Source organism: Adiantum capillus-veneris, chromosome 15 (genome assembly GCF_014529385.1).
Source record: "Adiantum capillus-veneris isolate H3 chromosome 15, ASM1452938v2, whole genome shotgun sequence".
In the NCBI taxonomy this organism is placed as follows: Eukaryota; Viridiplantae; Streptophyta; class Polypodiopsida; order Polypodiales; family Pteridaceae; genus Adiantum; species Adiantum capillus-veneris.
Window position 1 is genome coordinate 59,298,442 of NC_140945.1, and position 72,089 is coordinate 59,370,530.

A 72,089-nucleotide genomic window follows, 5' to 3' on the forward strand; every position below is an offset into this window, starting at 1 on the left:
AATTATCTGAGATTCTTCTAGTTAACCAATAATAAATAGCTCAAAGCATTTTGAATTAATTTGATTATTTTCCCCTTTAATTTTCTCTAAAAACCAGTGTAATTCTACTTAATTAATTAGGAAAATTACTCTGAAAATTATAGGATAATTTTCCTAGCTTAATGACTGTCTAATGCAGCTCTAATAATTACCTCAACTTAATCTAAGCTTAATTAATATATTTCCCATTATTTCATGGTTAATTTGTCTAATTTCAGTCCTAATATGATAGGATAATTAATTAGCTTAACATTACCAAGCTTAATTACAACAATTAGCAGAGAATAATTAATTCAGAGAGGGTTTATGAGTATACATAGGCCTAATCTTTGATTTATTAACAAAATAGATTAATCTAATCTTGCTAATTAAGAAGGATTAGGCTAATTATCGTTTAGGTTAATTGACTAGAGATTAATCTCTAGTGATTTCTGCGTAGCGTTCTCTCTAGATGAGAGAGAGAGTGTCAAGGCTCCAAGTCTGTCCAATTTGTGAAGCAAGGGGTCCTATTTATAGTTTTCTGGCACTCACAAGCTCTCACAGGCTGTAAAAGGCAGTTGCTTGCAGTTCAAGCAATCCTCAACAAGTCAAAAAATGTCCCCTACTGCTAAATGAGTCCCTGGAAGGTCAGTGATGACCCTCCCATTACCTGCCAGCTTTTAAAATGTCAATTCTACTATATTTTGACCTTTTTTTGCTGAATTGGTAAAATCTCTTGTAAATATCTAGGAGGCCTTTAATAAAGTCTATGCTTAAATTATTACTGCAACCCTTTAAATTTTCTTAATAGTTTAATTTACATTGAATCTTCCAGAAGGACTAGCGGGGTCAGTTTTTGTCTGAATTTAAATCTGAAAATTTCTAGCTTGGGGTTTGCTGTGCTTAAGATTCCAAAAATACCAATATTTGCCACGGTCGGGCAATTCTACATTGCTTTTTCAATAATTATATCAGTTTGATTAAGCTTTATACAATCTTTAAGGTTTCAGAAACTGGAAACCTTACAATCATCCCAACTTAAGAATTTGAGATGCCCTCATCTCAATCGAAATTGGAAAATCTTTGAGAAGAGAAATTCATCATCCTCTGTCATAAAATCTAATATCTAACCAACCCAAATGATTTTCTCATATTAAATTGATCACTTAATGTGGGAGAATAAACGGGAACAAGTGTTAAGATATAGATATGTGCTTATAGATCTATCTCAACACGGGGCCAATGGTAAAGGGGCCCAAAAGGGAGATGGTCTATCAAAGAGCAAGGCTAACCAATGGAGCATAAGACCTTAGGGTTAGCTTCATTGAAGACCTCCAACAAATGTGTGTAAAAGTCCTTTGACCTTAGGTAAGCTAGGGCTGAGCTTGAGGTAGGAACCCGGCCCAAGCTCGAGGTGCTTGTCCTGCTTGAGGTGTTTGTCATGCTTGAGGTGCTTGATTAAGATTCTTGAGGTGCTTGATTGGCTCCATGCTTGAGGTGCTTGACTTGCTACATGATTAAGGTACTTGAGGTGCCTTGAGAAGCTTGCCTGAGATGCTTGTGGGAACACCCCCTAGTTCAAGTGCTTTGTCATGCTTGGTGAGTAAGGTGCTTGATCACCTAAAGTCAAAAGCATTCCTACAAGAGGGGGGGCGAGCCCTTTTCCTAGGGGCTAGAGAGAGAACACCCACTCACACACACAAGGGAAGCCCCAACTTGAAGAGGTAGCAAGGACACATGTCAGGCCCCTACCCATGTTACCTTCATGTGTTGCTTGAAGCCTATTGGCTAAGCTTCAAAGTGGTCCAATGATAAATTACATGAATTATCTAATTGTTTTAGCATTTATCTAGCCCTCTCTCTCAAAAAGGAAAGGGGGACACTTGTCTCAAGGCTACCCCTACTGCTTGTAATGCCTCCTGCTCATGATTGGCTAGGCCTGGGAGGGTCCAATGAGCTTCAAGCATGAGCTACAAGGGGGGGTCGACCCAAGCTAGCTAGGGGCTTGCTTGAGGGGTATACTCACCCACACACACTCACAATCACTCTCATTGTGTGCTATGCAAAGTGCAAGAGCTCCCTCTCCAAGCAAGTAGAGGTTGAGAGCCTACACCAACACTCTTGGCTATGGAGTGCAAATTCAACCAAGAGCCATGCTTCAATGCTTGAGCTTGTCATCTCCTTCTTCTTCATTACTATGCTATTATGTATGCTAGCAACAAGAGTATGATAAGTGAGGAACTAGTTCTTTCTCCTATGAAATGTTTCTTCTTCCTCTTCCCTACCCTCATTCCCTGCTAGCTCTCTCCACCTTCGAAGGTGTTTGAGGTCTTGGGACTGAGGCTTGGGACAATTAAAGATTTCTTCAAGTTCATCTTATGCTATGATTGTGATGCATGAAGCTTTCCATCTTCATTGCATCACCTAGGTCACAAGGAACACAAAGAATGTATTGTAACAAGTCTCTCTTAATGGGAGAAATCATAATACAAATGCCTATTGGAGGGGGGACCGGCTCCACATAAATCCGGTCCTCAACTGTTGTCATGTTCTCTAAATTCTCTCTCTTGCAAAAGTATTGTTCATGCCAAGTTAACTAATTGCTATGATTATGTTGCTATCTTCAATTATGTCTACCCGTTATGCTCACAAAGTTATTTCTCGAAAGTATTCTCATTAATTTCCGCTATTGTCAAGTTGAATAGGCTAATTCCATTACATTGGTATCAGAGCATTTGGTTTCTCTTTTCTTGCTTAAGAAGAGAGGTCCTTAAGTAGCCTATAAATGGTTGATGTTGTTAATTATAATAGGGTAAGTGGAACTGGGATCTAATATCGGTTTTGTTAAGCCCACTATGTGGGGGATGGTGCACACCTTGGGAGCTTTGGACTTAATAATGGAGTCTTTTTAGACTTGCCTACGGATTTACCATTATTGAGCCATAAGAAGTCCGAAAGGAGCTAGCCCTTGGCAACTCTGCTATGTTAGACCTACTCCTCTACTCTCTATAATTAACCACTTTGAGCCGTGGGTGTAGATACTTAAGAGCCAATTTTCAAAGGCTAAGAGGAGTGGCAACTAAGGTTTTGAATTGCTAAAGCATACACTAAGTACATACATAAATTTTTGTTAACATGGCTGACAATAATCAAGAGAGTAGAATGAACATTGATAGCTTTGATTTTGCACATGAAGGTGCTAATGATGATGCTCCCATGTTTGTGAATTATCTTGTGACTAGGTTGCAACAAGCTATGGGCAACCCTACCTTGCAAGCCGAAGTTACTCAACAACTTCGTGCCTATGGAATTTCCCTTCCTCTCCAAGAGGAGAGAGAGCTTAGGAGGCCTCTTGAAGAGACTCCCAAAAGAAGACTCTCTCCCATTCGAGAGGAGGAATCCAAAGAGAAAGAAAGCAATGAAAGTCTAAGTTCTTCTGAAGATGTGGCTCCACGAAGAAGGCGGTCTAGACGATCGCCTACTCCTCCCAAGAGGAAAAGAACAACCCATAGTCCTTCTCCTCATCACTCTGAAAGTCAAGAGAGGAAACAAAGGAAGAAAAGGGCTAGGAAGAGGTCACCCTCTTCTCCTTCTTCTTTACCTTCCTCCTCTTCTGATGAAAGTTATGGCTATTCTCCTAGAGAATACAAGAGGGGAGGACATCGCAAATCATTTCCTGCATGGCGAAGGTCACAAAAGCTAAAGAAGTTCAAGGAGGGAGGAAAGAGTATCTCTTTTCTCACCTATGATGGCACCTTTGGTGCTACCGACAAAGTCTTGGCCTTCATCCAGCAATTTGATGCGGCCTTTGGGGACGAGGGCTTCACAGAGTCCTCCAAGCTACGTCATGTAGCTATGCACTTCCAAAAATCAGCTCGTCAATGGTGGGCTAGCCTTCGTGGCAATGGAGAAGCCCCAAAGACATGGAAAACTCTACGAGTTTCCATCATGAAGCAATTTCTGCCAAGCGATACTAAAGATAAAGTTCTTACCGAATGGCGCGGCTTGAAGCTTCTCTCTCATGAGTCTATCAACAAGTATGTAGAAAAGTTTTGGGATTTACATCTCAAAGCTACTGTCTTTCAAAAGATAGACTTTGCCGAGCAAAGACAACAATTTTGTGCGGGATTACCTGAAGAGATGGCCGAATACATCAACTCTCAACGGCCCGGTACTATTACCGAAGTAATCCACCACACCATGGTTGCTTCACGCATCAATTTCCATCAAGGGGCTAGACGTAATGTCAAGACCATGGAAAACAAGGATAAAAATGATGCAAAGGGGAAATCCAATGCTCAAAATAACTCCCAAGGCACTTCCAACAACAACAACAACAACAACAATCGGTCCAAGGAGAAGGGAGTTTACAAAGGTAAAAACAAACTCTCTCCTGAAGAGCTTGAAGCTTTTCGCAAGGACCATAAGTGTTTCAAGTGTGGAGAGCAAGGACATGGCTATCGTTCCTGCCCCAAGAAGAATACTCGCAATGAGACTCCTAGAGCTTCCACCATCGAAGCTCCAAAAGAGGATGCTCATTGCAAAGGATCATCACTCTCCTATGCTTGGGGAAAGGTAAGAGAGCATGATGCCTTCATCTTGTTTGACCATGGCTCTACTCTTAACTTCATATCAATAGAGTTGGCCACCAAGTTGGGCATTCAAGCTTTTGAGATGGGAGATATAGTAGTCGCGGATGCAGCTTTCAAGGGACAACAAGCCTCCGTTACTCCCTTGATTGGGAAGTTGAGGCTTCATGTCCAAAGCTATGTCGACAAAGAAGACTTCTTCATCTCTCCTCTCCAACATCAGGATGTTATCCTAGGGGCACCATGGTTTGATCGCATGGCTGCCCACATGAAGTTCCCTGAAAGGAGAATTTACTTCACTTACAGGGGAAAGAACATGTATATAGATGCTAGTGAGCGTGGTCGCACTATTCCACTTGTAAATCCTCTTTCTTTTGATAAGTCAATGAAGAGCTCAGTTTCTGCGTACATGATTTTTGTCAAAGAGTCTCCAAAAGATACTAATGTTTCATCAAATGTAAATGATAGGAATCAAGAAGAGTTAGACTTGTCTAATTTTCTAAAAGGATTCCAAGATGTGTTCATCGATGATATCCCTATGGACTTACCTCCAAAACGAGGTGATGATGACCATCGTATTGAGCTCCTTCCTGGAAGCTCACCACCTAACAAGCCTCCTTATCGAGTCTCACAAGCTCAACAAGAGGAGATCATGAGGCAAGTACAAGAGCTGGTAGACAAAGGGATGGTGAGGCCTAGTTCCTCTCCCTTTTGTTCTCCAGTCCTTTTAGTGCAAAAGAAAGATGGTACATACCATATGTGTGTGGACTATCGAGCACTAAACCATATCACTATCAAAAACAGATTTCCCGTACCTCGGGTAGAAGATCTGTTTGATAAGCTACAAGGCTCTACCTACTTCAGTAGGATTGACCTTAAGAGTGGCTATCATCAAATAAGGATAGTGGATGAAGATATCTTAAAGACCGCGTTTTGCACAATGTTTGGTCTTTATGAATATCTAGTCATGCCTTTTGGCTTGACTAATGCACCAGCTACGTTCAATCGTTTGATGGAGAAAATTTTTAGACCATATCGAAAATTCACTGGAGTGTTCTTTGATGATATCATCATTTACTCCAAGTCTTTGGAGGAACATAAGCAGCATCTCCAAGTGATTTTTCAAGAATCGAGGGAGAACAAGCTTTATCTCAACCAAAAGAAAAGCTAATTCTTCCTTCAAGAGATTCAATATTTAGGTCATATTATCTCTAAAGATGGTATCCAAATGGATCCATCAAAGTTAGAGGTAATAAAAGCATGGCCTAACCCAAAAAATCTACATGAGCTAAGAATATTTATTGGTATGTGTGCATACTATAGACGCTTCATAGCAAAATTCTCTCAAGTAGCAGGACCACTACACGACTTAACTAAGAAGAACGTTAAGTTTGTATGGACTGCTAAGGAGTAAAATGCTTTTGAAAAACTCAAAGAGAAGCTTACTTCCCAACCAGTCCTCGTGCTTCCAGATCTCTCAAAGCCATTTGAGGTCCAATGTGATGCTTGTGGTGATTGCCTTGGAGCGGTTTTGCTTCAAGAAGGGCATGCCATAGCATATGAGAGCCGAAGGCTCAATGGTGATGAACGAGTCTTGGGCATTTATGAGAAAGAGCTTTTAGCTGTTCTACATGCCCTAGACACATGGAAGCACTACCTATTGGGGACTCCATTTATCCTACGAACCGACCACCAAAATCTCAAGTATTTCATGACGCAAACCAAGCTTTCTGACAAACAAATGAGGTGGGCAAATTTTCTTTCGCAATTTAATTTACATATTGCTCACATAGCTGGTAAGCACAATCAAGTTGCCGATGCACTTTCACGACGACCAAAAGTTAATGCGGTGTCTATAGCTACTCACAATGATCTATCCTCTATGATAGATGAGTATGCTACTGACCCTGACTTTAGAGACATAATGTCAGCCCTTGCTTTGGGGAAGAAAGAGGAACCATTCACCTTGCAGGATGGTTATCTTCTCCATGGCAATAGGCTATGTGTTACTCATTCCCTTCGTGAGAAGGTTATGTATGAATCCCATGCTCCTCCATATGCAGGGCATAGAGGTATTCAACCTACTCTCCGAGGAGTAGAGACGTATTTCTATTGGCCTACCATGAAAGTGGACATACAAGAGTATGTTTCAAAATGTGTCGTATGCCAAAAGACCAAGTATGATAGAGGGAAGCAACCTGGATTACTCCAGCCATTGCCTATTCCAAATTCACCATGGGAGAGTATATCCATGGATTTCATCTTTGGATTGCCCAAGTCTATCCATGGGAATACAGGAATATGGACAATAGTCGACAGGTTTAGCAAGCAAGCACATTTCATTCCTGTCAAAAAGACTATTAAGGCACACCAAATGGAAACTCTCTTCATATCTCAGATTTTCAAGCACCATGGATTACCCACATCCATCGTGTCAGATAGAGATCCTAGAATGACCAGTAATTTCTGGAAAGGTCTCTTTGAAAATCTAGGAACAAGATTGAATTTCTCTTCGGCCTATCACCCACAAACGGATGGCCAAAGTGAGATAGCCAATCTTACGATACTCGATCTACTCAAAACTTATGTTACCAAAGTAGATCAATGCTCACAATGGGAAAAGTATTTACCGCTAGTAGAGTATGCCTACAATAATACTGTATATACTTCTACGGGGAAAGCACCTTTCAAGATCATAGAGGGAAGACCTAAAAGTCCCTTGCTACTGAAAGTACATGGGAAGATCTTCGCCGCCGATGAGTATAGCCGTGACCTACAAGAATCTTTTCAAAAGATTAGGGAGGCTATAGCCATCTCTCAACAAAGGCAAAAAGCTGCTGCTGATAAGCACAGAAGAGCCTTAATGTTCAAAGAAAATGATTGGGTCTTACTCAAGTTTCCTAAGGCTCGATTAAGGCAAACGACGGGCAAAAATCCTACGGGACATCAAAAGTATTATGCTAAACTAGCAAAAAGATACTATGGTCCTTTCCAAATCTTAAAGCCTATCAATGAGACGGCTTATCAACTCAAGTTGCCCAACCATTGGCTTATACACAATGCCTTTCATGTAAGCTTACTTAAGCCCTACAAAGGAGAGCCACCAATTGAACCAATTATTGAAGACCCTCCCGAAGTCGAAGACCAAGAAGAGGTGTTACAACCCGAAGCTGTCCTTCGGCATGAAGACAAGGTACTACGACATGGTAAGATAATCCGACAGTATCTTATTAAGTTCAAAAATTATCCTTTTGAAGATGCTAAATGGATGCAAGGAGTACAACTTAAGGATAGTATGAACCTTGTCAACGCTTACAATGCTACATTAGAGTAAGCAAATGTACAAATTTCTTTTAAATGACTCATGTTTTTGTCTTATATGACTAGTCCTCTTTTTAATTGTGCACAAATTTAACTAGTATGCATGCTTAGAATCATGTTTGTGATGACGACGTCTCTCAAACACCAAGTAGAATTTGTCACTCTACTTTGGGAGAATGAAATGGACTAAAAAGCAGACATGCTTGCGACAGATATGTCTCCCAAGCACCAAATGGATTAGTCATCCATCTTGGAAAGATGTCGTAGGGTAAAAAGGGATCCTTTACCTGCTAAGTACGATTGACTAATGACTAAGACTTTATCTCTTCTACCTCATAGTCGAGGACGACTGTGATTTCAAGAGAGAGGTAATGTAATAAAATCTAATATCTAACCAACCCAAATGATTTTCTCATATTAAATTGATCACTTAATGTGGGAGAATAAACGGGAACAAGTGTTAAGATATAGATATGTGCTTATAGATCTATCTCAACACGGGGCCAATGGTAAAGGGGCCCAAAAGGGAGATGGTCTATCAAAGAGCAAGGCTAACCAATGGAGCATAAGACCTTAGGGTTAGCTTCATTGAAGACCTCCAACAAATGTGTGTAAAAGTCCTTTGACCTTAGGTAAGCTAGGGCTGAGCTTGAGGTAGGAACCCGGCCCAAGCTCGAGGTGCTTGTCCTGCTTGAGGTGTTTGTCATGCTTGAGGTGCTTGATTAAGATTCTTGAGGTGCTTGATTGGCTCCATGCTTGAGGTGCTTGACTTGCTACATGATTAAGGTACTTGAGGTGCCTTGAGAAGCTTGCCTGAGATGCTTGTGGGAACACCCCCTAGTTCAAGTGCTTTGTCATGCTTGGTGAGTAAGGTGCTTGATCACCTAAAGTCAAAAGCATTCCTACAAGAGGGGGGGCGAGCCCTTTTCCTAGGGGCTAGAGAGAGAACACCCACTCACACACACAAGGGAAGCCCCAACTTGAAGAGGTAGCAAGGACACATGTCAGGCCCCTACCCATGTTACCTTCATGTGTTGCTTGAAGCCTATTGGCTAAGCTTCAAAGTGGTCCAATGATAAATTACATGAATTATCTAATTGTTTTAGCATTTATCTAGCCCTCTCTCTCAAAAAGGAAAGGGGGACACTTGTCTCAAGGCTACCCCTACTGCTTGTAATGCCTCCTGCTCATGATTGGCTAGGCCTGGGAGGGTCCAATGAGCTTCAAGCATGAGCTACAAGGGGGGGTCGACCCAAGCTAGCTAGGGGCTTGCTTGAGGGGTATACTCACCCACACACACTCACAATCACTCTCATTGTGTGCTATGCAAAGTGCAAGAGCTCCCTCTCCAAGCAAGTAGAGGTTGAGAGCCTACACCAACACTCTTGGCTATGGAGTGCAAATTCAACCAAGAGCCATGCTTCAATGCTTGAGCTTGTCATCTCCTTCTTCTTCATTACTATGCTATTATGTATGCTAGCAACAAGAGTATGATAAGTGAGGAACTAGTTCTTTCTCCTATGAAATGTTTCTTCTTCCTCTTCCCTACCCTCATTCCCTGCTAGCTCTCTCCACCTTCGAAGGTGTTTGAGGTCTTGGGACTGAGGCTTGGGACAATTAAAGCTTTCTTCAAGTTCATGTTATGCTATGATTGTGATGCAGGAAGCTTTCCATCTTCATTGCATCACCTAGGTCACAAGGAACACAAAGAATGTATTGTAACAAGTCTCTCTTAATGGGAGAAATCATAATACAAATGCCTATTGGAGGGGGGACCGGCTCCACATAAATCCGGTCCTCAACTGTTGTCATGTTCTCTAAATTCTCTCTCTTGCAAAAGTATTGTTCATGCCAAGTTAACTAATTGCTATGATTATGTTGCTATCTTCAATTATGTCTACCCGTTATGCTCACAAAGTTATTTCTTGAAAGTATTCTCATTAATTTCCGCTATTGTCAAGTTGAATAGGCTAATTCCATTACAGTATCCTTGGTTGAAAGTTCCCCTCGCTCTTCCCGTAAAGTTATTAACTCCATTATAGTTCCTTATGGAGTTGGTTCCTTTGGCTGCAAGAGGCTTAGCCCTGAGAAGGGCATCCTGTATTGATGTAGGCCTCATGGCTTCGAGACGTGTACTCAGGGGTTTGTTGAGGCCTTGACAGAAACGGGTAATTTGTTGCTCCATGGTCATTTGGGGAGCATAGCGTCGTAAAGACACGAACTTGGTGTAGTACTCGTCTAATAAAAGTCCTAGTTGGCGTAGACTAAAGAACTCGTTCATTTTGATAGCCTGATGTGCAGGAGGGAGATAACGTTCTTTGATTGCTTGCTTCATTTTCTCCCAAGATGGACTACTCATGGGATTATCTCTGCACTGTTGCTTCCACCAAAGTTTGACATCTCTGCTGAGACGGAACATACCCAACATTGTTTGGTTTTCTAGAGCAGTTCCTGCAGCTTTGAAATAGTCATCCATAGCATCTAACCACGCTTCGGCATCTCGCTCTAAATTGGGTCCCTCTCCCTTGAAAGTAGGGAGTTGAACTTGCTTTAGTAGTAATTTTTTCTCTTGACTAACAGTGTAAAGGCTATTTATGCGAGTATTTCCCTGAAATTGAATTAGTGGAATTTAGTACCAGATGAAATCTCTCTTACTTATGATTTTAACTTATCTCATACTCAAACTTTTGCACACAGGATGAAGACAATTACCAAACTAATAAACAAAACTGCTTATAGCATACCCATGAGAACCATAGTATGTACAAGAGTTAATACAATCCATGAAGGTCCTACTATGTACAAGGGTGACGGTAAACCTATACTAGAATCTTGTGGACTTTGGGTGGATCAGATATAGGATCAAAATATACAACATCTTTTGGTCCATTAAAACTAGGGCCTACACCTATGGGCCTAATTATACCTAGGTAGATTACTTTAGACACCTGATCAAACACCCACTGATTTTGCGATACTTGGACATCATCTATTACAAGGGTTTCTTCTGAATTCTCCGTCCCAACGAAAAAGTATACTTCAATCACTTGAGGATCTTCGGCCCATTTGAGTTTATTCATATTTAGTTCTAAACCTTCTAATTCTCCCGCATCAATGAAGAAAATTCCCCCAGATCCTGACCACTTGATTCTCCAAGTGGAAGGAGAAAATCTATTATCCAGCCATTTCATCACGCTTTTTCTCATTGAATAGTCTCGGGATAGGCAAGCCCTCATAAACCTAATATTGAAATCCAGGAATTTGAAGTAGGCCCGATGGAAATTTTCCTGCAAGGATAGGGATAATTCTCTCTCTTCCTTCCACTCCCTCTTTTCAATTAAATACGTTTTTAGTTGAATTAGTCAAAAATCGCTTATTTCAACTTAACGCCTTAAACTTTTCCATAGGTCCAAGACTTTAATTAACACACGCTTTAATACCACTTGTAAGGTCCCCAACCTTCCAATACCAAGATTGGGATGGGATCCTTGACAGGTCTCTAGGTCTGATAAAAATCGGAGTCTCTAAACAAGAAAAATCCTAGGAATAGACCTTTACCATTGACAATGGCTTGGGTCTATATCCTTAGAAGAAGACCTAGTCCTGTCTCGCACAGCGGAAATGGGACAACTATTAAAAGTCCAAAAAACTATTTCGGCCCTATAACTGCCACAATTGGGCAAAGGTATCCTCAACCAACGCTTTTTTCCCTCTAACAGATGTGAGGTCACAGCCGCTGGTAGACTCCTCTTCCAAGTGAAGAAGTTTTCTAAATACTTTAGTGCGCAGGGATGGATAGTTACCTGACTAATCAGGTCCACCCATCCATGATTGACAAACTTAGTCAATCCCCACTTGCCACCTCGCACTTACACAAGATTCATTTATCTTATTATCACATTGTTTTAACATTTAAAATAGTGGTTTCTTTTAATGTTCCATCACAGTAATTCCTTGAAGACAACATTGAAAGCATTCTTTTAGAAAACAGACATCTTTAAACTTAAGACAGGGTACTGTCAATCAAAACATTGTCCATATTAACCATGACCAATACTCCTCTTGTCTCAAGACCCCCTAAGGGTGAAAAACGGCACCCATTCCTTATTCAAATCCGGAGTGGATAAACCCCCACCCAAGGTTCCGGGTGCCCATACACCAAACCAGTTGCCCATACAACCGGGCGGCTCCCCTAGGATAAAAAACGGTATCCTAACTTATGTAGAAACATCAAGACATGACACGGAGTAGAAACTCAACGTTTATGGGGGTAACCGACTTATCCGTAGCTAGAAAGCCAATCATTATCATCAATTTATACTAAGGAGTCGGAGGTGTCTTGAGACAATATTTTTTAAGGATGATCAATCATATCTTTCCTTATTCAACCAGTTTAACCCAAACAATTCTTTCCTACATTATAAACAAATGCACGTTGGAAGTTACCTTCCGTTTTCAGCCAGTTATCCTTCCTAACCTTACGTATGCAATGCTAACTTAAAAATGAAGTTGAAAAGATTTTAAATGAAAAAAATAGAAATCCACCTGGGACTGGTCGTCCATGTGCTATGGGGCGGGAGCCCGTAGACTTTCCTCCATTGGCTTATGGCTAGGCCCAGCCTCATGATCATTAGTGGCCTTGTTTATTTTGTTGCTCACATCCTTTTCCTTGGTAAGAGGATTGCCCTTGGTTCTCTTTGGAGCCATGTCGGTCGCCTTATAAAAAAACTTAATCCATTACAAATTTAATTGAATAATCTCTTTTTTCTTTTTTTACCCAAAAATAAGGATTTTTGGAGTAAGTAGGTATCTTTTAATAGTCAATTTGATGAGATATTCCTCTTGTAACTTATTTATGCGATAAGTAATTTCCCATAATTACCATTTAATTTGGGAAGCCCTTTAACTAGGTTTATCCTTAGTTTATATTCCATTTTAGCTTTAGTAAATTATAAATTTCTATTGGTTAATGGATTCCTCACCCCAAATTGTAATTGAATATGTTCTATCTTTAGGAATTTTCATAAATTTGATTTATAATCTTTCTCTCCTATACTTATGGTCTAATTTAGGTAAAATTTTACTGATAGTAATTTATTATACCATCCATTTATGCTGAGGTAACTTTTCCACCCTTCAATAGTGATTTTAGACCTCAGGTATTTATTTGGTAATTAGATAAATTCGTTTACTAATTTTCCTGGTCTATTTTATACGCAAAATCGGTTACTTTTATTGAAGATAAATACCTAAACTATTTATCTGAGGTTGGGGTATTTATCATGGATTTCCCAAGTGTGTTGTACCTTTGATATTTATATCAAAGGATTTTGGATTAATTTACTATATTCCCCCTTTTATTTTCTCCTAAAAATAATGTAATTTTACTGGGATAACTAGGTAAACTAATTATCTGAGCTTCACATAATTATCACGGGTTCCCTAAGGTTTAATTAACTTTTGATAAATAACTGGAGTCATTTTAAATCTATTGCTAATTTTGCCTATTTAATTTTTTCTAAAAACAGAGTATTTCTGCTAAAGTAATTAGATAAATTAATTATCTGAGCTTCACATAATTATCACTATTTTACTAGCATATAATTTACCTCTGATAAATGTTAGGATTTGGATCGTGCTAGCTATGGTGGATGAAAGAGAAACATGGTGCAAGTGTGTGAGTGTGTGTAAGCAAGGTTATCACTCAAGTGAATTAGGTTCCAAGATAGGATTAGCTTGGACTCATAAACACAATCTTGAGTATTGACTTAGTTTAGCACAAACTCACCATAGACAAGCATGTAGTGCAAAATGAGTTGTTGTTTATTGATTCAAGAAATGAGCTTTAAGTAGCTCTACAGCCTTGCTCCACAATATGTGGGATAAATACACTCTCCTCTCCTTGACTCACACCTTAGGACAAAGCTCACACTTTACAATCCTCCCCTTGAGGTTTGGACTAAGACAAGATACTGAAGATGCATGATCCACACACGATGGTGATATCCACACAAGAAAGTAAAGTCCACAAAGGATGGTGATATCCACACAGGATGGTAAAATCAACACAAGAAAGATCTACAAAGGATGGTGATGTCCACACAGGATGATAAGTTGGTATCCACACAGGAAAAAGTCCTCCCCTACAAGTAGAGAGTGTGCATCTTCAAAATGGGTCTTCCCAAACTCTACCTTCGTCTTCGTCCTTTTTGTCTTCTACTATGTGAGCTGATCCTCTGTCAGGTCTCTTGCCTTCGTTGCTTTTGCTGTTGCTTTCAATTGCTTCATGGTCTGACTTCGTATCCTCCCCTCGAACGAGTACTTCTGTCCCCCTTTTTGTGGTACAATCAGGCTTTATTCCATGCGTCATAATGACATGCAACAATATGCTAAAATATCCTATGAAAAGGTTTATGCAAAAATTAATGCTCTCTTCCATCTTGGTCATACTCCGAGAGCCCAAGCATGCGGAATTTCTCATACAATTTGTCACAAAGTCTTCACACATAGAGAGATTTTAGCAATTTGGAGACTCTCCAATGCCAATGTCTATCCCATTACAAAAGCACACGATGTCATCCATGTAGACAAATATAATTACATACATTGCAAGAATTTTGTTGTGCTTGGCTGCAAGATTCCAATTTTAATGTCTTCTTAAAATGTGAAGTACCTCTTCACTCGAGGTGAAGTCACCCGTCACAGCCTTGAGTTCTTCTTTGATGATTGGAATCTACCTTCGAAGTTGGATTTGGATGCCTTTGGAGCTCCCTTTTAAAAGCTTTGTATGCTCGAAGAAACCGCCTTTGAATTCCGGTGTAGAAGGTTTGCAAAGCTTTGCTGCAGCTTTTGTGTACTTGCCTTGGAGCTCTTGAGTCAGCTCGGGAAGGGGGGAGTTGGGCCTCTTGGAGTGCTTGGCAGTAGGCTGTGGGAAATGGGGCTTAAAAAGCCCTAGGAGTTTTGCTTGAGGCAGCAGGTTCGTGGGATTGCCCCCTTGAGGGAATGTGGAAGTTGATTGGAGTTCTTGAGACTTGTTGAGGCAGCGCGGGAGTGGTTGCTTGGTGAACTCTTGAGGCCGTGGGAATGGTTGCTTTTGTGGGGCACCAATTAATTCGAGGCTTGGGAGACCTGGCCACACAGTGGGAACAATGCCTTGTAACAAGCTGGGGGCTTTGAGCCTCTGGGAATTGCTACTCCGTGGGAGCAGGGGCTTAAAAGGCCTGGAAAATTTACTTGCCTTGGAGCTTTGAGGCCGGGAGCAGCGCGGGAAGCCGGGCTAGTGCCAATGGGCAAGGCAGGCACGTCGGCAGGCTAGGCACCTATCGGGCAGGCGCGGGCAGGTGGGCAGGAGATCGGGCAGGCAGGGGCACCAGGGCAGCCAGTTCGGGCAGGCGCCTTTTGGGCAGGCGCGTAAGCCAGCGCGTCAAGCATGGGACTCCCCCCCCAGCGGACCCGTAGCCTTCACAAAAAATTGATTTGAATGCCGTTTTCGGGTCCACCCGTCTTGCCCAACTTGGGTATGCCAATTTGAACCCCAGACCCCACAAGCCAAGAATGACCTACCTAATTTGAGCTAGCCAACAAGCCTATGTGCTTGCTTGTGGAAAATTTCCAAAAAAAGAAAGTGTTAAGCTCAAGTCGGCAGGCCCTTTCCCACACAAACTCTCTCTCTCTCACACACACACACCTAATAATAGGCAATATTGAAGATAGCTTTAATGGAGTTCTCGGGCTCGATTTGCAGAGCTTGAAGGTTCTATGGAAATCTCGAAGTGAGCACTTTGAAATGAGCTCAATGTTGTTAGGTGATTGCAAAAGTGGAGAAATTAATTGAAGGTGCAAATGATGCAAAAATTGACGCAAAAAAGGCAATCTAAAATGAAATTCAAATGATGCTAATCCTCTCCCTAATCAAGTCTACCTAGCCATGGAGGGTAGTGTCTCTTGGGTGTGCCAAGGACATGCCCACACATAGCTAGATTAGTGCTTAATTAGTGAGATATGCAATTTAACTATGAAACTGTTAATGGGCGGTGACAACAATTATGAAATGCTAATTGATCTAATGGAGATGCTAATGATTAACACACACTAATGCATAATGACAATTCTAGCTAGCACACCATGGCTCTGATACCAAATGTTAGGATTTGGATCGTGCTAGCTATGGTGGATGAAAGAGAAACATGGTGCAAGTGTGTGAGTGTGTGTAAGCAAGGTTATCACTCAAGTGAATTAGGTTCCAAGATAGGATTAGCTTGGACTCATAAACACAATCTTGAGTATTGACTTAGCTTAGCACAAGCTCACCATAGACAAGCATGTAGTGCAAAATGAGTTGTTGTTTATTGATTCAAGAAATGAGCTTTAAGTAGCTCTACAGCCTTGCTCCACAGTATGTGGGATAAATCCACTCTCCTCTCCTTGACTCACACCTTAGGACAAAGCTCACACTTTACAATAAATAAATCAATTCAATTTGAATCCATTTGCTAATTTTCCCTATTTAATTTGTCCTAAAAACATAGTATTTTTGCTAAAGGAATTAGGTAATTTAATTATCTGAGATTCTCCTAGTTATCACGGGTTTCCTAACATGTAATATACCTCTGATAAATAACTCAATTCAATTTGAATCCATTTGCTAATTTCCCCTATTTAATTTATCTTGAAAGTAGAGTATTTTTGCTATAATAATTAGATAAATTAATTATCTGAGATTTTTCTAATTATTATGGGTTTCCTAACATGTAATTAATCTCTGATAAATAACTCAATTCATTTTGAATCCATTTGAAAATTTCCCCTATTTAATTTGTCCTAAAAATAGAGTATTTTTTCTAAAGTAATTAGATAAATTAATTATCTAAGCTTGAACTAATTATCACAAGTTTCCTAACATGTAATTAACCTTTGGTAAATAACTGAATTTAATTTGAATCTATTTGCTAATTTTCCCTATTTAATTTGTCCTAAAAACAGAGTATTTTTGCTAAAGTAATTAGATAAATTAATTATCTGAGTTTCTCCTAATTATCACGGGTTACCTAACAGCTAATTAACCATTTATAAATAACTCAAAGCATTTGAAATCAATTTACTAATTTCCTCTATTTAATTTATCTTAAAAATAGAGTATTTTTGCTAAAATAATTAGGTAAATTAATTATCTGAGCTTTTACTAATTATCACAGGTTTCCTAACACATAATTAACCACTGATAAATAACTCAAAGCATTTGAAATCAATTTATTAATTTCCCTTATTTAATTTGTCTTAAAAATAGAGTATTTTTGCTAACGTAATTAGGTAAATTAATTATCTGAGATTCTCCTAATTATCATACATTTCCTAACACATAATTAGACACTGATAAATAACTCAAAGCATTTGAAATCAATTTACTAATTTTCTCTATTTAATTTGTCTTAAAAACATAGTATTTTTGCTAAAGTAATTAGGTAAATTAATTATCTGAGCTTCTTCTTATTATCACGGGTTACCTAACATATAATTAACCACTAATAAATAGCTCAAAGCATTTTGAATTAATTTGATTATTTTCCCCTTTAAATTTCTCTTAAAAACAGTGTAATTCTGCCTAATTAATTATAAAAATTACTCCAAAAAATATAGGATAATGTTCCTAGCTTAATGGCTGTATTATGCAGCTTTGAACCTCAACTTAATCTAAGCTTAATTAATATATTTTTCATTAATTCATGGTTAATTTGACTAATTTCAACCCTAATATGATAAGATAATTAATTAGCTTAACATTACGAAGCTTAATTACAACAATCAATAGAGAATAATTAATTAAGAGAGGGTTTATGAGTATACATAGGTCTAATCTTTCATTTCTTAACAAAATAGATTAATCTAACCTTGCTAATTAAGAAGGATTAGGCTAATTACAGTTTAGGTTAATCGAATAGAGCTTAATCTCTAGTGATTTCTACGTAGCGTTCTCTCTAGTTGAGAGAGAGAGTGTCAAGGCTCCGAGTCTGTCCAATTTGTGAAGCAAGGGGTCCTATTTATAGTTTTCTGGCACTCACAAGCTCTCACAGGTTGTAAAAGGCAGTTGCTTGCAGTTCAAGCAGTCCCCAGCAAGTCAAAAAACACCCCCTGCTGCTATATGAGTCCCTGGCAGGTCAGTGATGACCTTCCCATTACCTGCCAGCTTTGAAAATGTCAATTCTACTATATTTTGACCTATTTTTTCTTAATTGGTAAAATATCTTGTAAATATCTGGGAGGCCTTTAATAAAGTCTATGCTTAAATGATTATTGCAACCCTTCAAATTTTCTTAATAATTTAATTTACCTTGAATCTTTCGGAAGGACTAGTGGGGTCAGTTTTTGTTCGAATTTAAATCTGAAAATTTCTAGCCTGGGGTTTGCTGTGCTTAAGATTCCAAAAATACCAATATTAGCCATGGTCGGGCAATTCTACATTGCTTTTTCAATAATTATATCAATTTGATTAAGCTTTATACAATCTTTAAGGTTTCAGAAACTGGAAACCTTACAAAGTCGAAGGCTCGACCCTGTTGAGCAAGCTCTAGGCATATATGAAAAAGAACTCCTCGTAGTTCTGCATGCCTTAGACTCATGGAAGCACTATTTACTGGGGAGTCCTTTCATCATGTGGACGGATCACCAAATCCTTAAGTACTTCATCGAGTTCATGATGCACACCAAGCTCTCTGACAAACAAATGAGGTGGGAAAATTTTCTTTCGCAATTTCATTTTCATATTGCTCATATTAATGGCAAGCATAATCAAGTAGCCGATGCACTCTCTAGAGGACCGAGAGTGAATGTGGTTTCCATAGCAACTCACAATGATCTATCTTCTATCCTAGATAAGTACGCTATTGATCCCGATTTTAGAGATGTGATTTTAGAGGAACCATTTACTTTACAACATGGTTATCTTCTCTATGGCAATAGACTATGTGTTACTAACTAACGACGTGAGAAAGTAATGTATGAATCTCGTGCTCCTCCTTATGCGGGGCATAGAGGGATTCAGTCTACCCTAAAATGGATTGAAACATATTTCTATTATCCTACCATGAAAGCAAACATACAAGAGTATGTTTTCTTTCTAAATGTGTGGTATGCCAAAAGAAAAAGTTTGATAGAGGGAAGCAACTTGGATTGCTTCAACCTTTGCCAATCCCTAATTCACCATGGGAGAGCATATCCATGGATTTTATCTTTGGATTGCCTAAGTCTATCCATGGGAATACGGGAATATGGATGATAGTAAACAGGTTCAACAAACAAGCTCATTTAATACCTATCAAAAAGACTATCAAAGCCCATCAAATGGCAACCCTCTTCACTTCACAAATCTTCAAGTACCATGGCTTGCCAATGTCCATAGTGTCAAATAGAGATCCTAGAATGACCATTAATTTATGGAACGGTCCCTTTGAGAATTTAGGGACAAGGCTAAACTTCTCTTCAACCTATCACCCGCAAACGGATGGCCAATGTGAAATAGCTAACCTAAAAATTCTTGATCTACTAAAAGCCTACGTAATGGAAGTAGATCAAAGGTCCCAATGGGAGAAGTACTTACCCTTAGTGGAGTATGCCTACAATAACACTGTACGTACTTCCATGGGAAAAGCACCTTTCGAGGTAATTGAGGGAGATCAAAAAGTCCCCTGCTACTTAAGGTACATGGCAAGATCTTCGCTCTGCAGATGAGTATAGCCGAGACCTACAAGAATCTTTCCAAAAGATTAAGGATGCCAACTCTATCACACAACAAAGGCAAAAGGCTGCTACTTAAAGAAGAGCCGAAGCCTTTAAAGAAAATGATTGGGTCTTACTTACATTTCCCAGGGCTTGATTAAGGCACACGACAGAAAAGAATCCTACGGGACACCAAAAGTACTATGCTAAGTTAGCAAAAAGGTAATATGGTCCCTTCCAAATTCTTAGACCAATTAATGAGATGGCCTATCAACTCAAGTTGCCCAGTCATTGCCTCATACACAATGCTTTTCGTGCAAGCCTACTAAATTCTTACAAAGGAGAGTCACCTCAAGAACCAAGTATTGTGACGACCCACCAGAGATCGAGAACCAAGAAGAGGTGCTGCAGCCCGAGTCCATTCTTCGACATGAAGACAAGGTATTAAGAGGCGGTAAGACTATCCGACGGTATCTTATTCAGTTTAAGAATTATCCTTTTGAAGATGCCAGATAGATGCAAGGCATACAATTAAAGGATAACCTAAACCTTGTCAATGCTTACAATGCTTCCCTAGAGTAAGAAAATGTAGAAATGTTTGAAATGAACAAAGTTTTTGTCTTATAAGACTCTCTTTTTCTTTATTGTGCACAAATGTTAAGTAGTATGCATGCTTAGAATCAAGTTTGTGAAGACGACTCTTTCCAACCACCAAGTAGATCTTGTCACTCTACTATGGAAGATTAATAGGACTAATGTGCAGACATGCTTGCGGCAGCTTAGGCTTCTGGAACGATGTCGTAGGGTAAGATAGGGATCCTCTACCTGATAGAAAAAGGACTAATGAATAGGCTTTATATTCTCTACCCCATAGTCAAGGAAGACTATGGTTTCAAGAGAAGGTAATGTCATAATAACTAATATCTAATTCTCCTAATTGATTTTCTCATGTTAAACTGATCATTTAATATGGGGAAGTGCCAAGGGAGAAAAAGCTAGAATATTGGTTAAGTTGGCAGTCCGGCCACAATAGGGATCCAAAGCAGGGAAAATAGGGATCCAAAAGGGGCGCCATCTGCAAAAGAGTAATGTGCAACAATGGACTTCAAAGACCCTAAGGTTCAGCCCATTAAGACTTCCAAAATGCTAAGGTTCCAAAATTCAAAGGTTATGTCCAATGGTCCAACCCTAGGGAAAATTGGATGGTTTAGTAATGACCAAAAAGTCTTTCATGACTCCTAAAGAGGAGGGGGCAAGCCCTAAAGGTAGGGGAAGAGAGAGAAGCTTGTGAGAGAACACAAACACACACACACACACACACACACACACACACACACACACACACACACACACACACACACACACACACACACACACACACACACACACACACACACACACACACACACACACAAAGGCTTCCCTTTACTCAAAGGGCATAATGGACACATGTCAGCTCCCTAGGCCAATTTCCCACATGGTGCTCAAATCCTATTGGATGTCCATAGAGGTGGACCAATGAGAATTCGGGTAGAGTAAATTTGTTTAATTCATTTAAAAACACTTGATAAAATAACCAATAAGAATTAAGCTCTCTAGAAGACTATTGGACAGTCTCCCAAGGGGTCCAATGAGCATTCAGCAGCCCAATGGCTTGCCTGCTTCCTATTGGCCAAAAGACAAAGGGGTCCAATGAGAGTTTAGTTGCAATATTTAACTACCTAAAATTCTCACAAAAGGGGAAAGGGGGACACATGTCACAAGGCTATCACTTATGCTTCTCAATTATGATTGGCTAAGCTTTGTAGGATCCAATGAGGTGCCAGCAAGAGTATTTTGCAAGAGGGGTGGACCAAGAGAGAGAGAGGGGACTGATTTTTGCAAGGCATTATCACACACACACTCACACAATCTCATGTGTGTAGCAAGAAGACTCTCTCTCTCCTTCTCAAGCTTTAATAGAAAGCTCATCATCTACTCCAAGCTTGTGAGAAGGGAGGCCTACACCATCAACTCTTGGCTTTGTGATGAAAATACAACCAAGAGCCAAGCTTCAATGCATGCTCATCTCCTCTACCATTCTAATTACTAAGCTATGCTAAGCTGTTATGAGTGATTATGTGAGGAGACATACTTCTTTCTCGTAAGACTACTCCTTCTTCCTCTCAATTTACTCACGTACCCCGCTAGCTCTCACCATCTTCGAAGGTGTGTTAGGTCTTGGGTCTGAGACCACGAGGGAATTGATGTTGTGTTTTATAAGTGTTTGCTTAGTGCTTGAAGCTTCCATCTTCATTGCACTAGCTAGTTATTGAAGGAACACAAAGAATTGTATTGTAAAATGTCTCCCTTGATGGGGGAAACCAATAATACAAAGCCTTTTGGAGGGGGGACCGGCTCCATGTAAATCCGGTCCTCAATTGTTGTCAATAGCTTAATGTCTCTCTCTTTTGAAGTATTGTTTATGCCTATCTAACTAGGTGTTATGCTTTTGTTTGTTCTCTCCATCCAAGCACGCTTGCTATGCTTTAGGAATCTGTTCTAATGGAATGCTCACTATGCTTATGTTATTTTCCACTACACACAAGTTACTAGGCCATTATATGTTACAAACGTTGTTTGGTAGTTGACAAAGAGGTTGGCGGATGGTCGAAGTGTTTGCTGACCGAGTTTGAAGCTGACAAAGATGGGGGATCCAAGTTTTGGCCCCATATCTACGGGTGTTGAAGACCCTCAATTTTGAAAGTGGTTCCAAGTGATGGTTACTCCGGAGAAAGCAGGTGCAAAGTTAAAGGAGGTACGCCAGGATGTAAGCAAAGATTTTTCTAATTTTTTTCGGCAGTTTGAAGCCTGTTGGAGGTAGGTGGAGATTTCTATTGGGATTAAAGGAAATTAGTATTTGAAGTTGTCAAAGCTGTTACAGTGCTTACATCTAAGAATCAGAGACAATGTCAAGTACGGTGCGAATACATATGAAGACGTGGTCTATCTGGCCAAGATGAAGAGTAGAAAGGTGAAGCAAAAGCTGGAGTTGGGCGTGTTGAGGGCTATAATTTATGTACCTATTTGCAATGGTAGCGGAGTTTTCTTGGGTCCAACCAAAGGTGGTGCTAGTTGTTCAAAGTGCAAAGCCTATTGAGGTAAGGCCTATGGTTGGTTATGCTCCTTGGAGTTTTCTAGTTTATGATGTGCCTGTATCAATGGTGGACGAGCTTGTCAATGAGGACAAGATCGTTGTCAAAGTGAATCAGTGTGCAAAAGTGGTAGCAAATGTTGATGTTAGAGCAAATTGAAGAGGTTAATGTTGGGATTCAAGCCAACTGGCCGGACTTCCCACTTACTACTAACGCATCTACTAACTTAACCATTATACACTTATTCTTTAATACAACAGAATAAGGAGCTGCAACACGATAAGGTTTCTGTGTGCTCCACCCAAAGCAGGTCTCTCTCTCTCTCTCTCTCTCTCTCTCTTTCTCTCTCTCTCTTCTCTCACACTTGCACTCGCACACGCTTCCTGCAGCACCTTCAACTAGTATCAAAGTAGGGTTTGTGCTTGCCATTTTTGTGTCCGCACACACACACACACTTTCAAAAGTGCAAACAGGTTTCTGATTTTGGCATCAACAAATTTAGCGTTCCGAGAGCATTTTCGTCAGGTACTATGCAGTTTACCTTCGTCTTGGGATACGTTGTATACTACAATTAGCAACTTAGCATCTGATACCAGTCTAGTGTACAATGACGTGCTTGGGAGTCTGTTTACTGAGGAGATTTGCAAGAAATCTCTCAAAGCCAAGAAGGATGGTGATGAGTATGTTGCTAGTGATAGATAGAGGGATCGCACTCAAATTCGTGTTAAAAGCAAGGAACGTGGGGCCTCACGTAGTAAGTCTCGGGGTTCTATGCGTAATGTCAAGTGCTATCACTGCCATAAAAAGGGCATGTGAAGAAGGATTGAGGAAATGGTAGCAAAGCAAGAAGGGTAAACAATCTAGTGACACTTCTAAGTCTGATGATTCAAACAAGGGAAAAACAAAGTTAGAGGAGATCAATGTGCTAGAGTCTTCATATGCTCCTATTGTAGAGACTCTTCCAGTGGTTGTTATTCCACTTACCTCTGACGTATTGGTCTTGACAACAAATCTACCTGTCCAGTCTCTTGTTATAGAAGATGCGCAATATGCACATAATTGGATAGTAAATTCTCGTGCGAGTTTCCATGTGACACCACATAGAGAGTGGTTCTCTACTTATTCTCACTCTTGTGGCAAAGTGAGACTTGGTGATGATTATGAACTAGACATTGAGGGTGTTCGAAATTTCAAATTGCATCTAAGGAAAGGCACGCACTTTACTTTATGTAATGTCAGACATGTGCCCAAGTTGACAAAAAGCTTGATTTCTGGTGGTCAGCTTGATGATTTGGGCTAGAATACTGTTGGGGTATAAAGCCCAATGTGGTCGCCCAGGTAAGTGGGCGGGCCGCCAGGTATGTACACATATTCTTTTGTAAAAACCTAATAAGAACTCACTATGCTCTACACATTCCAGTAGAGCGAGTTCACCATATCGTCGTGCTCTTCTTCTCGCACTCTCTCTCGCGTCGCACTTCCGCTCGTACTCCTTCAACTGGTATCAGAGCTCAGATCGAGGCTCGGGGCAGCACTGCAAGAGGCTAGAGTCACCAACTCAGATTGGAGAGAAATTTGACAGGTGAAGACACGGCCCCAAATCTCGTGGGAAAGCTCGAAGGGATTGGTGTTGTCAGAATTTCATTCTGAGGTCATCTCGGCCACCGTTCGGCTTCGACAAAGGTCTGCGCAGGCCATTTTCGACTACGTGGTCTCGACGGGTGCAGATCCGACTCTGCAAATTTGGGGTTTTCGGCCTACGACTGCAGGTGCTGAGGATATCGACACTACCAAAGTGTTGATTTGTGGCTGTCTACACATCGAAGGACGGCTCATAATTCTTGGAGGCGTGTCACTTACGACACGGGCGCATCTACACACAGACTGTAGGCGACATCCACTAGTTCATCAGGTAGCTTGTGTTTGCTGCTTGATATTCCAGATTTCATCCTGACATTGCAGGTACTTCCACATGGGATGTATTGTCAGAGATGATGTATGTCTGTTGAGGGTTTGCTGGCTGTGAGTCACGCAGCAAACAACCGCCGCAGCGGTTACAGCATACAGTGGGAAATTTGTGGATGTATGACTTTGTGGGAAGTCTATGTACTGTCAGATTTATTGTAGCCTTTGTTGAGGGTCGAGTGAGGTTTTATTGAGCTAGGGGATTCTCGAATGTTGAGATCCTTTCGGTGATACAGGTCTTGGAGCGATCCCTCGAGCACCCTTAGATAGGCAGCTAGGATGTATTGACTGTGAGTTAGACAGTTGGGATTGCATCTTTGCTTTACTGCCGTTGAGGCATTGTCGTAGTCTATGCTTATAGGACAATGACATGACAGTGAGAGACAGTACAGGTGCAGGACAGGTTTACCCGCAGCTTACAGTGTCAGAGAGACAGTGTTTTTTGAGCTGTTTTTTGGTCTATTTTTTGAGTACAACAATTGTTTTACAAAGGAGACTCTGCCAAAATTTTTTGCAGAATCTGAAGCTTTCTTGGTTCATTTGACAGGTTGATATTGGTTCAGAGGTCAGTTTACAGGGGAAACTCTACCGAATTTTTCCCAGGAAAGTAAACCATTGTGAAGCGTAGCTATGGCTGGATCACAGGACACTGCTCTTTACAATATCAAGAAGTTGGATGGAACCAATTTCCCATTGCGGAAGAAGCATATTTGGCACGTGTTGGTACAAAAGAAGCAGATAAAACCTATAAAGCTCAAGGGGATAAAACCAGAAGATATGGACGAAGATGAATGGAGCGAAATGGATGAATTGGCACTTTCTACCATTATGCTGACTTTGGCAGAAATCGTTTACTTCAATGTAGCAGACGAGATGTCGGCTTATCAAGCATGGTTAAAGCTGAGTGATCTTTATGAGAAGCAGAGTGCAGCTTCACAGGTATACTGGCTTAAGAAGCTTGTTGACTTGAAGATGAAAGAAGGGACACCTTTGTCCAATCATCTGAATGAATTCAACACCATCTACAGTCAGTTGTCAGCTCAAGGTGTCAAGTTTGATGAACTTGTTAGAGCTATGTTCCTGTTGATCACATTGCCGGAAAGTTGGGACACTTTTCGCACAGCTTTGAGTAATTCTACACCTCCAGATGGTTTGAACATAACAGGTGTAGAAGGAAGTTTTCTTACTGAAGAAACCAATAGAAAGACAATGGACAAAGGCAAACGAACAGCCTTAGTTGTCAGGGGAAGGACCAAAGAAAAGTACAAAGGTGGAAAGAGGAATCAGTCTCGTAGCAAGCACTACAAGAGGTTGTGTGCTCTTGTGACGCTGTTAGCGATGGAAATACACTAGGTTTTTATAACCCCCGGCGTCGCTAAAACCGTCGCTAATAGCGTCGCTACGAGAGCGTCGCTATATAGAGACGCTCATAGCAACGATTATAGCGACGTTTACACAGAAGTCTATAGCGACGCTCATAGCAACGCTACAGAGCCATAAATAGCGACGGTTATAGCGACGCCCGAGAGATTTTTTTTTTGGTGACAGGGCATTGAATGCCCTGCCACCCATCAACCATATTGTACTTGATTCACTTTTTTTAAAAAGTGCAAGAGTAGATAATACACCCAAAATAGTCACCCACAAGACGCATTGTTTGCAAAATTGACAAGCGTAAAATTGACAATTGTACACATCATAGGCAAAATGAATTGATTGGCAAATGTAATAATGACAATTGTACAACATCATAGGCATAAAGAATTGATTGGCAAAATGAACTGCGGTGACAAATGTAATAATATACATGGTTCAAAAAGATGTATAAAATTCGTCTCATGATACATAAGCTATGAGAAACCCTAAACTAATGCTATCTAGCTACGGCTAAACTGACGTCGTCTAGTCAGACGTCTCATCGCGTCCAAGCGGCGTATCTGTCGGATTCTGCAAAAAAAGACAATAAGACATCTTTCAGTAAGTATAAACATATAACGACATTTATAAAACAATACAAAAAATAGAAAAGAGTAAACCCTAATACTAACCATGCCGCCGCGAGAACTGAGAATGTCCATCAGGGCGTTTAAGCCCTTCCTGCCTGCGTACTCGCGCTCGTACGGTGTGGGATCACGTCCTGTCATCGACCACTATCAAAACATACAAAGATTTCATTATGTTAGAATTAAAAAACTCATAAACCCTAAACTATCGAACATAAAGAGCAATGCGAAAACACTTAAAAAATCGGCCTCAAATGATGCCCATCCACCGCTCCCCAAGTGGTGCGAGCTCCCTGCCTCTACTCGCGCTCTGGATGCATCCTTTTGTTGCTTCCACTTGTCGGGATTCTCGCGCGCTGCTTTCTTCGCATTCTTCCAATCTTCTTTGGCCAGCCAATCTGGCCTGTTCCACCCATACTTGATTGCTTTTTGCACTTCGGAACGCTTGTGTTTGCAGTATTCGCGCATTCGAATCTTCATCAGGTCTTCATTGAAGCGCTGATCCCGTGTTGGAACGGGAAACTCATCATGAAGTATGCTGATGACTCTGTCTTTTAAATCACTTGGTACTTCACTCCATTTGTTTAGTATGTAGTGTCTAAACAGCTGAGAGCAAAGACCACGCATGCGCGAGATCACCTTCTTGCCCTCATCATCCATGATGATGCCGCCGCTGAAGTCGACGGAGTAAGGCAAGCTCTTTGGCCGGTGACGCGTGAACCTGGGTGTCCCGGCAGGGGTCTCTAGCGGCGTGTCGATGGGGGTACGGATGTCAGGTGTCTCCACCGGCGTCTGGGCCCCGAAGCGAGGAGTGTCGAGTGGGGTGGCTCCTAGCGGAGTAGGTAGAGGTGTGTAGCTGCTAGGAACAGTCAGCCGCGCAAAACCTGGCGTAGATGGCGATGCTGTGGCTGGTGTGGGGGCAGGCAAAGAAGGGGAGGTTAAAGAGCCTTGTCGAACACGAGGCAGTGTGGAGGCATCGGTGGCGGAATCCCCACAACAACCGCCCCAGCCACCACTAGAGCGCCGGTGTCTAGACGAGTGTGATGATCCTCTCGTCGACACCGAAGCTTCGGAGCACACCGAATGCTCCGAAAGAGAGGGAGATGCGGATGGAGTAGGAACGCGCGATGATGCGCCAGAGCGATGACGCTCCACGTACCACTGTCTCTGATGCGGTGACAAAGAAGAAAGAAACTCCTCATCATCCATACCTGCATTAAACACACGAATATTTAAACTTAATATTGAATGAATAGAGTAGACAATGACGCAAAGACCATTAAATACAATGACGTAATGACGCAATGAATTGAGTGATAGAAGAGGCAAGTCGAAAACTCAGAATTTTCAATCAAAAGATGTGAGCGTGAGTAGAAAAGAGCGTTATACACCATGGAAGGTACTTAGAGAGCCAGAGCTTTTACAACACGGAGCAAAATTGTTCAAATACAATATTTGTGGCTTTAAGAGATCTCTCTCTCATCCTCGCATAACTCAGCATAACTTCCTATATCTATATAGAGCTCTCCGTTTAAACACATATCCTCTGTTTCATTTTGTAGCTCCTCTGCATGCACCCCATATAGAGTAGTAGCATCTTGATGCTCGTCTGGCACCACCGCAGCGGCTTCTGATTGAGCATCTTCTCTGATCTCCTCCATTGATGCCGTTGTGATTGGCACATTGTAGCCTTCATACGTCCTTGCACTACGAGGGACTACCTCTATGATGTACCACCAGTTTGATGTAGACTTTGTAGGATGAAATATTACCTGCCAGAGCCACATAACTTACATGAGAGCTTTCAAGCACATAACTTGTAAAAGGGGGATGTTAACTATTTACATACTTACTTGTTCACAATGCTCGGATAGTACGAAAGTCTCTTAGGTCAGTCCATTTCTTAGTATAATCCACCTCAAGAAAACCAGACTCTCCTCTACGCACAGTAGCGTTGTGACCCTCCATGATTATCTTGAACCATTGCACGTCGAACAAGTCGACAAAAAATCCTCTGTAATCGATCCTCAAAATCTCTTGTAGCGTGCCGAAGTAAGTGAGTTCCGCCACCACAGGATCTGCATCAGAGGAACGTCGTCGACTAGACTGTTCAAATTTGCCATGATTTCACAATCTTGAGTAAAACGCTTTTTGTCGATCCGTTCCACCCTAAAATGTCGACCTTTACACCATGCTGCTGTGAATGACTTATACTACAACGAACAAAGATTATGAGTGGCCATTCAAACGTTTAGAAATAAAGTCACTAGCTAGTCGTACATTGCAAACTTACCTTGGTCGCGCAACCCCGAGAGTACTCCCACTCTTCCTCAGTCACTTCGTCACCGCATTGTTGTGCGCTTTTCAATTGGTTGTGCAACCATCTTAAGCTCATGAATGTTGGTAGGCTCTCCAGACCCGTCGTATAGTGCATCGGCGGTCGTCTTCCCCGTCTCCACTCGATTCGTGCCCTTTGTCGCTCTTGCTTTGCATCCTCATATTGTGAAATCGACTTTTGCATCACTGGATTGTGAAGCATGCAAAATCGGTTGATTTTAGCCTCTAGATCTTCCGTCATCTTCTTCTCAACACCGAGATTGCACATGACAATCCTAGATATGCGCTCATCATCTATGGTTCGCCATAGCGTGTCCCGGGCTTTATCAAATCCGTCTAGCCACTCTCCAATGTACACTAGGGACTTTGATACCAACCAACCTTCTGCCATGCTACCCTAACACGTGCCTTTTGACGCACATATCCCTTAAGCGTTTTCATGAAACGTTCTAAGAAGAACATCCATCTGGAATGAACTGTGCCAGCTATTTCCACCTCATCAACTATGTGAAAAAGAAGATGCACCTGAATGGTTAGCATGGTAGTAGGAAAATGTTTCTCAAACATGCACACAAGCTCTGCAGCATTTAGTTTGGCGAATGGTATGGAGACTACATTGATCTCCTTTTGTGAGATCCATTGCACCAGCTTTGCAAGTTTGTAGATTGTGTTACGGATGTCGAGAGACAAACATCCCTCAATGGCAACCGGTAAAATAAACTGTAAAGTATGTGCAGCAATGATATTAAAGTCCACATTTTATGCAATGATATTAAAGTACACTATGAACGTACCTGACACATTTTATGCCAATCGTGTGACTTCAAACCGGTAAGCTTTCCTTCTTTAGTAAAACACGTTCGGAGCGAGTGCATTACGCCAGTGGGGGTCCGCAAAGATAGAATGGTCTCTTTTACTTTGCGTTCTTGGGCTCCTGTGAAAATCCATGGTGCTTTAGGGAGTTTTATCGATCCATCAGACGCTGTTTGCGGCCAATATTGCTCCATACGATCCACATTTCTAAGGTCAACTCTGGCTCCCAAAGTATCTTTCTTGCCGGTTAGATGGTCCCATAGTAGATTACCCACATTCTTGAATATGTGCATTGGATCGAGCAAGTGATTGATCATGAGTCGGGGCCAGTATGGTAACTCGTACCATAGAGATAGTCTCTTCATCCCTGGAGGCCATCCGTCATCGCACATCTCCTTCTGCTCTAACCATGCTTGTGCAGACATCCTTGGTGGCTCTCTTCCCAAAAATCCATCGCGTAACACATGATTCTCTGGAAGATACGCTTGATGACCTTCGTAGATTTGCTTCTTCAGTGAGGGCGCCCTACGTGCATTCAGTCTAGGTCCACATGTGACACATGCTCTGTATCCGCTTGTTTGAAGCCCTGCATGTATACACATGATAATAGATCAACTATGGCAAAAAACAAGATTTACAGTGTCTGAGTGAGGAGTGTCAATAGATCACCTGAGCATTCTGTTAGCCCGGGATAGTCATGCATGGTCCACATTAGAATTCCTCTGATCAAAGCATTCCGTCGTCCTGTGTGTCGGCTCATATCCACCACCTCTATGCCAATCCACAATTGTTGTAGCTCTTCCAATAGTGGACGAAGATACACATCCATATTCTCCACTTTATATCGCCCTGGCACAATCAAGCTAAGCCATAAGTGCCCCTTCTTCGTAGTCAACCACGGGGGAATGTTGTAGTTGACGATGACAATGGGCCATACACTGTAAGATGTTGATCTTTGACCAAATGGATTTACGCCATCCATAGCCAGGCCTAAGCACTAATTTCGAGCTTCCCTGACAAAATCCGACCATGTTCCATCTATATGTTTCCAGGCTGCGCAATCTGCAGGAATTCGTAGCACACCATCCGAAGATTTATTCTCCTCATTCCATGATGCTAGGGCGGCCATGGACTTACATTCGAAGAAATGCTTGATGCGAGGAAGCAGAGGAAAATGTCGCAAAACCTTTTGTGGAATTTTTGTCCCGTGGAGATCTACTCAATATCTTTCGGAATCACATTTCAGACACTTCTCCATGTCTATGTATTCCCCTTTGAAAAGAATGCAGTCATTAGGACAAGCATGGATAGAATTGTAATCCATCCCCAAGTTTCGCAAAATATTTCTTGCTTCATCTCGAGAATCTGGCATCACATTGTCAGCTGGTAGTATGTGCTCTTTAAGCAATCTACACAACATAAAAATACGATACAGTCGTGTAAAAATCTATCAGATCATTATACATTTAGAGTTTTATTAAAGTAAACTAATTGTAATAGATCACTTGAAAAGCGCTGTGACGCTAGTGTCACTCCATCCAAACTTTGCCTGCATGTTGAGAAGAACCAGGAGTGCTTTCAATCTAGACATACGTGCTCCATTATACAATGGCGTATCGGCTTCACTTTTCATATCAGCATAGATAAGCCTTTCTGAATCCATGATCGTCTCGATCATTTCATCAATCTCGGGCTCAAACATTGCCTCGTTGGGAATGTGCTCTACATGATCATCCCCCGAGCTGTCAGAGGCTACATCTTGTGGCCTCACATATGCTGCTTGACCAAAGCGCCTGCGAACACGTCTATTGGGTTGCAAGATTTCTGCTTGCTGGCCAGCGTCAGAGTCCGACGAGTTATAATTGGCAACAACTCGATCTATAATAGATGGATCAAACTCGCCAAATTCGCGAACGTGCTGCAAAGAAACACGTCTTGTCCGTCGCACAGCATGCTTACAAGGACATAAGACCCTCGTTGAGAGATAGGTGTTTCGGTTGGACGGTCCCACATCCTCGTCACTACTCATAATGAGGATAAAAATCTTATAACCTGGACAAAAAATTTAATATTCTATTGGCATTCTTTGTCTTATCTCTCTCTCTCTCTCTGTCTCTCTCTCTCTCTCTCTCTCTACCTCACATTCTCTAGTCATGTCCAATCCCCGCACACCTCGGTCTAGAGGTGCACGGAGATCAGAACCACAGGGTTATAATCTCGTCTTTATTGGTCAATACCTATATTTGTGGGTACAAGAAATCTACAGACCCACGTCTACATGATACTGCATGTAGTGGAAAAAACCCCTTTGCCTCTTCTCTAGCTGTAGCACTTCACAGCATCTTAACATCTTTTCACAGTAGATCTTTTCACTGTTCGTCTAACTCTAAACCCTAAACCGTAAGTAATTCTTGCGTGGACTCGATCTAACGTAAATAAGCGTAAATCTAAATAAACGTTAATCTAACTAAAAATAAACCTAAATCTAATTTAACGTAAGTCTACATCTAACCTAATCTTTAACGTCTTTTGGGATAGTTTCCTACGACGTTAAAACTCTCTTCTTCTTGTGTGTGTGTGTGTGTGTGTGTGGGTAAACCTAAATAAACCTAAGTCTAATATAATATAACATAAATCTAAATCTAACGTAAATTATGTTATATTAAAAACAAAGAACTAAACTAACAGGGATTATAAGAACCTTAAAACTGATTTAACACATAATTTTTCACATAACTCGGCAAGAGTTGGCATTCTCATCACTAAAGATGTGAGAGTTAACTTCCGGCGGTGACGCTGCCTCATCTCCATCCATATCTGACGACAGCAATTGGCCCTTTGGACCGTTCTTGCTCTTGTTACTAACTTTGAAGTTGCTGTTGAATGACTAGAGGTTGTCTAGATGGTCATTGTCGGGGATGTAGTGACTCTTGCCGCCCAGAAGATCCACCTTCTTCCCTATCTTCTAAAGACATTTCACCAGTACTTTTGGATCGACGGAGCCCACCATGAGTGAAGGCAGCAATACCCTATATTCCATTGAGGGCTTTCTTCACCCGCTTCATGCAGGCATCGCAGTCTATGGAGACCTAAATCTAATCTAATATAACGTAAATCTAAATCTAGCGTAAATAAACGTAAATCTAACTAAAAATAAACTTAAATCTAATCTAATTTAACTTAAATAAATCTAAATCTAATTTAACGTAAGTCTATTTAAGTCTAAATCTAATTTAACTTAAATAAATCTAAATCTAATTTAACTTATAACTCTCTTCTTCTTGTGTGTGCGCGCGTGTGTGGATGTGTGTGCCAATAAAAAGAGATAAATGGTATAACCTTTTTATCACCCATGCCAAGTATGATAGATTGGTTATGCCATTTCCCTCTTGAATAATAGGTCTTGAGTTCAACTCCTCGTCGGCTAGATCTTTAGGTCTTTTAATTTTAATTAGTTTCCTATGACGTTAAATTAGTTTCTCTCTCTTTCTCTCTCAATGTGTGTGCGTTTTTTTGTTTATGCATGTTTTCTCTCTCTTTTCCTCTCTCAATGTGTGCGTTTTTTGTTTATGCATGCTCTCTCTCTCTCTCTTTTCCTCTCTCAATGTGTGTGTGCATTCTTTGTTTATGTATGTGTGTGTGCGTTTTTGTTTATGTTTGTACTCTTTCTCTCTCTCTCTCTCTCTCTCTCTCTCTCTCTCTCTCTCTCTCTCAAAAACACTATGTGTGTGTGTGTGTGTGAGAGAGAGAGAGAGAGAGAGAGAGGGAGAGAGAAAGAGGGGAAGGGAGCATGAGAGTGAGGAGAGGGAAGGAGCATACCTGGCTCTCCTTCCTCTCCTCGTGTGTGTGTGTGTGTGTGTGTGTGTGTGTGTGTGTGTGTGTGTGGAGAAGAAAGAGACAGAGAGAGAGAGAGAGAGAGGGAGAGCGTTACCTGCTCCTTGCTTGAGGGCGCCGAAAAACTCAGATCTGAGATCTGAGTTTTTGAGCGCTCTCTATTATTTTTTTTAGCCCAGCCGGCGTCGCTATGAGCGTCGCAAATTTACTTGTAAATTTGCGACGCTCATAACGACGCCGGGAAATTTTTCTTTTGAGCGTCGCTAATATGAATAGCCTCTTGTAGTGAAGTCCCGCAGTGCTAAAGGCAAGAGTGACATAGAATGCTACCATTGTGGCAAGAAGGGTCACATGAAAAGAGACTGCAGAGAATGGAAAGCAGAAAAAGGCAAAGAGAAAGCTGAAGACCATGGTGAGAAGAACAAGTCCTCAGTGAAGATTCAAGAAATAAATGTGACAAACACTGTTGCAGAGGATGACAGTCTAGTGTCAGGAGACATCTACTTCTTGAAGAATACAATGGACTCAGCTCTTCTTACAGCATCTGATGGAAATGCACTGAGTGACTGGATTATAGACTCAGGGGCATCACTTCATGTGTCTCCAAACAAGGAGTGGTTTACCTCTTATGTGACCACTAAAGATCATGTTCGGCTAGGCAATGGGCAGACATGTGAGATCTTAGGTGTTGGAGATGTTCAATTGAAGTTTCAGAATGGCTCTTCTTTCACGCTGAAGAATGTGAGACATGTTCCCGCAATTACAAAGAGCTTGATCAACACAGGTTTACTTGATGATGCTGGCTACGTCACCACTTTTGGACAGAACATGTGGAAGATATGCAAGGGTTCTATGATAGTAGCACATGGAGTAAAGTCTAGAGGACTTTACATGATTTATGTATCAAATGTCTCTAAAACAGTTGAAGGAGTACGAGCGGAAGTGCGACGCGAGAGAGAGTGCGAGAAGAAGAGCACGACGATATGGTGGAGAGTATGTTTCAAAGGCCTTTCAGGACTTTTGTGAGTCAAAAGGTATAAAACGTGAACTTACTGCTCCTTACAATCCTCCTCAAAATGGTGTTGCTGAGAGGATGAATAGGACCATACAAGAGAAGGTTAGAAGTATGTTGTCTAATGCATAGCTGCCTAATGGGTTTTGGGCTGAAGCTGTATCAACAGTTGTTCATCTTGTAAATAGATCTCCTAGCAAGGTTTTGCAGAAGGATTCAGTGCCAGAGATGGTATGGTCAGGCAAAATGCCCTCATACAAGCATCTCAGAGTCTTTGGCTGTGAGGCATATACTCACGTTCCAAAGGAATTTAGGAACAAACTTGAGCCAAAGAGTAGAAAGTGCATCTTTCTAGGCTATGGTAATTCTCGTGAGATGGGGTACAGACTTTGGGATCCCGAATCCAGAAAGGTTGTCCGCAGCAATGATGTTCACTTTAATGAATCCAAATATCATTCTAAACCAGAGAGGGTTGAGGAGATTAGAAGAGTTGTCTTCCAAGAAGATGGACCTGCACGTGCAAGACAAAATGTGAGAGCTCAAGAGGAGCAAGGACAGGATAGAGTGGAACCACAGGTTGTGGCTGAGCCTGAGCCACCTATTGTGCGTAGATCTAGACGTGTCACGCGACCTCCTGATAGGTTTGTTCCATCTATGAACTATGTCATGTTGACTGATTGCAATGAGCCTTCATGTTACAAGGAAGCAGTGCAAATGAAGGACTTCGGGAATTGGCAATTGGCCATGCAGTCAGAGATGACAGCTCTGCATAAAAACAAGACATGGAAGCTAGTTAAATTACCACGGGGCAAAAAGGCTCTACCCTGTAAATGGGTTTACAGGTATAAGATCACCGCTCATGATAGTCAGCCAAAGTACAAAGCAAGGCTTGTTTCCAAGGGCTTTAGGCAAGAACAAGGCATTGACTTTGATGAAGTCTTCTCTCCGGTGGTCAAGATGACTACATTGAGATGCTTTCTTGCATTGGTTTCCATATTAGATTTGGTGTTGCACCAAATGGATGTCAAGGCAACGTTCTTGCTTGGTGATTTAGATGTGGAAATTTACATGCAGCAGCCAGAAGGGTTTGTTGAGAAAGGCAAGGAAGATTGGGTATGCCAGTTGTTAAAGAGTCTTTATGGCTTAAAACAATCACCGAGGGCATGGTACCATAAATTCCACAAGTTTATGCTTTCTCAAGGCTACAAACGTAGTGAGTTCGATCACTATCTATATACAAAGAAGGCTAAGGATGGCAGTTGGCTGATCCTTATTTTGTATGTGGATGACATATTGATTGCTGGCAAGCACTTGGAAGAAATTTCAGCTTTGAAGTCAAAGATGGCAAAATCGTTTGACATGAAAGACATGGGTGAGGCAAGTCATAAACTTGGTATGCTCATTGAGAGAGACAGATCAAAGAAGTTGATTTGGTTATCTCAAACAGAGTATATTGACAAGGTTTTGCAACGTTTCAATATGGAGAAGGGAAAGGCATTGAGTGTTCCATTGCCACCATATGTGAAACTTAGCAAACAAGATTGTCCTGTGTCTGAGGAAGAACAGGCTGAAATGGATAAGATTACATATGCGTCTGCAGTGGGTAGTTTGATGTATGCAATGATTGCTACTCGCCCAGACATTGCATTTGCAGTGGGAGTAGTAAGTCGATACATGTCAAACCCAGGCAAGAAACATTGGGAGGCAGTGAAAGGAATATTGAGATACCTGAAAGCTACAAAGAGTATGCGTATATGCTATGGGAGTCAGCAGCTAAGTGTAAAGGGTTTTACAGACTCAGATTATGCAGGTGACTTAGAAAACCAAAGATCTACGCCAGGGTATGTCTTTACATTGGCTGGTGGAGCAGTATCATGGCGTTCTAGATTACAAGATTGTGTTACTCAGTCTACTACAGAGGCTGAATATGTTGCAGCATTAGAGGCATGCAAAGAATCAATTTGGCTTAATCGACTAGTAACAGATTTGGGAATCAAAGAAGAGATGCCTGTGTTATATTGTGATAGTCAAAGTGCTATACAATTGGCTCGCAATCCAGTTTATCACTCAAAGACAAAGCATGTGGATGTGAAGTATCACTTCATTAGGGAAATGCTCGAGGATAAGCAACTTCAGCTTGTCAAAGTTCACACCACAGAAAATCCTGCTGATCTACTTACAAAAGGACTTCCCTCAGAGAGCTTTGTGAATTTTCGCAAGCAGTTAGGTGTAGGGTAGTACATCACTTCTCTACATTTCTTGTATATTAGATTGTATAGTAGCTTCTCTCACACTTAAAGTACCACATTGGACTTTAAGTGGGAGGTTGTTGGGGTATAAAGCCCAATGTGGTCGCCCAGGTAAGTGGGCGGGCCGCCACGTATGTACACATATTCTTCTGTAAAAACCTAATAAGAACTCACTATGCTCTACACATTACAGTAGAGCGAGTTCACCATATCGTCGTGCTCTTCTTCTCGCACTCTCTCTCTCTCGCATCGCACTTCCGCTCGTACTCCTTCAAACACCACATTTGGCAATGGTTCGTGGATAGTACACAAAGGTAATCTTGTTGTACTTAGAGGTCAGAAGCATGATACCTTGTATTCTCTGCATGTGTCAGATGTTGGTCATGATTACATATCTATAGCCGAGCTACTGTCTATACAGTTGTGGCATTGCCGGCTAGGTCATATTAGCAAAAAAGGAATGAGAACTTTGACTCATTTTGGCTACTTACCTGTCTTGTTCTATGTTGACTTTCCTGTTTGTGAGCACTATATCTATGGAAAACAAACTAGGTCTGTGCACTTACCATTGGGTCAAAAGCGAGCTGAACCTCTAGATTTAATACATAGTGATGTTTGTGGTCCTATGTCAACCAAATCTCTAGGGGGAGGCAGCTATTTTGTGACATTCATAGATGACTCTACTCAAAAGGTGTGGGCATATCCTTTGAAACATAAGGATCAAGTTCTTCCTGTTTTCCAGAAATTTTTACACTACAAGAGGCTATTCATATTAGCGACGCTCACACAGCGACGCTCAAAAAAAAAATTCCCGGCGTCGCTATGAGCGTCGCAACTTTCTTTGTAAATTTGCGACGCTCATAGCGACGCCAGCTGGGCTAAAAAAATAACCGAGCGCGCCCAAAAACTCAGATCTCAGATCTGAGTTTTTCGGCGCCCTCAAGCAAGGAGCAGGTAACGCTCTCCCTCTCTCTCTCTCTCTCTCTCTCTCTCTTTCTTCTCCACACACACACACACACACACACACACACACACACACACACACACACACACACGAGGAGAGGAAGGAGAGCCAGGTATGCTCCTTCCCTCTCCTCATTTTCATGTTACCTTCCCCTCTTTCTCTCTCCCTCTCTCTCTCTCTCTCACACACACATACACACACACACATAGTGTTTTTGAGAGAGAGAGAGAGAGAGAGAGAGAGAGAGAGAGAGAGGGAGAGAGAGAGAGAGTACAAACAAAAACAAAAACGCACACACACATACATAAACAAAGAATGCACACACACATTGAGAGAGGAAAAGAGAGAGAGAGCATGCATAAACAAAAAACGCACGCATTGAGAGTGGAAAAGAGAGAGAGAGAACATGCATAAACAAAAAACGCACACATTGAGAGAGGAAAAGAGAGAGAAAACATGCATACGATCCAAAAAAACGCACACACATTGAGAGAGAAAGAGAGAGAAACTAATTTAACGTCGTAGGAAACTAATTAAAATTAAAAGACCTAAAGATCTAGTCGACGAGGAGTTGAACTCAAGACCTATTATTCAAGAGGGAAATGGCATAATCAATCTATCATACTTGGCATGGGTGATAGAAAAGTTATACCATTTATCTCTTTTTATTGGCACACACATCCACACACGTGCACACACACACAAGAAGAAGAGAGTTATAACGTCGTAGGAAACTATCTTAAAAGACGTTAAAGATTAGGTTATATGTAGACTTACATTAAATTAGATTTAGGTTTATTTTTAACTAGATTTACGTTTATTTACGCTAGATTTAGATTTACGTTATATTAGATTAGATTTAGGTCTCCATAGACTGCGATGCCTGCATGAAGCGGGTGAAGAAAGCCCTCAATGGAATATAGGGTATTGCTGCCTTCACTCATGGTGGGCTCCGTCGATCCAAAAGTACTGGTGAAATGTCTTCAGAAGATAGGGAAGAAGGTGGATCTTCAGGGCGGCAAGAGTCACTACATCCCCGACACAATGACCATCTAGACAACCTCTAGTCATTCAACAGCAACTTCAAAGTTAGTAACAAGAGCAAGAACGGTCTAAAGGGCCAATTGCTGTCGTCAGATGTGGATGGAGATGAGGCAGCGTCACCGCCGGAAGTTAACTCTCACATCTTTAGTGATGAGAATGCCAACTCTTGCCGAGTTTAGGGAAAAATTATGTGTTAAATCAGTTTTAAGGTTCTTATAATCCCTGTTAGTTTAGTTCTTTGTTTTTAATATAACATAATTTACGTTAGATTTAGATTTATGTTATATTAGATTAGACTTAGGTTTATTTAGGTTTACCCACACACACACACACACACACACACACAAGAAGAAGAGAGTTTTAACGTCGTAGGAAACTATCCCAAAAGACGTTAAAGATTAGGTTAGATGTAGACTTACGTTAAATTAGATTTAGGTTTATTTTTAGTTAGATTTACGTTTATTTAGATTTACGCTTATTTACATTAGATCGAGTCCACGCAAGAATTACTTACGGTTTAGGGTTTAGAGTTAGACGAACAGTGAAAAGATCTACTGTGAAAAGATGTTAAGATGCTGTGAAGTGCTACAGCTAGAGAAGAGGCAAAGGGGTTTTGTCCACTACATGCAGTATCATGTAGACGTGGGTGTGTAGATTTCTTGTACCCACAAATATAGGTATTGACCAATAAAGACGAGATTATAATCCGGTGGTTCTGATCTCCGTGCACCTCTAGACCGAGGTGTGCGGGGATTGGACATGACTAGAGAATGTGAGGTAAGAGAGAGAGAGAGAGAGAGAGAGAGAGAGAGAGAGAGAGAGAGAGAGAGAGAGAGAGAGAGAGAGAGAGAAGACGAAGAATGCCAATAGAATATTAAATTTGTTGTCCAGGTTATAAGTTTTTTATCCTCATTATGAGTAGTGACGAGGATGTGGGACCGTCCAACCGAAACACCTATCTCTCAACGAGGGTCTTATGTCCTTGTAATCAATGCAAGCATGCTGTGCGACGGACAAGACGTGTTTCTTTGCAGCACGTTCGTGAATTTGGCGAGTTCGATCCATCTATTATAGATCGAGTTGTTGCTAATTATAACTCGTCGGACTCTAACGCTGGCCAACAAGCAGCAATCTTGAAACCCAATAGACGTGTTCGCAGGCGCTTTGGTCAAGCAGCATATGTGAGGCCACAAGATGTAGCCTCTGACAGCTCGGGGGATGATCATGCAGAGCACATTCCCAACGAGGCAATGTTTGAGCCCGAGATTGATGAAATGATCGAGACGATCATGGATTCAGAAAGGCTTATCTATGATGATATGAAAAGTGAAGCCGATACGCCATTGTATAATGGAGCACGTATGTCTAGATTGAAAGCACTCCTAGTTCTTCTCAACATGCAGGCAAAGTTTGGATGGAGTGACACTAGCGTCACAGCGCTTTTCAGGTGATCTATTACAATTAGTTTACTTTAATAAAACTCTAAATGTACAATGATCTGATAGATTTTTACACGACTGCGTCATATTTTTATGTTGTGTAGATTGCTGAAAGAGCACATACTACCAGCTGACAATGTGATGCCAGATTCCCGAGATGAAGCAAGAAAGATTTTGCGAAACTTGGGGATGGATTACAATTCTATCCACTCTTGTCCTAATGACTGCATTCTTTTTAGAGGGGAATACATAGACATGGAGAAGTGTCCGAAATGTGATTCCGAAAGATATCGAGTACATCTCCACGGGACAAAAATTCCACAAAAGGTTTTGCGACATTTCCCTCTGCTTCCTCGCATCAAGCATTTATTCGAATGTAAGTCCATGGCCGCCCTAGCATCATGGCATGAGGAGAATAAATCTTCGGATGGTGTGCTACGAATTCCTGCAAATTGCGTAGCCTGGAAACATATAGATGGAACATGGTCGGATTTTTCCAGGGAAGCTCGAAATTTGCGCTTAGGCCTGGCTATGGATGGTGGCTATGGATGGCGTAAATCCATTTGGTCAAAGATCAACATCTTACAGTGTATGGCCCGTTGTCATCGTCAACTACAACATTCCCCCGTGGTTGACTACGAAGAAGGGGCACCTATGGCTAAGCTTGATTGTGCCAGGGCGATATAAAGTGGGGAATATGGATGTGTATCTTTGTCCACTATTGGAAGAGCTACAACAATTGTGGATTGGCATAGAGGTGGTGGATATGAGCCGACACACAGGACGACGGAATGCTTTGATCAGAGGCATTCTAATGTGGACCATGCATGACTATCCCGGGCTAACAGAATGCTCAGGTGATCTATTGACACTCCTCACTCAGACACTGTAAATCCATAGTTGATCTATTATCATGTGTATGCATGCAGGGCTTCAAACAAGCGGATACAGAGCATGTGTCACATGTGGACCTAGACTGAATGCACGTAGGGCACCCTCACTGAAGAAGCAAATCTACGAAGGTCATCAAGCGTATCTTCCAGAGAATCATGTGTTACGCGACGGCTTTTTGGGAAGAGAGCCACCAAGGATGTCTGCACAAGCATGGTTAGAGCAGAAGGAGATGTGCGATGACGGATTGCCTCCAGGGATGAAGAGACTATCTCTATGGTACGAGTTACCATACTGGCCCCGACTCATGATCAATCACTTGCTCGATCCAATGCACATATTCAAGAATGTGGGTAATCTACTATGGGACCATCTGACCGGCAAGAAAGATACTTTGGGAGCCAGAGTTGACCTTAGAAATGTGGATCGTATGGAGCAATATTGGCCGCAAACAACGTCTGATGGATCGATAAAACTCCCTAAAGCACCATGGATTTTCACAGGAGCCCAAGAACGCAAAGTAAAAGAGACCATTCTATCTTTGCGGACCCCCACTGGCGTAATGCACTCGCTCCGAACGTGTTTTACTAAAGAAGGAAAGCTTACCGGTTTGAAGTCACACGATTGGCATAAAATGTGTCAGGTACGTTCATAGTGGACTTTAATATCATTGCATAAAATGTGGACTTTAATATCATTGCTGCACATACTTTACAGTTTATTTTACCGGTTTCCATTGAGGGATGTTTGTCTCTCGACATCCGTAACACAATCTACAAACTTGCAAAGCTGGTGCAATGGATCTCACAAAAGGAGATCAACGAAGACTCCATACCATTCGCCAAACTAAATGCTGCGGAGCTTGTGTGCATGTTTGAGAAACATTTTCCTACTACAATGCTAACCATTCAGGTGCATCTTCTTGTTCACATAGTTGATGAGGTGGAAATAGCTGGCACAGTTCATTCCAGATGGATGTTCTTCTTAGAACGTTTCATGAAAACGCTTAAGGGATATGTGCGTCAAAAGGCATGTCCGGAGGGTAGCATGGCAGAAGGTTGGTTGGTATCAGAGTCCCTAGTGTACATTGGAGAGTGGCTAGACGGATTTGATAAAGCCCGGGACACGCTATGGCGAACCATAGATGATGAGCGCATATCTGGGATTGTCATGTGCAATCTCGGTGTTGAGAAGAAGATGACAGAAGATCTAGAGGCTAAAATCAACCGATTTTGCATGCTTCACAATCCAGTGATGCAAAAGTGGATTTCACAATATGAGGATGCAAAGCAAGAGCGACAAAGGGCACGAATCGAGTGGAGACGGGGAAGACGACCATCGATGCACTATCCAACGGTTCTGGAGAGCCTACCAACCTTCATGAGCTTAAGATGGTTGCACAACCAATTGAAAAGTGCACAACAATGCGGTGACGAAGTGACTGAGGAAGAGTGGGAGTACTCTCGGGGTTGCGCGACCAAGGTAAGTTTGCAATGTACGACTAGCAAGTGACTTTATTTATAAACGTTTGAATGGCCACTCATAATCTTTGTTCGTTGTAGTATAAGTCATACACAGCAGCATGGTGTAAAGGTCGACATTTTAGGGTGGAACGAATCGACAAAAAGCGTTTTACTCAAGATTGTGGAATCATGGCAAAATTTGAACAGTCTAGTCGACGACGTTCCTCTGATGCAGATCCTGTGGTGGCGGAACTCACTTACTTCGGCACGCTGCAAGAGATTTTGAGGATCGATTACAGAGGATTTTTTGTCGACTTGTTCGACGTGCAATGGTTCAAGATAATCATGGAGGGTCGCAACGCTACTGTGCGTAGAGGAGAGTCTGGTTTTCTTGAGGTGGATTCTACTAAGAAATGGACTGACCTAAGAGACACTTTCGTACTACCCGAGCATTGTGAACAAGTAAGTATGTAAATAGTTAACATCCCCCTTTTACAAGTTATGTGCTTGAAAGCTCTCATGTAAGTTATGTGGCTCTGGCAGGTAATATTTCATCCTACAAAGTCTACATCAAACTGGTGGTACGTCATAGAGGTAGCCCCTCGTAGTGCAAGGACGTATGAAGGCTACCATGTGCCAATCACAACGGCATCAATGGAGGAGATCAGAGAAGATGCTCAATCAGAAGCCGCTGCGGTGGTGCCAGACGAGCATCAAGATGCTACTACTCTATATGGGGTGCATGCAGAGGAGCTACAAAATGAAACAGAGGATATGTGTTTAAACGGAGAGCTCTATATAGATATAGGAAGTTATGCTGAGTTATGCGAGGATGAGAGAGAGATCTCTTAAAGCCACAAATATTGTATTTGAACAATTTTGCTCCGTGTTGTAAAAGCTCTGGCTCTCTAAGCACCTTCCATGGTGTATAACGCTCTTTTCTACTCGCGCTCACATTTTTTGATTGAAAATTCTGAGTTTTCGACTTGCCTCTTCTATCACTCAATTCATTGTGTCATTGTATTTATATGCGTCATTACGTCATTGTATTTAATGGTCTTTGCGTCATTGTCTACTCTATTCATTCAATATTAAGTTTAAATATTCGTGTGTTTAATGCAGGTATGGATGATGAGGAGTTTCTTTCTTCTTTGTCACCGCAGCAGAGACAGTGGTACGTGGAGCGTCATCGCTCTGGCGCATCATCGCGCGTTCTTACTCCATCCGCATCTCCCTCTCTTTCGGAGCATTCGGCGCGCTCCGAAGCTTCGACGTCGACGAGACGAGCTTCACACTCATCTAGACACCGGCGCTCTAGTGGTGGCGGTGGCGGTTGTTGTGGGGATTCTGCCACCTATGCCTCCACACCGCCTCGTGTTCGACGAGGCTCTTTACCCTCCCCTTCTTTGCCCGCCCCCACACCAGCCACAACATCGCCATCTACGCCAGGTTTTGCACGGCTGACTGTTCCTAGAAGCTACACACCTCTACCTACTCCGCCAGGAGCCACCCCACTCGACACTCCTCGCTTCGGGGCCCAGACGCCGGTGGAGACACCTGACGTCCGTACCCCCATCGACACGCCGCTAGAGACCCCTGTCGGGACACCCAGGTTCACGCGTCACCGGCTAGAGGGCTTGTCTTACTCCATCGACTTCAGCGGCGGCATCATCATGGATGATGACGGCAAGAAGGTGATCTCGCGCATGCGTGGTCTTTGCTCTCAGCTGTTTAGACACTACATACTAAACAAATGGAGTGAAGTACCAAGTGATTTAAAAAACAGAGTCATCAGCATACTTCATGATGAGTTTCCCGTTCCAACACGGGATCAGCGCTTCAATGAAGACCTGATGAAGATTCGAATGCGCGAATACTGCAAACACAAGCGTTCCGAAGTGCAAAAAGCAATCAAGAATGGGTGGAACAGGCCAGATTGGTTGGCCAAAGAAGACTGGAAGAATGCGAAGAAAGCAGCGCGCGAGAATCCCGACAAGTGGAAGCAACAAAAGGATGCAGCCAGAGCGCGAGTAGAGGCAGGGAGCTCGCACCACTTGGGGAGCGGTGGATGGGCATCATTTGAGGCCGATTTTGTAAGTGTTTTCACATTGCTCTTTATGTTCGATAGTTTAGGATTTATGAGTTTTTTAATTCTAACATAATGAAATCTTTGTATGTTTTGACAGTGGTCGATGACAGGACGTGATCCCACACCGTACGAGCGCGAGTACGCAGGCAGGAAGGGCTTAAATGCCCTGATGGACATTCTCAGTTCTCGCGGCGGCATGGTTAGTATTAGGGTTTACTCTTTTTTATTTTTTGTATTGTTTTATAAATGTCGTTATATGTTTATACTTACTGAAAGCTGTCTTATTGTCTTTTTTTGCAGAATCCGACAGATATGCCACTTGGACGCGATGAGACGTCTGACTAGACGACGTCAGTTTAGTCGTAGCTAGATAGCATTAGTTTAGGGTTTCTCATAGCTTATGTATCATGAGACGGATTTTATACATCTTTTTGAACCATGTATATTATTACATTTGTCACCGCAGTTCCTTTTGCCAATCAATTCTTTATGCCTATGATGTTGTACAATTGTCATTATTACATTTGCCAATCAATTCATTTTGCCTATGATGTGTACAATTGTCAATTTTGCAAACAATGCGTCTTGTGGGTGACTATTTTGGGTCTATTATCTACCCTTGCACTTTTTTTAAAAAGTGAATCAAGTACAATATGGTTGATGGGGTGTAGGGCATTCAATGCCCTGCCACCAAAAAGAAATTCTCTCGGGCGTCGCTATAACCGTCTCTATTTATGGCTCTGTAGCGTCGCTATGAGCGTCGCTATAGTCTGCAGTGTAAACGTCGCTATGAGCGTCGCTATGAGTGTCTCTATTTAGCGGCGCATATAGCGACGCTTATAGCGACGCTCTCGTAGCGACGCTCGTAGCGACGGTTTTAGCGACGCCGGGGGTTATAAAAACCCAATGTATTTCCGTCGCTAACAGCGTCACAAGAGCACACAACCTCTTGTAGTGTTAGCACTCCCTGAGAATCAGTCTGGCAAGAAACTCAAGAGGTTGTGGACTGACAATGGTGGAGAGTATGTCTCCAAGGAGTTTGACAATTTCTTTGCTAAAAGGGGGACTAAAAGGCAATTTACTGCACGATACACACCAGCTCAAAATGGAGTCGCTGAGTGCATGAATCGTACGGTTCAAGAAAGAGTTAGAGCCATGATTTCTAGGGAAAATCTCACACAAGGCTTTTGGGCAGAAGCCATCTTGACTGCAGTGCACATTATAAATCATTCGCCTAGTACACCATTGAATTATGAGATTCCAGAAGAGTTATGGTCTGAATGTAAGCCCCACTATGACCATCTACGTGTTTTTGGTTGTGAAGCTTATGCTCACGTGCCTAAACAACTTCGATAGAAGATAGAGCCAAAGTCACACAAATGTATTTTCATTGGATATGGTGCAGATGGAGAGATGGGATATCGTCTCTGGCACCCGAAATCTCGTCGAGTCATCCGTATTTTAGATGTGATCTTCAATGAGGCAAAGATGCATAAACAATCTATCAAGGAAATAGAGATTCGGAGAGTCACTTTTGAGGATGTTGCCTCAGAGACAATGAAATCAACTCAGCGGGCTAGTGATGTACCTTCCACTAGCAATGCTCTAGAGGGAGCGGATAGCAATGGTCAAGGAGTGAGACGGTCTACTAGAGTGTCTTGTCCACCTGCGCATTTTGAGCCAGGTCTTGATTACATCATGTTGACCGATTGCGGTGAGCCAAGTTGCTACCAAGAAGCCATGATGACGGATGATGTGGTGAAGTGGGAGCAGGCTATGGAATATGAGTATAACTCAATTCTGGCTAATGACACTTGGGACTTGGTAGAGCTGCCAAATGATGCGAAAGCTTTACCTTGCAAATGGTTTACAAGAAGAAATTTACCTCAGGTGATCCAAATCCAAAGTACAAGGCTAAACTTGTAGCCAAAAGGTTCAAATAGCAAAAGGGGGTGATTTTGATGACATGCTTATAGCTGGGGAAATCTATTGCGAAAATTGCCAACTTGAAGAAAACACTTGGCAATAATTTTGCAATGAAATATTTGGGGGATGCTACACACTTTCTTGGCATGCGAATCAAAAGAGATCGCAAACGTCGTATTCTTGAGTTATCTCAGGAAACATACATTGGGAAAGTTTTGCAGCATTTCAATATGCAGGGGGGGAAAGCATTGAGTCCCCCAATGTAGGCAATCTTGAAACTCAGCAAGGAAGATGCACCCAAATCTGATGCTGAGCGAGCTGAAATGGCTAAGGTACCATATTCTTCGGCAGTGGGCAGCAGTCTCATGTATGCTATGGTGGCCACAAGACCAGACATTGCTTTTGCAATGGGAGTGGTGAGCCGATATATGGAAAATCCCGGCAACAAGCATTGGGAAGCAGTGAAGCACAGTCTTAGGTACCTCAAAGGTACGGTCGGCAGGTGTTTACGCTTTGGGAACAGTGATCCATCCATCGTGCATTATGCGGATGTAGACTAGGCGGATTGTGTCAACAATAGGAGATCGACATTTGGCTATGTTTTCATATTTGTTGGAGCAGCAGTATCTTGGAGGTCATGTCTTCAAGATTACACGCCATCTTTCACTACAGAAGCAGAGTATGTTGTATTGTCGGATGCAAGTAAAGAGGCTACATGGTTATCTTTCTTAGTCCAAAATCTTGGCATTGATGAGACTCCAGTGATATATTGTGATAGTCAAAGTGCTCTTGCATTGGCAAGGAATCCCGTGCTTCACTCCAAATCGAAACACATTGAATTCAAGTATCATTCGTGAGAGTTCTTGGCCAAAAAGCTCATTGATTTGGTCACGGTACACACTGACGACAACCCAACAGATGCTTTGACGAAAGGCTTAGCTTTGGAGTGGTTTACACATTGCAGTGAGTTGATGGGTATAGTTTGAAGCCACTAGATTGCTTCACGGCTATACATACCAGGTCACTTGGGCTGCGTTGGCCTTCAAGTGGGACTTTGTTGCGATCCAGGTGAACTGGCCGGACATCCCACTTACTACTAACCCATCTACTAACTTAACCATTATATACTTATTCTCTAATACAACAGAATAAGGAGCTGTAACACGATAAGGTTGATGTGCACTCCACCCAAACCTGGTCTCTCTCTCTCTCTCTCTCTCTCTCTCTCTCTCTCTCTCTCTCTCTCTCTCTCTCTCTCTCTGCTCTCACACTTGCACTTGCACACGCTTCCCGTGGCACCTTCAGTAAAGCCTGCTCTTGTGAAAAGTTTGCATGAAAGGGTAGCAGAGTGCAATCAAGTTGCAGATATTGAGGGTCCAGAAGTGGATGAAGAAAATGGGCACAATCCTAAATGATGGTCAAGCTTTTGTGGAGTAACATCAAAGCGGGTGAAAATGTTGATACGGAATTGGTATGTGGTGTTGATGATGGCGAAGATACAAGCTTGAGTTTTTGGGAGACAAGCAAGGAGCATAGAGCGGATAATTCCACATCCTATGGCGAGGAGATAAAATCTAATGAACCTGAGTTGGTAAGGTAAAGATGCCTTATTATTTTCTTGATGATATGGTGTTAACCAATGTTCAAGAAGATCTAGGAATAGAGCAAGCCATTGTGCTTAATGGAGACCAAGTGGAGGAGTCTATGCCCACCAATGGAGGTATGTGGATGGAGACGGTGCAGATTCTTACCACAAGGGACGAGGTGGATCTACCTATGGATGATGACCAAGGTGATGCAATGTGGAGAGAGGTTCTCTCTACCTTGACAGAGCATGATGCAGCAGTAGCAGAGGTGGTTGAAGTGCAACAGCAAAAGCTGTCAGGAAAGAAGAGATGATTAACCTTGAAGAGAAGCTTGTTGTAGCAGAGGGGCTTGATGATATTGGAATCAAAGGGTAATGCCAGCGAGGAGGAGGTTGTGTTGCCCAGGCGGTGGCTTTGCTTGAAGGTATGTGAGCCCTAGTTGATGAGTATGGTGGTAGATACTACTATGTGGTGGATGGTTCAACAGGTGCAAGGGTCTATGGATGAGGCCTCCACTTTACATGGTTGGGAGGGAGGGTCAATTTTTTTTTTGGTGATGGTGAGTTTGATACTTCTTGATATGGAGTGGATGCATTTTTGCCAATGGGTACATGGAGTACTGAAGGTAGATCATGGGAAATCTACAAGCATGAAGAGATTTTGTTGGAGAGTGGCACAATGGTATGCAATTACATATGGATGGAAGGTATCAATGGCAAAATTTTGACCCAAGTGGAAGACATGATGTGACGTAGGGGGTGGGGCAGCCCACTTGAGGTTTGATGGAAATAGGCTAAATAGAACTTTGTATAAATGGTTTTGGTTTTTTGATAGTGTGTGCCAGGTTTTGTAGTTAGTAGTGAAATAAAGCTCTTTTTTGGTTCAGCATAAATGTTCAACTAGGGGGTGGGCAATGATGGTGCATCCAAAGTTGGTTGACCATAGAAAATGGCACAAGCAGGTATGTGCAGGCTAGCAGATGCATGGCAAAGAGCAGGAAAAACTACAAATATCCTAGGTAGACATGTAGTGACAACAGATGTGTATGGATGATGCAGTTTATAGGCCAAGAAGGGCTCTAGAAAGGTCCAATTTGGGTGCCAAATGAAAGAGGTTCAAAGTGTAGTTTTTTTATCTGGAAATGTAGGTCTTGAGTTGTTAAAGAAGCAGGTTCAGATGACTCATCAAACAGAGCTACAGAGTGCAAGATATTAAGCTTTGAACTTGAATGTGTTTGCAAATCTGAGATGAATGGGGCAGGTAATGATAGGTGGTCAAAGTGGGTCACATCATCAAGATGTGTAGAGATCATCATGAAGAGCATGTTGGTCTTTTTAAATTGGCAATTGAAGTCTGAGGTTTCAAGAACGAAGATGTCGGGCCGGGTTTGTGTCCATTTGACTGCATGGGGAGTCATGCCATCTGGTGTTTTTGGGCACTTGTCAAAGTGCAAGAAGGTAGAGCATATTGTGTGGAGTCAAAAGGAATTTGTGGCTTATCGATCAAATTCCCAGTTTCCGAGTTGCAACCTCGTAATGTGGGGGCAATTTCTCAAGGAGAGGTGTGAGATGTTTTCTCTTCCATTTTGGCAGCCCGAGTTCGTGAGCTTAGAAGGCTTGGAATGTGGCAAGGACTGTGGAATCCCAAGTCGGCTGAGGGCTACCAATTGGGACTAGCGGCTCCATCACTGGGCCAATGGGCAAGAAATGACAAGGCTCTGAATCTTGGAGGAGAAAAATGTGTTTGATGGTGACTTTGGGGTGGTGACTTTGGAGGAATTTTTTGAGTCTTGGGGGAGTGGAGCGGTGAGAGTGTGCCACGTGGCCCGCTATTGAACCCACATGCATAAAACAAAGGTCTCATCAAAGGCTTTATAGCCTAAGGCATGGCCACATTGGAGATATACAAGCAAGAGAGAGAGAGAGAGAGAGAGAGAGAGAGAGAGAGAGAGAGAGAGAGAGAGAGCTCCCTGCAACAAGCGGCTATGGAGTCTTGCTCATGGGCGCTACTTGTAGCGTGTGTGGGCCGTGAGGTGGGTGTTTTGGTGGAGAACAATGGCGACAAACACCATTAATGGGTGGATGACATGGTTTGACCCCCAACAGTGTCGTAGAGAGTGATGACTTGGTATGTCCGTTGGGGCTGAGTCCCGCACCCTAAGGGGCATTATTTTTTGAGGGCAAAGATCCCCCACCACAAGCAATATCACTAGTGATGAAGGGAGAAATCATATGCACAAAGAGGGGGAGAGGTCAAGCCCAAGTCCATCCAGGGGTGGCTTCACATGCAGTGAGAAGATGGCAAGAGGCTGAGTTGTTAAGCCATGAAAAATAATACTAAAATAAGGGTGCCAAGTGATATGCAATGCAAAAAGTGCTAAAAAGGGCTATTGCCTGCATGAGCCAATAAAAACCATTTTTTTGAGCTTTTATTACTCCTATAAAAGGAGGGTCTCTCGCCACTTTGGGGCTTTTTTGACCAATTGAAGGGCATTTGGCAAAGACGGTCATTGGAGCCAGGGGATGTTGTTTAGAGTTGTGCCAACTGAGCATTTTGTACATGGTTGTGTTGATGATAGTGAAAGCCATCATTGTTGTCTTCTAGTATCAATTCCCCCTTCTCTTCTGCACTTGTATACATCTGTTTTTGGGTGTGTGTGCCCCCCCCCCCCCTCCGAGGTTTGTGGTGCAAAGTGAGATAGAGAGAGGTTGTGTGCGTGTGGAAGACTGTGAATTGAGCAGAGCTAGATGATTGAGCTTGTTTGGTGTGTTGCAACACATGTGTGTGTATGGTCGGGTGCAAGCAATGGTTTTCTTGTCGATAGTCTTGAGTTTTGAAGGTGAATTATAGTGGATTGGGGCACTATGTATACCTTAGGCTATAGCGAGGCATTGTGTTGTGTTTTGGGTGTGTTCCCTGTTTCCCCTCTCCAACATCCAAAATGATCTCTCATGGTCAAAATTGGGTCCTAGAAAGGGCGTGGCAGATGCATGGTGTTAGGTAAAGGTGGTGTGTCGCATCGCGCTTTGCCGTGTTTTCTGGCTAGTGTCCACCGGCCACCCATTTATCTCCTTATTCTTTATACATACAAAGAATAAGAAGCTCTCACTCAGATTCTCACATGGTGCTCATACAGTGAGATTTGGGAGCTTCACCCACATCCTATGTACTCTCTCTCTCTCTCTCTCTCTCTCTCTCTCTCTCTCTCTCTCTCTCTCTCTCTCTCTCTCTCTCTCTCTCTCTCTCTCTCTCTCTCTCCCCTTCGCACTCTTTGCACACGCACTGCATTTGTGCACTCACAAGTGGTATCAGAGCTTTGGCTTCGCGACAGATGGAGTGCTAAAGAGAAGTGAGCTTTCGATTATGGTGAGCTCACTTTCGATGGAAGCTAGAGATCGGTGAGCAACCACCAGATTTGTGCTCATGGAAGCTTGAGGGACATTCCCAAGCTTGAAATAAGGGTGTTTTGCAAGTGTGTATGCTTTTTTTGCAGCCATACTTGCAAGAAGAATGTAGATTTTCATTTCTGCAGGTCATTTTGTTTTTTGCATAACTTTTGCATCCGGAATGCGATTTATGCAAGGTTAGGGTGTAACCTGGGGTTTTGGTATGCTCCGGACGCAATGGTGATTCAATTTGGATTGATTTTGACCTCTGAAATTTTTGCAGCAGCAGCTGTAGATTGTGTGTCGGGGATTCCACACATGGTTTTCTCTCGGATGTGAGAGTGGTATTGGCTGCAAGTTTTCTCACAGGTGGGAGGATACGATGTATGATCTATGTGGTCTGATGCTTAGGGAGACTCATGTGATTGCAGTTTGATCTCGGAAATGTATGCCTCGAGCATGTTTTTTGGCAGTCACAGGTAGAGCAGGTATTTGTGTACTAGATTTGTAAGTGTTTGCAATGATGTATGCAAAAAGTGGAGATTGGTGCATGCATTTGGAGTGCGGTTTGATGCGCTTTGGTTGCTCATGGTTTTGAGCGTGTAGTCACTTTGGTTACTAGTTTTGTAACCGTTTTGTTGACGAAACTATGGAAAAATTTTCCCATCAGTTTTATGCGCATCATTGGTGCGATCGAGATTGCGATTGCTTGTAGCACTCAGGATTTGTGTGCAATGTTTTTCCTTTTGGGTGGTGCATTGTGAGCGTGTTTTGCTCTACATTTTTGGTCTTGAGTTGTGAGTGGTCAGCCATTTGAAGCTTCCAGTTTTGACTCCCAGCTACTACAAGTTGAGCCTAGTACTCCCACATGTGTTGCCATTTGCAGTAGAGGACATCTTCTGCAGTGTTTTGGATTTCATACCGGTTCAACACAGCTTTGTGTATGTTTTTGTGGGATAATGGATGAAGTTTAATCGCCATAGTTTGTGATCGAGCTTAGCTCTCACTTTTGATAGGTTTTATGAGTTTGGACACAATTTGGTATTCTTGTATCCACTCTCGTAGGAGTGCGGAGTTGTGTATGCTATAATGTTTTGGCACATTGTTCATTCATTGACACATTTTGGTAGCAAGTTTTCACTCACATATATGTGTCATTTGTGGTGCGTTGAGTGATACTCTGGCTAGAGTGGTTTGGCTCTGTGTATGACTTTGTAAGGTGATTTCAAACGAGTACATTCCCGGATTGGCCGTTTGGGCATTTGTTGTTGTCTCCATTACGATTTACTGTTGAGTTTTCGCTCTAGTTAAAGAGGACACTCTACCAAAGATTCTGCCAGATATGTATGCCTATTGTAGTGGCTAGTGAGCTTGATCGTTTTCTCACCTTCTTTGCTTGAGAAAGTGGTTTGCTCTTGAGTGGGAGAGTCTTGTGATCTTGAGCATTGTTTGCCATAGTTTTGGCATGGATATGGAGATGCTTCATAAAAGAGGCTGTTCTCATTTACGATCGTGACTGACATGTTGGCACTGCGGCCACGATGGGCATATTAGGCATCGTTGCTTCAGGTGTATGAGGTAGCGAAAGAGGCAGATTCTTGGTGCTACTATGAGGGCAGATGATAGAGAGTATGCATGTGACACTCATGTCACTTTTGAGTCTAGCTTGCCTTTAGACTACTTTGTGTCTTGGGATAGCACATTGTCTATGCATTTTCTACTAGACAAGCATGCACTCTTTCACGTGACACCACATTGTGATTTGTTCTTCTCTTTCTCTAGTGGGAGACTTGGTTGTGTGTAGTTTGTTGATGGTTCAACATATGACATAGAGGGTGCTGGAGATGTATGCATGTCTTTACCTAGCGGTGTATTTCTTATGCTACAATATGTATGTTATGTACCAAGACTCAACCAGAGTCTCATTTCAATGCATCAGTTTGCAGAGTAGTGGATATTGTGTACTGCTTGGAGAGCTATCATTTCAGATACATAGGGGATCATTGGTGATAGCCAGAGGTGCTAGGAATGGTATGGTATACCCTTTGCATATTTTTGACACATGAGGCAGTGTAGTCTCTGTGTATTTGCAACCATGTTTGGAGCGAGAGATGAGGCGTGTCTCTTTTGTGGATGTGCTGCATGGAGAGGAGGTCGTGCATTTGTCTTGTGGTGATGTTCACGCAGATAGTGGTATTATGGGGATGCACAGCTTGGTCAATCATCATTTGAGCCAGAGATCAATGCATTGTTCTGTGATGCATCTGATATGTTTGAGGTTGATAGTGTCCTTCAGACAGCTGTGTATGATTTCAGTGGTGCTGATTTTTTGGTTTTGCAGTCATTCTCGGCACATATGCCTTTGCGAGATGATGCTGACATGGTGATGCATAGTTAGGTGGTTCTTGATGCGGATGCATATGGCATTGAGGTTGCTGATAGGGATAGGTCTCCACACATAGTGCATTTTTCGTCAGCTTTTGGATCTCTCATGTCTGACCTTTTGGTCTCAAGACCTGATCTTGCTTATGGGGTTGGTGCACTTGTAGTGGGAGTTGTCAGTCATGTGATGACTGACACTGGCATTGTGCATTGTGGAGCCATCCAGGTAGTCACTTGATACCTGCATGAGGAGTGTCATCCTGGCTCAAGTCCTAGTGGTATGCATGTTTCATCTACACTAGAGCGGTTACAGAGTAAGCTAGTGGGCATAGGTTGAGAGCCGTCTTCTCTCACCTCTTGTATATACTAGTTTTAGGCCAGTCTTCTTGCCACTTATCAGTACATAGCCTTTAGTGGGATAATGTTAGGTAAAGGTGGTGTGCCTCACCATGCTTTTCCGTGTGTGCCGACCAGTGTTCGGCCACCCACATTTATCTCCTTATTCTTTATACATACAAAGAATAAGGAGCTCTCACTCAGATTCTAGCATGGTGCTCATACAGTGAGATTTGGGAGCTCCACCCACATCCTATGTACTCTCTCTTTCTCTCCCCTTTGCACACGCACCGCACTCACACGTGGGACCCCGATCGAGAGGATGTCGGTGTTGGCATCGATGTCGAGATCAAAAAAGGTCCCGAGGCCATAGAGGTCTTTTGTCCGAATAGTCGAGAAGGGACACTATGCACATAAATTAACAAAAATATAATTAGACTAATGTTTATGGAAATATTATACTTCTATAATTAATACCGAACTAATACCATGTGTCATGGTCTTGTTGTATGACCTTGTCATTCGAGTAGTTTGTACTAGTGGTTGAGTAATGGTAGTAGCTAGCTTTGGAAGAGGGGTCCTGCTATTTTCATGAGTGTATCACATTTTGGTGAGACAAAATTATATACTTAGGTGCACAATATGTATATACATACATACATACCTTATATAGAAAGAGATTCAACCTATGTGCTGCTTTGGCTTAAGGGTCTTGAGAAGAGCCCTCGTCTGGGCATATAGGCCTCAAGACCTCCTATAGTTGTTTGTACACTATGATGTCCTCTTCTATCTGATCCCTCAAAGTGTTGAGAGCTCGTAACATACTCTTCAGCGCCAGTAGTAGCCCCACTCGACTTGAGGTGGGAGCCATCAAAATGATCTGTTTAAAAATTTGAGGTTTTAATCAAAGGTAAAACAATCCACAGAGCTTCTCTAAAGACATTTTGTCTCCTATCAAAGAAAAAGAGAGAGGCTTTACACTTCCATAAATCTTTACTTCTATCCTTTCTTCAATGATTGCTTTTAGCATGAATGATGGCTTTTTTTTATTTTTTGTGAAGAGAGGGAATGAAAGAGAGTGGTAGATATGGGTAGAGGAAGAAAGAGAGAGAGAAGAGGACAACGACACTCACACCATTTCCGATATGGTATTTGCTTTTGATTGCGTAAATGGAATGTCGTCATGGTAACTCCTCACAAAGAGGCAACTCTAGGATGTTTTGATGCACCATTGGATCCATCTTGATGTGAGATTGCTGATGGTTAGCAAGGGATAGATCTAGGTTTGTGTGATTCCCATGAGGGTTTGCCCAGCCATAGAGGTACCCAAAGAGTTGATTTGGGGGATCATGGCTCTATACAAGTTAGTAGTGGGGAATGTATTCACTCAAGAGGGGATGTTTTATTTGGTTCACTCCACTATTGGGGTGAAGCACGGCTACCCGCTATCTCCTACACTATTTGGCATGTACGTGGGTTTGGCATGTAAGTGGGTGAGGTTGCTAACTACATTGAGAGGTTTGATGATACAGGAGCACAGTTTGTAGGGAGTATTGTTATATGATGATGATATTGTGTTGATGCTTTGTACACATTTTCCCATGATAGTGGATTGTTTATTAACTTGGGGAAAAGCAAGGTTATGTTGTTTAACACCACACCAGACTGGGTGAGGAGGTCAACACCCACTTTTACATATGACCAAGAGATGGTTGATTATACAAATGCATACGTCTATCATGGGGTGGTCTTTAGTGGATCACTGTTTTCATTGAGAAGAGAAAAAAAAACTAGATTGACGAGAGCTTATGCAGCCTTGGGAGGATTGGAGAAGATATGTTCACAGGTTCAGCTTCAGGAACCTCAAACAAAGTTGTGGCTCCTTTTTAAAAAAAAACTCATTCAATAAGGAGTCTCATTCCAGATTGAAGCTCTTGATACCTTCAGTCATTGGATTCCAAAAAAAAATCTCATCCAATAAGGAGTATTTAGTTGTTGGCACATCACAATGCAACACAAATGCTAACATATGCATGTTACAAGAGATAGAAACATAAAAGTCATTGATGAACGCTCCCCCCCCGTGGGCAAATAATGAAAAGGTCCAAGCCTTCAGCTATTCAACGACTCCCTCATCACTCCTCCCACATAACCTGTCATAATAATCAATATCTAATTCTCCTAAATGATTTTCTCATGTTAAACTGATCATTTAATATGGGGAAGTGCCAGGGGAGAAAAAGCTAGAATATTGGTTAAGCTAGCAGACCGGCCACAATAGGGATCCAAAGGAGGGAAAATAGGGATCCAAAGGGGAGGGCCATCTGCAGAAGAACCATGTGCAAAAATGGACTAAAAAGACCCTAAGGTTTAGCCCATTAAGACTTCCAAAATGCTAAGGTTCCAAAATTCAAAGGTCAATCTTAAGGGAATTGGATGCTTTGTGTGTGACCAAAAAAGTCTTTGAATATCCCTACATAGGAGGGGGCAAGCCTAGCAAGTAGGGGATGAGAGAGAAGGCCACACACACACAGACAAGCTCCCTTTACAGAAAGGGAATGAGGGACACATGTCAGCTCCCTAGGCCAGATGCCCACAAGGTGTACCCAATTCCTATTGGATGACCCTTGAAGTGGACCAATGAGAATTAGGCTAGAGTAAATTTAGCCTAATTAATTTTAAAACACTTAATAAAAAGAACCAATGAAAATTAAGTCTCCTGGATGATTATTGGACAGCCCGTGAAGGGGTCCAATAGGAATTGAGCAGCCCAATGGGCTACTTAATTCCTATTGGTCAGAATGGGGAAAGGTCCAATGGGGATTTAATTCATTTAAATCAATTAAGTTTGATTGATTAAGCTCTCACAAAAGGGGAAAGGGGGACACATGTCAGAAGGCTATCACTTATGCTGCTTTATAGCCATTGGCTTGACTTGGGGAGGTCCAATGGGGAGCCTGCAAGAGCAAATAGCAAGAGGGCTCGCCCAAGAGAGAGAGGGGGCTGATTTTTGCAAGGCATTATCACACACACACACACACTCACACAATCTCATGTGTGAAGAAAGAGAAGACTATCTCTTCCCAAGCTTTAATGGAGAGCTCATCACCTACTCCAAGCTTGTGAGATAGAAGCCTACATCGACACACTCTTGGCTTGTGGATGCAAATCCAACCAAGAGACAAGCTATAATGCATGCTCATCTCCTCTATCAAGCTTATTACTAAGCTAAAGCTATGCTAATATGAGTGATTATGTGAGGATATGTACATCTTTCTCGTAAGATACTCCTTCTTCCTCTCAATCTACTGTCATACCCTGCTAGCTCTCACCATCTTCGAAGGTGTGTGAGGTCTTGGGTCTGAGAACGGGGATAATTAAAGTTGTGTTTACTAAGTGTTTTGCTTAGTTCATGAAGCTTTCATCTTCATTGCACTCGCTAGTCTTGAAGGAACACAAAGAATTGTATTGTACAATGTCTCTCTTGATGGGAGAAACCATAATACAAAGCCTTTTGGAGGGGGGACCGGCTCCATGCAAATCCAGTCCTCAACTGTTGTCAATAGCTTAATTTCTCTCTCTTTTGAAAGTATTGTTGATGCTATCTAACTAGGTGTTATGCTTTTTGTTGCTCTCTCCACCCAAGCACTATTGTAATTCTCATTAGGAATCTATTCTAATGAAATGCCCACTATGTTCATGCTAATTTCTGCTACACACAAGTTTTTAGGCCATTAAATGTTACATTGATATCAGAGCACAAGGTTTCTCTTTTCTTGCTCAAGAAGGGAGGTCCTCAAGATAGCTATAAATGGTTGGTTTTATTAATTGCCTGTGAGTAAGTAGAATAGGAATTTTTCAGCCTTGCAGTGCGCCTACGTTTGTGTAGTTAACGGGGAATCACCGTGGAGAGCTATGTTCTTAATATCGGAGTCCTACGGGGTTTGCCTACAGCTTAACCACTATTGAGCTATTAGAAGCTTGACAGGATCCGGTGCTATTTTGGTGTCGAAAGACCCTCTCTTCTATTCCTTGCAATTAATGGTATTCGAGCCGCGGGTACAGTAGCTTGAGTGCTTTTTGTAAAGGGGTAAAGAGGAGTAGCAACTAGGGATTGAAGTGCCAAATTACACCTAAAAAGTTTACACCTAAAAGTTGTTAGAATGGCTGACAATAGTAAAGAGAGTGAAATTAATGTTGATAACTTTGATTTTGCTCATGAGCAAGCTACTAATAATGCTTCCATGCTTGTTAACTATCTTGTTTCTAGGATTCAACAAGCCATGGGCAATCCATCTCTCCACAGTGAAGTGCAACGGAAGCTCCGTGCTCACGGGATTCTCCAAGCTCATCACCATGACAAGAGAACACCTAGGAAGCCTCCTTGTGAGACTCCCAAAAGAGGTCTCTCTCCGATTCGGGAAGAAGAAGAGAATCTATACGAAGGGCTCAAGAATTTACTTCCTGATGATGTATCTCCTTCCCAAAGGAGAACTCAAAAGCCTCCACCGAAGGAAGGAGAAAGAAGTGAGTCTCCCGCCACCTCGACGGAGATGGCTCCACGAAGACAGCGGGCTAAACGCTCTCCATCACCACCAAAGCGGAGAAGACCATCACACTCTTCTCCACGCCATAATTCAAAGAGGGATGATAAAAAGCAAGAGAAGAAAAAGGCGAGAAAGAGGACACCCTCTTCTCCATCTTCTTCATCCTCTTCCTCTTATGAAAGTGATGGTAAGGACACCCTCTTCTCCACCTTCTTCAAATTCTTCACCTTCTGAACAAAGTGATGATGAAACCTTTGAACCATAAAAAAGAAGAGGCCATAGGAAATCCTATGCCGCATGGAAGAGGTCACCCAAGCTGAAGAAGTTCAAAGAGGGAGGGAAGAGCATCTCTTTCCTTACCTATGATGACACCTTTCATGCTATGGACAAAGTCTTGGCCTTTATCCAGCAATTTGATGCGGCGAGGGCTTCACGGAGTCCTCTAAGCTACGCCATGTAGCTATGAACTTTCAAAATTCTGCCAGGAAATGGTGGTCTAGCCTACGAGCCAATGGTGAAGCTCCACGAACATGGAAAGCTTCAAGAGCTTCCATTATGAAGCAGTTTTTGGCCACCGATGCCAAAGACAAAGTACTCACTGAATGGCGAGGCTTAAAGCTCTCTCCCAATGAATCCATCCACAAATATGTAGACAAGTTTTGGGACCTACAACTCAAAGCCACTGTCTTTAAAAAGTTGGATTTTGGAGAGCAAAAGCAACAATTTTGTGCGGGCTTAACCGAAGAAATGGCGGAGTATGTCAACTCCCAAAGGCCATGTACCATAGCGGCGGTAATACACCATACTATGGTGGCCTCACGAATCAATTTCCAAACGGGGGCTAAAAGAAATAATAAGCCCCTGGAAAACAAGGGTTCCAATGAGCCTAAGGGGAAGGACAATGTCCAAAAGTTTCCTAGGGGCAACTCCAACAAAGCTAAAGAGAAGGGAGTTTACAAAGGTAAGAACAAACTCTCTCCTGAAGAGCTTGAGAGTTATCGCAAGGATAACCGGTGTTTCAAGTTCGGCGAACAAGGGCATGCGTACCACACTTGTCCCCAAAAGAACGACCGCCAAGATCCTCCAAGAGCTTCCTTGGTTGAAATCCAAGAGGAGGAGACTCACCAAACTCATCACAAAGGATCTCCTCTATGCCATGCTTCGGGAAAGGTAAGAGAACATGATGCTTTTATTCTCTTTGACCCTGGTTGTACTCACAATTTTATATCTATAGAGTTGGCCACCAAGCTAGGCATACAATCCTACAAGATGGGAGATGTCCTACCCGCAGATAGTGCCTTCAAGGGGCAAGAAGCTTCAGTCACTCCCTTAATTGGGAAATTGAGGCTTCATGTCCAAGGCTATGTGGACAAAGAGGACTTATTTATCTCTCCTCTCAATCATGAGGATGCAATCCTAGGGGCACTATGGTTTGACCGCCTGGCTGCCGATGTTAAATTTCCTGAAAGGAGACTCTCCTTTAAGTTCAGGGAAAAAGACATGTATATAGATGCTAAGGAAATGGGTAACACTATTTTCATTGTACATACACCAGCTTTCAACAAGTCAATAAAGAGCTCTATTTCCGTGTACATGATTTTTGTTAAAGATTCTCAAAATGAACCTAATGCTTTAACAAAAGAAAATAAAAGCAACCAAAAGGAATTAGAGTTATCCAATTTTCTCAAGGGGTTTCAAGATGTTTTTATTGATGACATCCCTTGTGAGCTACCTCCTAAACGAGGTAATGATGAACATGCAATTGAACTTCTTCCAGGAAGTTCACCGCCTAACAAACCTCCTTATAGAGTTTCTCAAGCTCAACAAGAGGAGATTATGCGGCAAGTGCATGAGTTAGTTGAGAAGGGCATGGTTAGGCCTAGCTCATCTCCATTTTGCTCACCTGTGCTATTAGTGCAAAAGAAAGACGGCACATATCGTATGTGTGTCGACTATAGAGCACTAAATAGGATCACTATCAAGAATAGGTTTCCCGTTCCACGGGTAGAAGACCTATTTGATAAGCTACAAGGATCGAACTACTTCAGTAGGATTGACCTAAAAAGTGGCTATCATCGAATAAGGATAGTTGATCAAGACATTGTAAAGACCGCATTTCGCACCACATTTGGTCTTTACGAATACATTGTCATCCCTTTTGGCTTGACCAATGCACCAGCCACATTAAATCGCTTGATGGAGCAGCTGTTTAGGCCTCATCGAACCTTCACTGGAGTGTTCTTTGATAATATTATCATCTACTCTAGTTCATTAGACGAACACAAGCAACACCTCCAGGTAATATTTTAAGTTTTGAGAGAGAATAAACTTTATGTAAATCGAAAGAAAAGTGAATTTTTCTTGCAAGAGATTCAGTATTTAGGTCAAATTATCTCTCAAGATGGCATCCAAATGGATCCATCAAAGTTAGAGGTAATAAAAGGATGGCCTAAACCAAGGAATCTTCATGAACTAAGAATCTTTATAGGTATGTGTGCATACTATAGACGCTTCATAGAAAAGTTCTCACAAATTGCTGGACCATTACATGACCTAACAAAGAAAAGCGTTAGGTATACATGGTCTGCTAAGGAGAACAATGCTTTCGAAAAGCTTATCTCTCAACCTGTGCTTACACTACCGGATCTCTCAAAACCATTTGAGGTCCAATGTGATGCTTGTGGTGATTGCCTTGGAGCTGTTTTACTCCAACAAGGGCACGCCATAGGCTATGAGAGTCGAAGGCTCGACCCTGTTGAGCAAGCTCTAGGCATATACGAAAAGGAACTCCTTGCAGTTCTACATGCCTTAGACTCATGGAAGCACTATTTATTGGAGACTCCTTTCATTCTAGGAACGGATCACCAAAGTGTTAAGTACTTCATGACGCAGAGACGCAGACCAAGCTCTCCGACAAACAAATGAGGTGGAAAAATTTCCTTTCACAATTTCATTTTCATATTGCTCACATTGCTGGCAAGCATAATCAAGCAGCTGATGCACTCTCAAGATGGCCGAGAGTGAATGCGGTTTCCATAGCAACTCATAATGATCTATCTTTAATGATAGATGAGTACGTTATTGATCCCGATTTTAGAGATGTGATTTCAGCCCTTGCATTAGGGAAGAAAGAAGAACCATTTACTTTACAAGATGGTTATCTTCTCTATGGCAATAGACTATGCGTTACTAACTCACTACGTGAGAAAGTAATGTATGAATCTCATGCTCCACCGTATGCGGGGCATAGAGGGATTCAGTCTACTTATAGGGAATTGAAACATATTTCTATTTGCCTACCATGAAAGTGAACATACAAGAGTATGTTTCTAAATGTGTGGTATGCCAAAAGACAAAATTTGATAGAGGGAAGCAACTTGGATTGCTTCAACCCTTGCCAAACCCTAATTCACCATGGGAGAGCATATCCATGGATTTTATCTTTGGATTTCCTAAGTCTATCATTGGAATACGAGAATATGGACGATAGTAGAAAGGTTCAGTAAACAAGCTCATTTTATACCTGTCAAAAAGACTATCAAAGCCCATCAAATGGCAACCCTCTTCATTTCACAAATTTTCAAGTACCATGGCTTGCCAATGTCTATAGTGTCGGATAGAGATCCTAGAATGACCAGTAATTTCTGGAAGGGTCTCTTTGAGAATTTAGGAACAAGGCTAAACTTCTCTTCGGCCTATCATCCACAAACGGATGGCCAAAGTGAAATAGCTAACCTAACAATTCTCGATCTTCTAAAAGCCTATGTAACGGAAGTAGATCAAAGATCCCAATGGGAGAAGTACTTACCCTTAGTGGAGTATGCTTACAATAACACTGTACATAATTCCACGAGAAAAGCACCTTTCGAGGTAATTGAGGGAAGATAAAAAAGTCCCTTGCTACTTAAGGTACATGGGAAGATCTTCGTGCTGCAGATGAGTATAGCCGAGACCTACAAGAATCTTTTCAAAAGATTAAGGCAAAAGGCAAAAGGCTGCTGCTGACAAGCACAGAAGAGCCCAAGCCTTTAAAGAAAACGATTGGGTCTTGTTAAATTTTCCCAAAGCTCGATTAAGGCACACGAAGGGCAAGAATCCTACGGGCCACCAAAAGTACTATGCTAAACTAGCAAAAAGGTACTATGGTTCCTTCCAGATTCTTAGGCCAATCAATGAGATGGCCTATCAACTCAAGTTGCCCAATCATTGGCTCATACACAATGCTTTCCATGTGAGCCTATTAAAGCCTTACAAAGGAGATCCACCTCAAGAACCAACTATTGAAGACCCACAGAAGATCGAGGACCAAGAGGAGGTGCTGTAGCCCGAGTCCATTCTTCGACATGAAGACAAGGTATTAAGCGGCGGTAAGACTATCCGACGATATCTTATTAAGTTTAAGAATTATCCTTTTGAAGATGCTAGATGGATGCAATTCATACAATTAAAGGATAACCTAAACCTTGTCAATGCTTACAATGCTTCGCAAGAGTAAGCAAATGTACAAAATGTTAAAAATGAACAAAGTTTTTTGTCTTATAAGAGTCTCTTTTTCTTTATTGTGCACAAAAATGAAGTAGTATGCATGCTTAGATCAAGTTTGCGGAGACGACGTCTCCCAAACACCAAGTAGAGCTTGTCACTCTACTATGGAAGACTGATAGGACTAATGTGCAAACATGCTTGCGGCAGCCTCAGGCTCTCAAGCGCCAAATGGACTAGTCATCCATTTTGGAATGATGTCGTAGGGTACCATAGGGATCCTCTACCCGCTAAGAAAAGGACTCATGAATATGCTTTATCTTCTCTACACCATAGTCGAGGACGACTATGATTTCAAGAGAGAGGTAATGTCATAATAATCAATATCTAATTCTCCTAAATGATTTTCTCATGTTAAACTAATCATTTAATATGGGGAAGTGCCAGGGGAGAAAAAGCTAGAATATTGGTTAAGCTAGCAGATCGGCCACAGTAGGGATCCAAAGGAGGGAAAATAGGGATCCAAAGGGGAGGGCCATCTGCAGAAGAACCATGTGCAACAATGGACTAAAAAGACCCTAAGGTTCAGCCCATTAAGACTTCCAAAATGCGAAGGTTCCAAAATTCAAAGGTTGTGTCCAAAGGTCAATCTTAAGGGAATTGGATGCTTTGTGTGTGACCAAAAAAGTCTTTGAATATCCCTACATAGGAGGGGGCAAGCCTAGCAAGTAGGGGATGAGAGAGAAGGCCACACACACACACACACACAAGCTCCCTTTACAGAAAGGGAATGAGGGACACATGTCAGCTCCCTAGGCCAGATGCCCACAAGGTGTACCCAATTCCTATTGGACGACCCTTGAAGTGGACCAATGAGAGTAAATTTAGCCTAATTAATTTTAAAACACTTAATAAAAAGAACCAATGAAAATTAAGTCTCCTGGATGATTATTGGGCAGCCCGTGAAGGGGTCCAATAGGAATTGAGCAGTCCAATGGGCTACTTAATTCCTATTGGTCATAATGCGCAAAGGTCCAATGGGGATTTAATTCATTTAAATCAATTAAGTTTAATTGATTAAGCTCTCACAAAAGGGGAAAGGGGGACACATTTCAGAAGGCTATCACTTATGCTGCTTAATAGCCATTGGCTTGACTTGGGGAGGTCCAATGGGGAGCCTGCAAGAGCAAATAGCAAGAGGGCTCGCCCAAGAGAGAGAGGGGGCTGATTTTTGCAAGGCATTATCACACACACACTCACACAATCTCATGTGTGAAGAAAGAGAAGACTATCTCTTCCCAAGCTTTAATGGAGAGCTCATCACCTACTCCAAGCTTGTGAGATAGAAGCCTACATCGACACACTCTTGGCTTGTGGATGCGAATCCAACGAAGAGCCAAGCTTCAATGCATGCTCATCTCCTCTATCAAGCTTATTACTAAGCTAAAGCTATGCTAATATGAGTGATTATGTGAGGAGATGTACATCTTTCTCGTAAGATACTCCTTCTTCCTCTCAATCTACTCTCATACCCTGCTAGCTCGCACCATCTTCGAAGGTGTGTGAGGTCTTGGGTCTGAGAACGGGGATAATTAAAGTTGTGTTTACTAAGTGTTTTGCTTAGTGCATGAAGCTTCCATCTTCATTGCACTAGCTAGTCTTGAAGGAACACAAAGAATTGTATTGTACAATGTCTCTCTTGATGGGAGAAACCATAATACAAAGCCTTTTGGAGGGGGGACCAGCTCCATGCAAATCCGGTCCTCAACTGTTGTCAATAGCTTAATTTCTCTCTCTTTTGAAAGTATTGTTGATGCTATCTAACTAGGTGTTATGCTTTTTGTTGCTCTCTCCACCCAAGCACTCTTGTAATTCTCATTAGGAATCTATTCTAATGAAATGCCCACTATGTTCATGCTAATTTCCGCTACACACAAGTTTTTAGGCCATTAAATGTTACATAACCTAAAAAGGTCAGGACTGAGAGATATAGATTCCTTTTACAACCAAATGCCCCCTAGATCGTAGCCTGCATCATTTGAAGGTTTAAACATACAACCAAACACTCCTCATACATATTGTCTGTCTCGTTTGGAGGTTTTATAGCATACAAAAAAATGCTCTTCGGACATCCTGTCTGCGTCATTATGAGATTTTCAAGCATACAATGAAATGATCCCTAGATATCCAATCTGCATTGTTTTGAGGTTTAGACAATACCAAAACAGTATTTCTCACCACTCCACCTGGGAGTAGATTACCAAGCATTGAAACCATTATTAAACCCAAAGTCAAACAATTCAAATGATCACCAAGACATGCTTAAAAAAAATACCATCCATTTCAAACAAATTCCAAAAGGATCACCAAACAAGTTCTCAACAAAATTCAGAAAATTGCTTTTCAAGCTGAAAAAGCATTCTTTACATCAGTCGAGCTCAAAAGTGGACAAGGCTTTTGTCTTGAAACCTGCAACTAAATTAAGGTTTCATTCTTCATAAATTTTTAGTCAATTGTACCATGTCATCAAGTTTTTATGCAAGGTTGTGTGTGTGTAGTCCTACTTTATTTTATTGTCGTTAAGTCCCTTGGCCCCCATCAAATAGGGTCCCATAAGTTGGTGGGAGCTCCTCTTTAAAAATAGGCCACTCAGCAAGACTTTGTAAGTTGGTCAAACTTCTTGTTCCACTTCTACTTCTGTTACTGCTTCTTCTTAGGGTTTAGGCCCCTTTATTGGGGTATGCATGTTGGCTCTGTTATTTAGTGGTTTGACACCTCAAAAATTTGTGGAAGACAAATATGATCACCTAGCCCTTGAGTCATCTCAATAGCTATCACTACAGGGGGGCACAACATGTTGTATGGGCAGATGACATCATGGTTCTAGTTGCATGGCTTCAACATGGATAGACTTCCTTCATTCCATTACTCCTTGAATGCACCCTCCCTATCTCTCACACAGACAAAGATCACTAGACTCATACATTAGGAGTTGATTCAGCTAGATACAAGGAATGGCATAGAAGTTGGGTATGAAGATGGATTTCTATAGAGAGAAAGGACTTAGTAGTAGCCAGATGAGCATGCTTCAGAATAGACTTAAAAGCACACTTATACTAGAGGTTTATTAGTTGATAGATCCATTAGGTTGGGAGAGCTAGACACCCACATTTATGAGGGCAACCACAACATCTATGGAGGCTCCATCAAAGGATCAAGAATATTCTAGCACGACATGGGAGATTCCTAGTATGACTATTTACAAAGGAAGACATTGATGAAGCTCTTTAGCAATCGAAGTAGTACTTTCTTGGACAATGCCAGATGTTGGGCATCCTTGGATTCAGGCTTCCATTTCTCTTTCCAAACTCTGAGGCATCATTTGCTGATGGTGCAAATTTTGTTGATGCATAAGCACAATAATTTGTTGCATTGACTGCTACATCCTTGGCCTAAAAACATGGCTAATTCTATCTACCCAGATCAATTTCATGTCGTGTTCAATCAAAATATGTATGAGTGTGCAGTCCTTCGGGGTCGATCAGGAAAGCGTCGGGCTTTTGGTTGTAGATGGAACTTAGCGTAGGCTTAAATCAAGGAAAATGGAAGCAGATATGAGAAGATTTTGAGTTAATAAAAGCAAATAGGGGATCATGGCTCAATATAGATCAGTGGTCAGACATGTACGCACTCCAGAGGGGATATGTAATTTAGTTCACTCCACAATTGGAGTGAAACAAGGTTGTCCATTTTCTCCTACTCTTTTTGGTATGTATATAGATTAGGTTTTTTATTACATTGACACAGAGGGTGATAGGGGTGCCTAGCTAGCAGGGACATGGATTCCATTGTTGTTATATGTTGATGATATTGTGATGATCTCTAACTCACCGAAGGGTATGCGATGACATTTGGATGCATTACATAGCTATGCGGAGGATAGATGAACGTCTATAAACCTTGGTAAAACCAAGGTTATGGTGTTTAGCAACACACCACAGTGGATCATGAGATCATCATCTACATTCACTTATGGTCACAAGACTGTGGAGTACATAGATGCATACAATTATCTTGGGGTATTCTTCACTGGGCCAAAGTTTTCTTTGACGAGAGCAAAAAGAGACTATACTAACCAGAGTGTATGCGGCCTTGGGAGTATTGGAGAGGATGTGTTCATAGGTTCAATTCCAAGAACCCCAAACAAAGCTCTAGATCTTTGATACCTTAGTAGCTTCATCTATGCTCTATGGGGTTCAGGTTTGGGGACCCTCTGTGGATCAGGATGGGTGGAGAGGTTTGTAGAGGCATGTGGTATCTATGATCTCTTGATTGATTAGATCCAAGGCCTCCGTGCCACACGATACTAATTAGAGTGGACTTAGTACACTCTATGGAGATAAAGTCGCTTACTAGATCATTCTTCTGTATACATAGCTTATGGGATACTATGAAATACACATATGCCAAATTGGCCCTTGAGTCCTCCAGACGATTAGCTTTACAGGGGGACACATCATGCTGGTATGCATAGATTTCATCATGGTTTTAGATACATGGCTTCATCATGGACAACTTGACTCCCTTCCAATAATCCCTTGATGCACCATCATTGTCTCTTACCCAAGTGTGGATTACTAGACACTCGGAGGATATGAATAGAGCCAACACAAGAGTTGGGCATGAAGATGGCTTTCTATAGAGAGCATCTTCTCCGACTCACAAAGGATGGGTTTGTGATTCAGCCCAGCTAAATGGATACACATCTATCTCATGGGTTACAGTGTGCCATTGGTCAGATACAAACACCTTCACACCAGCTTAAGATTGGACTAGTAGATTCAGAGGGGATATCAACAGCTAATAGGATATGTTGCATATTCCATATAGAGACAAAGAAAGAGATACATTCTATATGTCAGTGCACAAAATATTACAAGATACGGGGTCGCTTCCACTATCTATTCACATGTCCTTGGACCCTTCTCTAGAGTCATGAGCTATCAGGATCAAAGATGTCTTGGACTACATCTACTTGAGTTTCACATACATAGAGATAGTTTACAGAGGAGATATGGAGTGAGACAATCCTAGAGCTAGATTATTGATTTCTTCACACTAGACTATCATAATAATTAATATCTAATTCCCCTAAATGATTTTATCATGTTAAATTGATAATTTAATATGGGGAAGTGATAGGGGAGAAAAAGCTAGAATATTGATTAAGCTAGGAGATTTTTTTACAATAGGGATCCAAAGGGGGGGCCATCTACAAAAGAGCTATGTCCAACAACAAGCTCAAAAGACCCTAAGGTTCAGCCCATTAAGACTTCCCAAATTCAAAGGTTGTGTCCAAAGGCCAAAACTAGGGAAATTGGATGCTTAGCGTGTGTCACAAAAAGTATTTATCAATCCCTACACAGAAGGGGGCGAGCCTTGCAATTAGGGGATGAGAGAGAAAATCATGCACACACACATGCTCCCTTTACACAAAGGGAATGAGGGACACATGTCAGCTCCCTAGCCCAAATGCCCACAAGGTGTACCCAATTCCTATTGGATGGCCTTGGAGGTGGACCAATGAGAATCAGGCTAGAGTAAATCTAGTTTAATTAATTTAAAAACACTTAATAAAAGAACCAATAAGAATTAAGCTCTCTAGAAGACTATTGGACAGTCTCCCAAGGGGACCAATGAGCATTCAGCAGCCCAATGGCTTGCCTGATTCCTATTGGCCAGGAGGCAAAGGGGTCCAATGAGAGTTTAATTGAATTAAATAATTACCTTAAGCTCTCAAAAAAGGGGAAAGGGGTACACATGTCAGAAGGCTATCACTTATACTGCTTAATTTCCATTTGCTAAGCCTGGGGAGGTCCAATAGGACTGTAGCAAGAGCAAATTGGAAGGGGGGTCGACCAAGAGAGAGAAGGGGATGATTTTTGCAAGGAATTATCACACACACACTCACACAATCTCATGCGTCAAGTAAAGAAGACTGTCTCCTTCTCAAGATTTAATGGAAAGCTCATCATCTACTCCAAGATTGTGAGAAGGGAGGCCTACACCAACAACTCTTGGCTTTGTGATGAAAATCCAACCAAGATCCAAGCTCCAGTGCATGGTCATCTCCTCTACCATGCTAATTACTAAGCTATGATAAGATATTAAGAGTGATTATGTGACGAGACATACTTCTTTCTCATAAGTATACTCCTCCTTCCTCTCAATCTACTCTCATACCCCGCTAGCTCTCACCATCTTCAAAGGTGTGTGAGGTCTTGGGTCAGAGACCGTGAGGGAATTGATGTTGTGTTTGATAATTGTTTTACGTAGTGCATGAATTTTCCATCTTCATTGTACTAGCTAGTATGGAAGGAACACAAGAAATTGTATTGTAAAATGTCTCTCTTGATGGGAGAAACCATAATACACAGCCTTTTAGAGGGGGGACCGGCTCCATGCAAATCCGGTCCTCAACTGTTGTCAATTGCTTAATTTCTCTCTCTTTTGAAGTATTGTTCATGCTATCTAACTAGGTGTTATGATTTTTGTTGCTCTCTCCACCCAAGCACTCTTGTTATTCTCATTAGGAATTTATTCTAATGAAATGCTCACTATGTTCATGTTATTTTCCGCTACACACAAGTTACTAGGCCATTAAATGTTACATTGGTATTAGAGCACAAGGTTTCTCTTTTCTTGCTCAAGAAGGGAGGTCCTCAAGCTAGCTATAAATGGTTGGTACTATTAATTGCATGTGAGTAAGTAGAATAGGAATTTTTCAGCCTTGCAGTGCACCTGCCTTTGTGCAATTAACAGGGCATCACCATCGAGAGCTATGGTCTTAATAGTGGAGTCCTACTGGGCTTGCCTACGGCTTAACCACTATTGAGCTAGTAGAAGCTTAACAGGAGCCGGTGTTGTTTTGGTGTTGAACAACCCCCTCTTCTATTCCTTGCAAGTAATGGTATTTGAGCCACGGGTATAGCAGCTTGAGTGTTTTTTCTTAAGGGGTAAATAGGAGTAGCAACTAGGGCTTTAAGTGCCAAAGTACACCTAAAAAGTTTACACCTAAAAGTTGTTAGAATGGCTGACAATAGTAAAGAGAGTGAAATTAATGTTGATAACTTTGATTTTTCTAATGAGCAAGCTACTAATGATGCCCCGATGCTTGTTAACTATTTTGTTTCTAGGCTTCTACAAGTCACGAGCAATCCATCCCTCCAAAGTGAAGTGCAATGGTAGCTTTGTGCTCATGGGATTCTCCAAGCTCCCCACCATGATGAGAGAACACCTAGGAAGCCTCCTTGCGAGACTTCCAAAAGAGGTCTCTCTCCAATTTGGGAATAAGAAGAGCATCGCTATGAAGGGCTCAAAAATTTTCTCCTTGATGACGCATCTCCTTCTCAAAAGAGAATTCAAGAGCCTCCACCGAAGGAACAAGAAAGAAGTGAGTCTCCTGCCACCTCGACGAAGATGGCTCCACGAAGACGGCGGTATAAATGCTCTCCATCACCTCCAAAACGGAGAAGAACATCGCATACTTCTCCACACCATACTTCAGAGAGGGATGAAAAAAATAAAGAGAAGAAAAAGGTGAGAAAGAGGACACCCTCTTCTCCATCTTCTTCATCCTCTTCCTCTTATGAAAGTGATGGTGAAGACAAAGAAGATCAAGGAAAGAAAAAGGCGAGAAAGAGGTCACCCTCTTCTCCATCTTCCTCAAATTCTTCATCTTCTGAAGAAAGTAATGGTGCAACCTTTGAACCATCAAAAAGAAGAGTCCATAGCAAATCCTATGCCATGTGGAACAGGTCGTCCAAGATCAAGAAATTCAAAGTGGGAGGGAAGAGCATCTCTTTCCTTACCTATGATGGCACTTTTGGTGCTACGAACAAAGTCTTGGCCTTTATCCAACAATTTGATGCGGCGTTCGGAGATGAGGGCTTCACGGAGTCCTCTAAGCTACGCCATGTAGCTATGCACTTTCAAAGTCCATGAGACAATGGTGGTCTAGCCTACGGGCCAACAGTGAAGCTCCACGAACATGGAAAGCTTTAAGATCTTCCATTATGAAGCAATTTTTGGCCACCGATGCCAAAGACAAAGTACTCACGGAATGGTGAAGATTGAAGCTCTCTCCCTATGAATCCATCCACAAATATGTAGACAAGTTTTGGGACCTACAAATCAAAGCCACTATCTTCAGAAAGTTGGATTTTGGAGAGAAAAAGCAACAATTTTGTGCGAGCTTAACGGAAGAAATGGCGGAGTATGTCAACTCCCAAAGGCCACGCACCATATTGGTGATAATACATCATACTATGGTGGCGTCTCAAATCAATTTCCAAACAGGGGCTAAGAGGAATTCTAAGCCCCCTGAAAACAAGGGTTCCAATGAGCCTAAGGGGAAGGACAATGTTCAAAAGTCTCCTAAGGGCAATTCCAACAAAGCTAAGGAGAAGGGAGTTTACAAAGGCAAAAATAAACTCTCTCCTGATGAAGAGCTTGAGCATTATTGGAAGGACAACCGGTGTTTCAGGTGCGGCGAACAAGGGCATGAG